General features: G+C 43.1%; 1 protein-coding gene across 2 annotated transcripts; it reads left to right on the plus strand.

Moving 5' to 3' along the window:
* Positions 1-6,759: 6,759 nt before the first annotated feature.
* Positions 6,760-59,018, plus strand: LOC121648652 (spermatid perinuclear RNA-binding protein-like). Of its 2 annotated transcripts, none has more exons than XM_041998901.1 (18): positions 6,760-6,999; positions 23,179-23,289; positions 26,288-26,517; positions 30,789-30,954; positions 34,533-34,680; positions 37,974-38,074; positions 40,122-40,217; positions 40,319-40,430; positions 41,662-41,759; positions 43,400-43,493; positions 45,042-45,110; positions 48,206-48,414; positions 48,928-49,077; positions 50,360-50,494; positions 51,669-51,809; positions 52,069-52,192; positions 53,814-53,864; positions 58,241-59,018. In XM_041998901.1, exons 2-18 carry the CDS (start codon positions 23,287-23,289, stop codon positions 58,327-58,329), a joined length of 2,016 nt encoding a protein of 671 aa, XP_041854835.1. In that variant the 5' UTR covers positions 6,760-6,999; positions 23,179-23,286; the 3' UTR covers positions 58,330-59,018. The 2 variants fall into 2 exon arrangements, with proteins under 2 accessions (XP_041854835.1, XP_041854836.1); XM_041998902.1 differs by lacking the exon at positions 58,241-59,018 and adding an exon at positions 53,961-56,263.
* The last annotated feature ends 13,071 nt before the right edge of the window (positions 59,019-72,089 follow it).

A 72,089-nucleotide genomic window follows, 5' to 3' on the forward strand; every position in this document is an offset into this window, starting at 1 on the left:
CTCATCCACCTGTTCATCTCCACTGAAACGCACCAACACCAGCTTCTCCACTCATTCTAGTTATTAGCTGGTTTCCATCTAAATGATATTTTTTAGAAAATTAGATCAACTGCTGCTGTGATCAATAAGAAATGATCCAAAATGCTACAGCGAATCAGGCGGGATCCACTGGATCTTAAAGATCCCAGAGTTCCTAATTTTTCCATCAGAGCTTCCCTAGACTGCAGGTTTACTGGTGGTTCCTAGAGGTTCTAAAAGTAGAATGGGAGGTAGAACCTCCAGTTATCAGATCCCTTTCTATGGAACTGGCTCCCAGTCTGGCTTCAGAAAGCAGACACCACCTCTACCTTTAGGATCAGACTTGAAATTTTCCTTCCTGAAAAATCTGGCTTGGTGACCTTGATCCATCCTTTAGTCCTGCTGCTAGACACCGAGGCTGCTGGGGGACGTCCCATGATGCACTGGACTTGATCCAGTAGAGCAGCTTTGGGATGTGGTGGAACGGGAGATTCTCATCATGGATGCAGCCGACAAACCTGCAGCAACTGTGTGATGCTGTCATGTAAATATGGAGAAAACCTCTGAGGAAGGTTTCCACCACCTGCTTCATCTATCACACCAGGATTAAAAAGGTCCGACCCGGTACTAGAAGGTGGTTCCGATGAAGAGGACGACCCGGTACTAGAAGGTGGACCTGATGAAGAGGACGACCCGGTACTAGAAGGTGGACCTGATGAAGAGGACGACCCGGTACTAGAAGGCGGACCTGATGAAGAGGACGACCCGGTACTAGAAGGCGGACCTGATGAAGAGGACGACCCGGTACTAGAAGGCGGTCCTGATGAAGAGGACGACCCGGTACTAGAAGGCGGACCTGATGAAGAGGACGACCCGGTACTAGAAGGCGGACCTGATGAAGAGGACGACCCGGTAGAGGACGACCCGGTACTAGAAGGCGGACCTGATGAAGAGGACGACCCGGTACTAGAAGGCGGTCCTGATGAAGAGGACGACCCGGTACTAGAAGGCGGACCTGATGAAGAGGACGACCCGGTACTGGTAGAAATGAGAACATGTAATGAAAACGTTCATTATGAAAGACATGTTTTCATTCTAGAGTCTTTATAGAGTTAGAAAATCTGTGTTTTGTGTCTGGCTACAACGAGATGTCCACAGAGTCCAGTGACTGATGCTTCAAGTGTATTTTATAGGTATGATTTGAATCGGTTAAATCATACTGGTAAGGTCTGACTCGTACTGTTATTCCACTTGCATTTCTAAATGTGATAAAATGATCACTAACTCCTCATATCAGTTTAGCCACAGAAGATGTTTGCTATTATTGAGCTGCTATAAATCCACAGGATGGAAATAAGTGTGAAAGCAAAGCAATGAGGTGTGAAAAGCATCCAGACTGGTGTGTTTGTGTGAAAACAGGCTGCAGCAGAGAGGCAGGCTCTCCCTCCACCGTCCACCTGCTGCTAAGTGACACGGAGCGAGCTGACACATGCACACGCTCATCGCTGTAACCCAGCACTGTGCTGATGCAGCAGTACAGCAGCCAGCGTCTCTCCATCCACACATGCAGGGCTGCAGAGTGGTGCAACATGACAGATCAACGTCATCCTCTTCCACTTCAAGATGGCTGGTGATGCAAAGTGATAGATGGGGGGGGCATGCCAGATGGAGGGTGTCAGCTTTGTGTGAGCGTGTGAAAAAGAGAGAGACTGTATGTGTCAAAGAGAAGAAGTCAAAGTGTGTTTTATGAGTGTGTAACGTGAGAGATGATGGTAATAAGACCACTTCAGACCCCCCACTTAGTAAAATCTGCATGAGTGCTCGCCAGGATGCTTGATTTATCAAGAAAAAACCAACCAAGAAGGAGAACGGCTGCAGTTACTACGATCCCTGATAGCACCTGCACAAAGTAACGGCAACTGGTTTTCCTCTCATGCTTCTGTGTAAAGTTATATCTGCTGCGCTTCTTCTTCTTCATTTATTAATTACATGCTGGTCACTAACCAGCTGAGTTACTTGCTATTAACCAAACTGTGTTGCCCTCTGTGTGGATGAGATTTCACCCTTTCACAGGAGAGAAGTGAAAAATGAAAGATGTCTCACTCTGCTGCTTTTTCATGGAACTAAAACCATAGAATCAGAATCTTTCATTGTGTTGTACAACGAAAATATAACGTGCAGCTCTTTCAGTGTAAATATAAAACATAAATTTATTAAGAAAAAAAGATATATCTATATAAAAAATAATGTATATATCTCAAAGGGCCATCAGAGCTACTGCACTTGTGCTGCCACATCAGCTGTAAACAGGAAACTGTACGGTGAGTTTAGAAATTGGTATATATATATTTAAACATGTGTACATATTTATAATATATATATGTGTGCAAATACACACTAATGTTGAAGGGCTGTTGTATTAGAGATATACATACACGTATAGAAAAATCACTCATATACGTAATGCCTGTACAAAAATGCATAAATACAGTAGACGAGGATTATTGCACTCAGTCCTTTGCAGGTTGGAAACATGAGGTTATGAAGTGAATCATGTGAACATGTCTGCTGTCTGACAGCTGATCAGCATTTAGCATCCTGATGGTTGTAGGGTAAAAACTGTCCTTCAGTCTACTAAAACCACAGCACGTCAGTTTTAATAAGCCCTTTGCACATAGTAGTAGTGTCTCTATTTGAAATGTACAAAACGAAACAAAGATTTTTTTCAACTTTTAACTAAATACAACAGTGTTTAAACAGGAGTGGGAAGAAGGCTAAGCTGAATAGTGATGATTCCTACGCCAGCGAGTTTGTAAACGTTTTAAACAGCCTGGGTTTTTATCAGCATGTCACACAGCCTACACACAACAGAGGACACACCCTGGACCTGGTCATAACTTATGGCCTGTCCACTGGCGTGTCCTCTGTTGTTGACCTGGCTGTGTCAGACCACTACTGTGTGTTTTTTAACATCACCAGTTTTAGCCAACGGGAGATTTCGTGAGAACTGTGAGGAAATGATATATTACTTCTGAAGTGGCTGCAAATTTTATTGGAACTTTAAACCAAACTCCTGCTCAGATCTGACCTGCATCGTGTGATTTTATTGTTGATCATTTTAACAACAAACTAAAATCAGCCATTGACTCAGCAGCTCCACTTAAAACAAAAACATTAGGAGTTAAATCAAAAAGTTTAAAAGAAGCTGCAGGAGAGCAGAGAGGAAATGGAGACAAACAAAATTAACAGTCCATCATGAAATTTTAAAGGAACAACTCAAAATCTACAATAATTCAGTAAAACAGGCAATAAAACTATTCAAACCTCATTACAGATAACAAAAGCAACCCAAAACTCCTTTTTAAAACCATTGATCTTTTAACAAACACAGATTTTAACAAGTCCTCCATACCTGCACCAGATCCTGCATGTGAAGACTTTGCAGACCGTAAGATCAATGTTAATGGATCCAGTTTTTTATCTCAACGACGTGTTGTTGCTAACAGAGCTGAAGTTTTGCTTTTACCTGAGGAAACACTGGAGAGTTTTGTCCTGGTTCATGCAAAGATGCTTGGTCGAGTTTTCTCCCAACTGAACCCAACAACCTGCCTTTTAGACCCAATTCCCACATCACTTTTAAAAACATTTTATGGTTTCTTTCAGCCTGAGCTTTTAAACATAGTAAACTGCTCTCTTCAGACGGGCGTCTTCCCTGCTGCCTTTAAATGGTGGTGGTGAGGCCCCTTCTGAAGAAGAGTCATTTAGATCTAAACATTCTTGATAACTACCTGTATCCAACTTACCATTTTTAAGTAAAATGACAGAAAAAGATGTTTTTTATTCAATTGGATGAGTTTTTTAATAAACACAAGATTTTAGGAAAACATCAATCTGTTTTTAGGACAAACCACAGTACCGAGATGCCCTTTTAAAAATTGTTAATGACCTTAGACTTAATTTAGACTCACAGAAACTTTCTGTCCTGGTTTTACTGGATCTTAGTGCCGCCTTCGATACAGTTGATCACCAGATTTAACTAGACAGACTCAGAAGTCTGGTGGGCCTCTCAGGTACTGTTCTTAAATGGTTTTACTCCTATCTCACAGATCGACAATTCTTTGTAAGTATGGATACATGCTCCTCAAGAATCCGTAATGTCAACTGTGGGGTTCCACAGGGATCAATTTTAGGACCAATACATTTTAATTTTTACATGTTTCCTCTTGGGGATGTCATCAGGAGACACGGCATTGATTTTCACAGCTTTGCTGATGACACACAGCTTTACATCGCTGTGTCTCCTGATTGAGCCAGCTAACGTCCTTTTAAACTGTATTTTAGATATAAAGTCATGGATGGCAGAGAACTTCTTACAGCTCAATCAGGACAAAACTGAAGTTTTAATTATCGGTCCTGAGGGCAAGAGAGAGATCATTTTATCATAACTACATAATTTTATTCCTTTGCAGTGTGTGAGAAATCAGGGTGTTTTTTTCGACTCTGAGCTGGATTTTATTCCACACATCAGAAATATAAAAAAACTGGATTTTATCATCTTAAAAACATCGCCAGAGTCCGCTCATTTCTCTCTCTTGCCAGCACAGAGGTGCTGATGCTTTTATTTTTAGTAGATTAGATAACTGTAATGCCCTGCTCTCTGGCCTTTCCAAAACGTCCATCTCAAACCTACAGCTACTTCAGAACTCGGCAGCACGAGTTCTGACGAGGACCAGAGGGCGGGAACACATTACACCAGTTTTAAAATCGCTGCATTGGCTTCCCATGTGTTTCAAGCATGATTTTAAGGTTCTTTTAGTAGTTTATAAAAGTCTCAATGGTCTTGGGCCGTCTTATTTATCGGACCTGCTTTTAAATCATAAACCCTCGCGGACCCTGAGGTCCTCTAGTAGCGGTCTTTTAGTTGTTCCAAGGGTGAGGACCAAGACATACGGCGAGGCCTCTTTCCATTGTTACGGCCCTCGTCTGTGGAACAGTCTACTGGAGGGCCTCAGGGCTGCAGAGAACGTTGATGTTTTTACAAAGAGGCTTAAGACCTTTTTAATTTTGCTTTTAACTAAATTTAATTTGATACATCATTTCATTTCACGTTATTTTTTCAACTGTACTACCTCTTATTTATTTATTTATTCATTCATTCATTCATTCATTCATTCATTCATTCATTCTTAGCTGTTCTTATTATTTTTAAGGTTATTTAATCTTCATTTTAACTCCAGTGTTTTCTTCGTGGGGATCCTCCATGCCTGGGGCTTTGCCTGCTCAGTCTGGGGGCTGTTGCCGTGGTGATTGCGCTTATCGAGGGTGGTAGGGGCCGTGCACTGCAGCCTTATGGCTGTGGTGTGGGCCCTGGTCTGGCTTGATAGGGGTGGTTGCTGCTGTTGAACATGGGTGGACTGGCCCCTAGTGTGGATGCATCCCCATGACATTGAAATTGTTTCCTCACAGCAGCATCAGGCCAGATGTTTATCAATTTTAGTATCTATACCAACATTCAGTTTAGAGACAGAAATTAAACAGTCATGTTTGTACAGAATGGGGGGGTGGGGGGGGGGGGGTGGGTGCTTGGTGTTGCCTGTGGCATGAAAAGTGCTTTATAAATAAAGTTTTATTTGATTTGAGCTTGATTTGAATAACTGAATCCAACCTTTCTACCTGTGTCAACATCTTTTCCTTTTAATTAACCTGCTTCCCCACATTTCTTGCATTTTCTGTACATGTACAGAACCTTAACAACAATAATAACATTTGAAATGATAAATATAATCACAGTCGTCTGTGCTCCATAGCAGACAAGATGAATCATAAACAGATTTAACAAATTAAAAGCCAAAGAAAGAACAAAATAATTATTACGAGTAATAACAATAACGACCTTAATAAATGAAGATGAAACCCTCAATAATAATAATAATACTTTTCTATACTGCTTAATCTAATTAAAGGTCCATTTATGTTGGATTCAGAAGACGGACAGTTTTGTCTTTGGGTTTGAATTGTGACTGTTTCTGTAAATTTTAATGGTTTGAGTACAAGAAACAATAAAATGATCTCCTGATGTTCTGATCGAGGTGAGTACTGTAGTCAGATCAGATCAGATCAGAAATACTTTATTAATCCCTTGCAGGGAAATTCATGTTTTCAGTACAACCCATCCAAGACTAGACAAAACAACATTTAACACAACAGTCAAGCCTGATCCAGATGCTGCAGCTTTCAGGTTGAGTACAAGTCTGTGTAGGAGTCCATTTATTCCAGATAAATGGCTGAAACAGAGTCTGACATGAGTTCATGGCTTATTTCTAATATGTGGAAACAAAAATCCATCTGGCTTCAATCCAAAGGGCTAAAACAAGAGAAAGCATCTTTCACGATGGCATTAAAATATATGGTTAATCCTCCGACACTCATGAAGGCGGAATGAACTCTAAAACCACTTTTTACAGACATGTTGCTGTCACAAGATTCAGAATCAGCTCATAATTTCCAATAAATGCTAAAATATCTCAGTTCCAGCATCTGATATGTTTTTGACTTATTGGGAATATGAGAAAGAAAAATGGAATCCACAAGAAAATATGATATTTTTATTTAATAATTGGATTATTTGCAAACTGAAACGGTTGTTAATTTTGGGGTTGAGTGAAGCAGCCTGTTAATAGAACATCTTTGTCTTTGCAGCAGCCGCTGCTGTACGCATGCGCGGCCTCAGCCTCTGCCACCCCCCGCTGCACTGTGCGCTGACAGCGGGCTGAACGCAGACCGCCGCCGTCGCGAGCACCGTTACCGTTTCTGCCGCCTGCGGCTTCAACTCCACATCGCGAGCTGCGGTCCGGATACGACCTGCCACCGGAGAGGGTTAAACTACGCTGACGGGACACCGGGAAAAATATCTGAAACTGCTTTTAACGGCTGTGCACGCGCTGAGTGGCGGGGCTTCCGGCGATCGGACTCTCCGTACAGGTAAGTGTCCGCTTTTGGTGCCAGTTTTTCGGGTTGAACCGTCCCGGACTGTTCCGTTAACTTTTCTCCGGCCAGCTTCGAGCCTTTGTCTTCTGTTAGATGTGCGACTTATGAAGTATCCACCTGCCGGTAAGACCGTAAATGTCCGGTTAAATGTTCCGGTCCAGACCTCCAACCGCCCACCGGAGCCGCCCCGGTGGCCCGGTTCTACCTGTCGTCTTCCAGATCTTCAGTCCAGACCTGCTCACTGGAACAGGAAGATGAGGACAAACTGGACCCAGTTACTGATCATCTGATCACTGATTGATCATCAGATATGAGCTCGTGGGTTTCTTTATCAATAGTTGGCAGGTTTTTCCGTTTTCTGGATTAAATCTGCTCCAGCTGGTTTTCCAGGAGGATAAATGATGAAGATGAGCTCAGAGTGAAGAGCCGTCAGACTTCAAGGAGCCAGACGTGGTTTTAAGTCTTTATCAACACTTCCTCAGACTTTCTGAAGGTCTTTTAAGTTGGTTTTGTCCTTTTAGATTAGAGATGTGCTCTTTTATTTATTATTATCAGATAAATAATCCGGATTGTTCTGCATTAACGTCACTATAAATGTGTAAAATCGCACCAAAGCTTCTTAGAGATTCTAGTTTTCTTCCATCTTTTGGTGCCAACGAAACTAAACAAACGTCGTTCAGATAAACAATAAATCAGTCCTACAGCTCAGCTGGATTTCTCTCAGAGAAAACCCATAAAAGGCTCCAGGACCTCTACCTGGACCTGGACCTGGACCTGGACCTGTACCTGGACCTCTACCTGGACCAGGGCCTGTACCTGGACCAGGGCATGTACCTGGACCAGGGCATGTACCTGCACCTGGACCTCTACCTGGACCAGGGCCTGTACCTGGACCAGAGCATGTACCTAGACCAGGGCATGTACTTGTACCTGGACCAGGACCAGGACCTGGACCTCTACTTGGACCAGGGCCTGTACCTGGACCAGGACCTGTACCTGGACCAGGGCATGTACCTGTACCTGGACCTCTACCTGGATCTGGACCTCTACCTGGACCTGGACCTCTACCTGGACCAGGGTACAGGCCCTGGCCTTGGACCAGGACCAGGAACTGGACCTGTACCTGGATCTGGACCTCTACCTGGACCTGGACCAGGACCTGGCCTTGGACCAGGACCTGGCCTTGGACCTGGCCTTGGACATGGACCTGACCTTGGACCTGGACCAGGACCTGGCCTTGGACCAGGACCAGGACCTGGCTTGGACCAGTACCTGGACCTGGACCAGGACCTGACCTTGGACCAGGACCAGGACCTGGCCATGGACCTGGACCTGGCCTTGGACCTGGACCAGGACCTGGCCTTGGACCAGGACCAGGCCTTGGACCTGGACCAGGACCTGGACCAGGACCTGGCCTTGGACCAGGACCAGGCCTTGGACCTGGACCAGGACCTGGACCAGGACCTGGCCTTGGACCAGGACCAGGCCTTGGACCTGGCCTTGGACCAGGACCAGGCCTTGGACCTGGCCTTGGACCTGGACCAGGACCTGGCCTTGGACCTGGCCTTGGACCTGACCTTGGACCTGGACCAGGACCTGGCCTTGGACCAGGACCAGGACCTGGCTTGGACCAGTACCTGGACCTGGACCTGGACCAGGACCTGACCTTGGACCAGGACCAGGACCTGGCCATGGACCTGGACCTGGCCTTGGACCTGGACCAGGACCTGGCCTTGGACCAGGACCAGGACCTGGCCTTGGACCAGGACCAGGACCAGGCCTTGGACCTGGACCAGGACCTGGACCAGGACCTGGCCTTGGACCAGGACCAGGCCTTGGACCTGGACCAGGACCTGGACCAGGACCTGGCCTTGGACCAGGACCAGGCCTTGGACCTGGCCTTGGACCTGGACCAGGACCAGGCCTTGGGAGGCTTCTTTCTGGAAGCGTTTGTCTTAAAAACTGTAAAAGCTGCTTTTTAAGTGTCTCGTGTTTCCTGTGAATCTTAATTTAAACGTTAATGTAATAAAATCAGATATTTATGAGGAAGATGAAACTTTGATGATTTCTTAGTTAAAAGGAAGAAGTTTAAGCTGTGAAGCTGCTTTCTTCTAAAACGGAGGGACTCAGCCATCAGGTGTGTTTACCTGCTTTTTGTTATTTTTATACAAGATTTAGTTTTTTATCTAAATGATGGAATTAATACATTGAGGGTTAAATGTAAACATCTTATAATGTTTTTCACACGTATTTACAGTAAAAGAGGAAAATGTGGAGTTTTTATGATTTCGAGGTTCTGATGTGGTCGTTTTCCTGGTCCGACCACCGGAGACCAGATGGTGCTGGATGTGGAACCTGAACTAAAACCTAAATGGACTCGCTGGTTTAGGGGTGCTGGTCTGAAGATGATTCCACAGTGGGAACAGTGATGATGAGGATGGAGACTGGTTTAAACCAGGAAAGTGGTGATCTGTCCGGCCAGCTCTGCTCGGACATCGCTGCTCGTTATGGGACCGTTCCAGCTAAATGAGGAAGAACTGGAAGTGAATCTGAAGACGCTCCGGCTCCGGTTACCTGCTCAGGGTTTTAGAGTTTCACTGGCAGCCGCTGTGTTTGTGCTCGGCAGAAGATCATCTTCCTGTTTGGGAACCAGAGGAAACGACGTACAGAGATTCTGCCTGAACCTGATAAACCTCCGTCACACGTCACAGGTGGAGGTCTGAGCCGGATCCGGTTTACCCGGCGAGCGGAGAAAACTGCCTGGAGCAGGTGGCTCCTCCGAGCCTGAGGAATGTAAATAGAAACTGTAACATGAGCCTGACGGCGGAGCTCAGCGGCCTCAGGACGGACTGACGTCTTGGGGATGAGTTGTGTGTGCAGACTGCTTGTGTTTGGGTTGGGGACTGGTTTGTTTCCCTGAGGATCAGGTCCTGGTTTCATTAAGGCCGGACTGAGAGCTGTTTAATAACCCATTCAGTTCAAATTCTCATAAACATGGAGATGAATTTTTTCACGTGACCGGCTCTGCTGTGACTTCCTGCTGCTTCCATCCAAGATCAGCTTCTCTCACCGAGATAAGGCCACATTAATGTTCTTTATTTTTTGTGGCCTTTATTTGACAGTAGCTGGACAGGAAAGGGGTCAGACAGGGTGGGGAAGGACATGCAACAAAGGGTCCCTGGCCGGGACCCGAACCTGGGCCAGCGGGACCGAGGAGCCGGAGCCTCTATACACAGGCCAGGATGTTACTCAACATGTTCCCAAAGCCAGATCTTTAAATAAGCACTCATAATGACTTTGTTCCTGGACACCTGATGATATAAAATTTTAAATGTAAGGCTGGAAAACTGTCAGAAACGTCATCAGTAAGGAGGATAAATGGATTTTGGTTGATTATGTTCACCAATGTGACAAGACACCAATCAGCTTCTCTCTCTGAGATGATGCCACATTAAGATGTTTCCTTTCACCGCTGGATCACATTCACCCGTAAACTATTTAGCATCTTATTACCTCCCACATTAGCAGCTAACGCTAACACTGTAGGCTCCCACATTAGCAGCAAACGCTAAGACTGTAGGCTCTGACATTAGCAGCTAACGCTAAAACTGTAGGCTCCCACATTAGCAGCTAACGCTAAAACTGTAGGCTCCCACATTAGCAGCAAACGCTAACACTGTAGGCTCCCACATTAGCAGCAAACGCTAAGACTGTAGGCTCTTACATTAGCAGCTAACGCTAACACTGTAGGCTCCCACATTAGCAGCTAAAGCTAAGACTGTAGGCTCTTACATTAACAGCTAACGCTAACACTGTAGGCTCCCACATTAGCAGCTAACGCTAAGACCGTGGGCTCTCACATTAGCAGGTAATGCTAACACTGTAGGCTCTCACATTAGCAGCTAACGCTAAGACCATGGGCTATCATTTTTCAAAAACAGCATAGGTTTTGAAATTAACAGGAAGTGACGTCACCACGAATGTACTCCATAATAAATCCGATAATGGACTGGTAAACGTGGACATTCATATTTTCAAAGTGCATGTAGACCCGTCAGATCAGACCAGGGATGACATAAAGATCCTCCTCCTCATTGATCCTCCTCTCAGCATCAGAAACAGTAAGTTGAGCCGTAAAACTCCGGTGAAATCTGGAAAAGTGAGTCACCGCTGAGGTGCAGCTGATCAGGTTAAAGAAGCAGGTTGTTTCATTCTCATTTATTTCACTCTGCAGGAGGAGTGTTGGGAAACTACGTGAGCTGAGAGTGAAGTTGAGTCCAAGATGAGGGCCGTGCATGCAGACCTGCATTAATGAATGCCATTAGTGGACCGTGATGCTCAAGACGAGACACTCAGTGGAGTTTAGGATTGCATCACAAGCCACACAACCTGGCAGAGCTGCAGCTTTTATCTTCTCAGTCGAGGACATAAAAGCTCAACTTTCCTCGTCTTTTATGGTGTGTTTATGGGTTTGCTCTGGGCTTGGGATGCCTTTCAGGCTGTTGTGGAGGCTCAGCTGGCTGAAAGTAGATTCAGAGTGAGGATGTGAAAGCTGCGACACACCACAGCTTTGATGTCAGTTTTGTACAGTTCTCAGACCATCCCGAGCATCTGAGTGGATTTAGGAACTCACGTTGATCAGGAATCTGAACGAGCAAAAAATACAAACCTTGTTTTCTAAGATGCAGAACAAATTAAATCTTCTATTTGATTTGTTTGATTCTTTATTGATCTGAAACAATCCAGGAATAATGATGTTTGAGGCTGCAGTAGAAATGACTCGTTTGAACTGAGAGGATTAAACAAGAAGAATTTAGATGCATAATAACTGCAGTGTCTTTAGCTCTGATTTCTGAAACGTACCACCTTTACCTGTTATGTGTTTGCCTCGGTATGAACCAGGACTTATTTTCCCAGTAGGAAAAACTTCCTCCTCCTCAGAGCTCCTGATGGGGGTTGATGTAAGAATTACATGTTTTATTAAAAAACTTTTCTTTAGAAAAGTAATGTTTTATTTTACCAAACAATCATTTCTGTTTGTTCTGTCTGTAGCTGGTTAATACATGTGCAGGTATAGTTACCTGTTAATAGAAATAATAAAGCTGCCAGCTGATGCAGGGTTCCTGGATGTGAATGAAGGCGGGCTGGACCGGAGCCCTCTACTACACTGCTGCATTTTAAAATTAGCCTCGTAAACTGGGATGTGATTCAGGATTCACAGAGAGGAGGTCTGGGAAAGAAACTTTATTCTGTTCACATCCTAAAAAACCTGCACATGAGCTCAGGAAGAGTGTAAAAGTAAAGCTGGTCTGATGTGTTATAAACTCTGGGTGACGTAAAATAAGAGCTGATGACATAAACATGCTTCATGCTGCTAAATGAGGACATTAAATTATGCAAAGTACCTCTAAAATACATCATAGCTATAATTATATTTACTGAAAAAACAGATTAATTAATAATTTAGTAATAATTTGGTGGCTGTGTTACAGATGTTTGATACATGATAGATTTAAATCAGGAGGATGATTTCTTCATCATATTATTGTCTCAGTCCCCCCACAACCCCACTACAGGGAGTCCAGTCTTTATTTCTAGCAGTCGGTTATAAATAACCTTCAGAAGTAACAGAGTCTGTTTGTGTTTTACATCCGTAACATCCAACAGAACCTGATTTTACTTTCACAGTTTAATGTGGAAATAAGATGAAATGGAACACGACTGTTTTTATTCTCACTCAGGTTTTCTGTTGTCTCTGAGTAAAGGCTGTGAAAATAAACACAACTTATGAGGAATAAATAGCTGAAATCTGCCTTTTTGCTGGGAGAAAACTTCTCCCCTCCGCCTCTCCTGCCTTTAAATCAGCTTCATCTTTGTGTCTCACGCTGAGCTCACCATCTGCCTCTCCTGCACCACCGTCAACGTCCTCAAAAAGTCATCGCTGTTTTCATTATTATCTGAATTTAATCAGCTCCTTTCTACAGAGACATGAAAGGTTAAAGGAAAATGAGATCACATGGAGAATTTATGATGATGGAATAAACGGCTTTATACACAGACCGGCCACTTTAGTACCAGGGTGGTCCACGGCTGTGTAGTATATCCAGTGTTCCTTTCAAAACAGTGGTATCGATAAAAACGATTATTATTAGAACAGTTTTGCTGTATTATGCTCTATTTTGTCCTGAGTTCAGAATGACGTGCATTTCTGCTGCATCCGAAGGTGAATCTGGAAAAATGCTGGCAGTAGGTCCACTGCTGCATACACAGTTCCCAATTTAGCAAATATTTTGTTATAGCTAGTATTCAGACCCCTCTAGCAACCCATTCTCAAAAAAGTGACCAGAGACAAATCAAGCATGGAGACTGACGTGAAAGCTTATAAAGTCTGATCAATTAGCAGCTGTGCTGCTGTAGACTCGTCCCTCGTACCAAAGCGGTCATAGGACGCCCGGTGTTGTGTTTAAAAAAGTACCCCTGCTGTGAAAGGTGTAGCCGGCATAGTGTACAGCAGGGATACTCAACTTGATATGACTGAGGGCCAAATTTGGAAAGTGAAAAGAAGTCGGGGTCCAGTTAACAAACTACATTCGTCATATAAAATTAGCTAACTTTGAAAAAGGCTGATAGCTCGTGCTCATATTTTGATGCATTTCAATTCAGCTATATATATTCTGAATAATTTTAATTGCATAGCTGGAACCTTTTTTTTTTTTTTATCAAAGTATTAACACATTTTGAAAAATAAAACATATTTCAGCTCTTTTAGTGTGAAAGATATGTAAAATGTAATGACTGATTTAACATGAACACATGAATTGCACAGTGCAAACCAGCAGAATAGTTCAGAAATATTTTTGTTTATTAAAACAAAAACATACAAACAAAAAAGCCAAATGGCTTCATCTGAACCAGGAAACACAGGTACAGGATCAGATGCTCAGCTTCATGCATCACAGTCAGGTGTTGAGTCCCCTTTTAATGTGAGGTAATGCATCTCTTGCCCTTTTACAGCCCACTGAAGGATGGTTTGTTAGATGTGATGGCAGTATGCAAGCGCTGGTTGAGGTGTGAGTCAGTGAGTCTAATAGTCTCTTACGCTGAAATCTTAACTCTATTTTGTTATCTGAGCTTTTTCCTGCTGTTTTTATGTAATCAATTTAATCTTTTTTAATCTTTGTTTTTCTTTTTTTTCTTTCCCTGCACCTTGTTGTAATGTTTTTATGTTTTATGTAAAGCACTTTGAATTGTCTTGTATGTGCTATACAAATAAATTTGCCTTGCCTAATACACTTTGTTGTCAATTAGATTCATCACCGAAAACCCGAACAGCATGTGTAGATGGATCTAAACATTGTCAACATATATGAAAGGCATGGGTTACATATTAAAATAAGTTCATGAATAATGCAAAGAATATAAATAAAGGGAGGGCAGGAGGCATCTTGATACCAAAGGGAAGGAGGCAGAGAACATCAACCAGTTCCAACCAATATCTTTGCTCAACATTGAGGGTGAAATCTTCTTCAGCGTCATGGCTAGAAGGATGTCAGAATGCCTTGAAAGAAATCAGTACATTGGCACATCTGTACAGACGGCAGGAATCAGTGTTCTTGGCTGATCGGAGCATTCTAGCAGGATCTGGCAACAAATTGAAACCGCAAAGTTGAGTAAAAGAGATCTCCACATAGTCTTCCCGGACCTTGCTAACGCCTGTGGATCGGTGCCCCATGGACTCTTGTGGGTTGCATTCAGATTCTTTCACGTTCCAACCACGGCTACGACTCTGGTAAAGTTTTATTATTATTAAGACGTGCAGTTTTGCTTTACCACCTCTGAGTTTATCACCTCCTGGCAAATTCTGGAGATTGGTATCATGGCAGGATGCACCATCTCACCCCTCGCTTTTGTACCCTGAAAATGGGTAGTGGACGGACTGCGCTAAATTCTGCAGTACCCCTCCCTCTTCTCAGGGCGTATATGGATGACATCACCACTCTGGCTGCTAAAGAAAAATGGAGGAAAACATCAGCTCAACGGTGGAAAGTCTGGAGTGAGGAATGACAGGATATATCAAAAGATGGCTTGGAGTTCCATGCTGCCTCAATATCATTGCCCTCTACTGATATTGCACCTTCAAATTGCCTTTCAGAGTCTTACAGATGAGTTCAAGTGTGCCAGAGTAAGGCTAGAAATGACACTGAATGAATCTAAAGATGTAGCAGTGAGTAGAAACGTACCAACCCTGGTGACAGGCTGCAAAAGGCAACCAGCCAATGCAGTGGAAGAGGCAATAACGGCTCTCAAGCATGCAGACATACTGGGGCAAGTCCAGCAAGGCAGAGGAGGTCTTGGCTTAACACCTAGGCAGCCAGCCTGGAGCAATGCAAAGGCACAAGAACAGAGGATAATGGTGGAAAATGAGATACACCACCAGGAAGGAGTAGCAGTCGACCAAATTAGCTTCCCTCAGCAAACGGACAGTGGACACGATGGGAGAGTGTGGGGAAGAGGAGGATCACCTGAAAGGATCTGTGAGGCATAGAGGTGAAGCGAATCAGCTTCTGCATCAGAGCTACATGTGATTTCCTTCCAACACCTGTGTCAGTGGTTTGGTGAAGATCCAGGATGTACCCTCTGCTCCAGACTAGATTCTCTCAAACACATATTGACAGGGTGTAAATTTGGCCTCACCCAGGGATGGTACACCTGGCGTCATAATCAAGTCCTTAGTATTATTGCTGCCACCCTGCAGAATAAGCGAGTTATGAACTCATTGCCAGGATTTTGTGGGTCAAAAAATGGCTCATAACGCCCCCTACAGGGTAAAACCAGGTTTTGTTCTTCGTGATTTAGAGCTTTACTGGTGCTTCTATACATCATGAGAAAATTTAAAAAACCCCACAGCCCCTCCCTCCAGATGCAGATAGATGGGTCCTCACAGCTCAAATCGTAGCAGCAGCAACTTCTAGCAGCTCTTCCTGCAGCTGCCACAACCTGCCGCGAGTCTCCAGAGCTGCTGACAGGCAGCTAACAGGCAGCTAACAGCGCTAACGGCTCACACTGATACGTTCAGGACCTCCTGGTTCATGTGTAGCTGAGGAGGTTCAGGAGGGAAAGTCTTCCACCTCAAAGACGCTCTGTGGCGTAGATGCTTTGTGAATCTCACTTTGGATCTTGCCAGTGAGCTGAGCTGCTGTCTGTCAATCATTTCTGCCTGTGTATCCCGACCCTCCCACTCTCCACCCGCTGATCACCCCACACCTCCCACCCAACCCTGCAGTTTCAGGCATTTTTCAAATTCGGCAGTGGGTGGAATTATGTAGAAAGTAGGGGGTGGGGTTACACTTTAAATTAGTTGCTGCCATTAACATGTTATTTTTGGCAGCCTTAATTTTATTACAAAAATAATCTGGAATCTGTGGTACTTGGCGTTGGGTCTGTGGCACTGCAATACTCTTTGGGCTATGTAGGGGAAACCCTGCAGTGTCAGAGGCAGCTGAAAAGGCAACCTGGGCCTCTGGTTTAGAGGACACACAGCTGGGACTTGATCACCCCAGTAAGGCCTTCCTCAGCCAGGAGTGTATAGTTGTAATGGCTGGAACACCCAATGAGAGCTGGGGTCTACTACTGAAAATGTGTACACTAGATCACCCTCCCCGTGAGAGTGCTCATCAAGAACTACAACTGTGTCCACAGTCACAAACATTCTCCATTAATACTCACACTTAAAGATGGTTTACATCCTGTCCTGTTTCAGAAACTAAATGTGTTTAAATAAGTCATCATTAAATAAGTTGGTAAAACGCAATCAGAAAATAATAAAACCAGACCAGGGATCGGACGATCAGTCAGGTGATCAGCTTTACTTCCTGTTTCTGGTTTTAAACATGGAGAAGTGAGAGAGAAATATGATCAGGATAACATGGAATAGCAGAGGAAGGACGGACGGACGGATGGACGGATGGACAGGTGGATGGACGGACGGACGGACGGATGGATAGATGGACGGGTGGATGGATGGATGGATGGATGGACGGATGGACGGACGGGTGATGTGGCTTGGTCTTTATCTTTAACAACAAACAGATCAGTCTGTTTCTGTCTAGCTGTCTTCTGGTTTGGTTGTTGCTATAGAGATGTATAGAGAAAGAAACCATGGAACATTTCTGTGTTTTTAACAGGTGAGAAGCTGCCGACATGAAGGTGATTTATTGACTGCAGCTCCATGAAACAGTCTCAGGAATGTCTCTGCTAGTTTGTCTCTTAAATGGACGTAAAGTGATCCATGACCTTCCACCCTGCACGCCTGCAGAACCGCCTCACCGTCCTCTGGCGTCCATCTTTTCTTCCCCTCAGTTAATCCATCACTCATGTTATCTGAGTGAGATTTTCTTCCCAGAGAGGTGTCAGATCAGAGCAGAGATGCCTCATCAGCCTCCATCCTGTAGCAGCTAAGCATCATCTCAGTGTGAAACTGAACCTCGTTAACATTCATGTGTTGCCTTCCTGGACTTTTGTAGAAACGGCCTCCATTATTGAGCAGCCGGGAAAGCTTTGAAGTTGTGTGTTTGGGGACTTTTAGAGAAGAAGCTGGAGGTGAAATCTGAGAGCTCATCTTGTTGTTGTCATATTGATCTACGTTTGACATGGTTGTGCCGTGTGTTTATTTTAGTGGATAATAAAAGGAGAGCTGCAGCATCGAACAGCATCAGCTGCTGAAAACAAGGTCAAGGTGACGGCGAATCTAATCGTTGCTCAGCTCGGTACTTCTTCTCCCCTGAGATGTTCTGCAGCAGCAGCGCGACCACCATGCCGTCACACCACACGTTCCCACTCAGTTTTAATTAGTTTGTCTGTGTGGGCAGCGGCAGTGGCATCTAATGCATTTAATGGTGGAAAAATATCCACAGTAATTTAATTAATGTGTTGATGACATTAAAACTGTTTCATAGCAGCAGAATTAAAGTGGTCCAGGAAACAAAGACAGTTGATCTAAGGAGACTTCAGGAATAGTTTTCCAGGATTCTTGAAGGACTTTCCAAAGCTCTTCCTTGGAAAATTATATAAGAGACCTTTAAGACTAATACCAACGTTTACTCATTAGTTTCCCCCAGTGGTGCCGCGTAATTAATGTTTTTAATTGAACTTTAACTATCCTTAGATTAGGACTGGATATCACCACAAATTTCCTGGATCAGTTTGATATAAATTCAATTCAGCTCAATTCAGCTTTATTTGTATAGCTCCACTTCACAACAGTGTCATCTCAGGGCTTTACACACATGTCAGTTCGAGCCAGTTCATAATAAATGATAGCTTAGTTAAGGAAAACCAGACTTCGATCCGATATTAATCCATTTACAGATATTTATGTAACAACCGCAATTATTCTTAAATATTAAAAAAGATTCTCAGATAACTAAAAAAAAACACTGAGCCCGTTTACATAGCCATCAAAATCAGATGTCTGGGAGTAATCAGATTACTGTAATAATCTGATCTGACGTGTCACATGAACTTCTGCAATACGATATTTAAAAGAAGGTTGTCTACATTTACCAGTCCATTATTGGATTTTTTTCGGAGTACGTACACAACGTGGACAAAATTGTTGGTCCCCTTCGGTTAATGATAGAAAAACTCACAATGGTCACAGGAATAACTTGAATCTGACAAAAGTAATAATAAATAAAAATTCTATGAAATTTAACCAGTGAAAGTCAGACGTTGCTTTTCAGCCATGCCTCAGCATAATTACTTAAAAAAATAAACTCATGAAACAGGCCTGAACAAAAACGATGGTACCCCTAGAAAAGACTGAAAATAATGTGATGAAAGGTACATGTTAATCCAAGGTGTGTCCACTAATTAGCATCACAGGTGTCTACAAGCTTGTAACCAGTCAGTGGGTCTATATATAGGCTACAGGTAGTCACTGTGCTGTTTGGTGACATGGTGTGTACCACACTCAACATGGACCAGAGGAAGCAAAGGAAAGAGTTGTCTCAGGAGATTAGAAAGAAAATTATAGACCAGCATGTTAAAGGTAAAGGCTATAAGACCATCTCCAAGCAGCTTGATGTTCCTGTGGCTACAGTTGCACATGTTATTCAGAAATGTAAGATCCATGGGACTGTAGCCAACCTCCCTGGACGTGGCCGCAGGAGGAAAACTGATGACAAACCAAAGAGACGGATAATACGAATGGTAACAAAAGAGCCCAGAAAAACTTCTAAAGAGATTAAAGGTGAACTTAGAGCTGAAGGAACATCAGTGTCAGATCGCATCATCCGTCCTTGTTTGGGCCAAAGTGGACTTAATGGGAGACGACCAAGGAGGAACCATTGTTAAAAACAAACCATAAAAAAGACAAACTACATGCTGACAAGTCACAAAGCTTCTGGGAGAATGTCCTATGGACAGATGAGACAAAAATGGAACTTTTTGAGTTCTATGTTTCCAGACAGAAAAATGAAGCATATGAAGAAAAGAACACCGTCCCTACTGTGGAACATGGAGGAGGTTCTGTTATGTTCTGGGATGCTTTGCTGCATCTGGCACAGGGTGTCTTGAATCTGTGCAGGTACAATGAAATCTCAAGACTATCAAGAGATTCTAGAGAGAAATGTGCTGGCCAGTGTCAGAAAGCTTGGTCTCAGTCGCAGGTCATGGGTCTTACAACAGGACAATGACCCAAAACACAGCTAAAAACACCAAGAATGGCTAAGAGGAAAACATGGACTATTCTAAAGTGGCTTCTATGAGTCCTGAGCTAAATCCTATTGAGCATCTTTGGAAGGAGCTGAAACATGCCGTCTGGAAAAGGCTCCCTTCAAACCTGAGACAACTGGAGCAGTTTGCTTATGAGGAGTGGATCAAAATACCTGCTGAGATGTGCAGAAGTCTCATTAAAAGTTACAGGAATCCTTTGATTGCAGTCGTTGCCTCAAAAGGTTGTGTAACAAAATATTAAGTTAATGGTACCATCATTTTTTGTCCAGGCCTGTTTCATGAGTTTATTTTTTTAAATAATTCTGTCGAAGCATGGTTGAAAAACAGTGTCTGACTTTCATTGGTTAAATTTGTTTTTGAATGATTTTATGCAACTTGAGTTTTATGAAACAATAATGGATTAATTTAAATAGATTTTTTTATCCTCTCTGCCTCTCTACTGAGCTCTACATTGGACACCTGATTAATTGCTAATATATTTAAACTAGTTCCCACAAATCCACAGCTGTAGTCTTCTGGAATAATCTCCAGGATCCTTGAAGGACTTTCCAGTGCTCTTTTTTTTGTCCCATTCTCTGTCCAGATGATCCCACCCTGCTTCAATAACTTTGAGGTCTGGGTTCTGCGGAGGATCCATCCCACCGTCAGACCTCTTGCGACTGATCTCCAGTCCAGTTCTTGTGTCATGTGACGTACCTCAGCCTTTTCTCCCTGTTTCTCCTCCGTAAGAATGGCTTCTTGACAGCCATGTTTCCATGGCGACCAATTCCGATGAGGCTTCGGCCAAGAGTAGATGGATCAACTAAAGGTCCAGCTGCATCTCTCAGGTCCTGAATTGGTAGGAAGTTGGCGACGGTCTAGAGACCGAGAGAGACACCAAAGTTGTCCAAGAAAAGAAATGCTGCCCTGAGTATCTCTAAAAAAATGAAGGAGCTGCCTCCACTTTTGGTGAAGTGTTACAAAGAAGGAGGAGCTTCTATTAAACTCACCGCTCAGAAAACGATTGATGAAATCCACCTTAAAAGATTACAGTACAGTATGGCTGCTGTGAACAGAAATATAAAAAATGTATGTTTTCTGAAGACTTTTCCACCGTTTAGTAGAAGGAGGAGCTTCAGACTTCTGCTACATGTGTACCTGCATCTTCAGGCTCCAGAATCGCTCACAGGTTGTTATACAGGAGTTTCCTTCGGATTAGGCAGAGGGAAGCTGTTCATGGTGAGTTGAAAAGATTACCATGTTAATTCATTCATAGAGCATTTTTCATTATTTAATTTCACGCTTGGTAGCCTGGAGGTGAAGTTCCTCTCCAGAATCTGACATTAATGAAGTTGCAACAAGATAGAAAAGTGCAAGATACAGAACATGGTGACATTTTCTGCTCCAGGATTGATTAGCTTTAGAACACATTGATTATCTTCATTTGAAACTTTTTTTGTGATTATCTCGTTTGTGGGTTGTGCTGGTGCTTTTCTTGGCCAGGATTCCCTTGAAAAAGAGGTCTGTGATCTAAACGGGACTTTGCTGGTTAAAGATAGGATAAAAAATTAAAGGATCCTCTCAAATCATGTTCAGACATCTAAACACAAAGTTCTCTTCTTAGTGGCAGTTCTTGATCAAGAAAAGTTTTTCATTAAGAAATTTCAGCTCCTCGTTAATCTGAAGAATGACAGATGTTACTCCTCTCTTACAAGAAATTCATACTGATATCTGAGTGCTAATCATCATCCAATCGGGTCCACTAGTTCATCATTTTATACGTGTGCACAAGTCGCCTGGTGCTCATGTACAAAACCACATTCATCCACAGATCAGTTTACTAGTGCATGAAGGGTTTAGAGACTCACAGCTTCACGCGTACATGTTGCATTTAGGTGCTGCAGGAATGCTGGTTTCCCTTCTGCAGCACACCTGATTGAACAAAATGGTTCTCCAACAGCTTTTTTTCAAGTTCTGCTCAAGCCTCTTAATTTGAGTCAGGTGTGTTGGAGCAGAGAAACATCTAAAATCCGCAGGACACTGGTCCAAGAGGTCTGGAGTTGGTGATCCCTGAATTTAACGTTACAGTCACATGTCTGAGTCCTCTTCGTGTGACCAGTTAGGTTGTGGACCAGAACCTTCTCAGAATGGTTCAGTTTCCTCCATGTTTGGGGTTCTTTTCTTTGGGACCTGAATGTTCTGTGGGAATCAGACCCCATCAGATCCATTCAAATAGATACCTGGAGAGTTGGGGTCCAGTTGTTTATGTTATGGAGAACTGTTCATGTTCAGAAGAACTGTTCATATTCAGAAGAACTGTTCATGTTTTGGAGAACCGGTCATGTTCTGGAGAATCGTTCATGTTCTGGAGAAGCCTTCATGTTCAGAAGAACCGTTCATGTTCAGAAGAACTGTTCATGTTTTGGCGAACTGGTCATGTTCTGGAGGAGTCTTCATGTTCAGAAGAACCGTTCATGTTCAGAAGAACTGTTCATGTTTTGGAGAACCGGTCATGTTCTGGAGAATCGTTCATGTTCTGGAGGAGCCTTCGTGTTCAGAAGAACCGTTCATGTTCAGAAGAACTGTTCATGTTTTGAAGAACCGGTCATGTTCTGGAGAATCGTTCATGTTCTGGAGGAGCCTTCATGTTCAGAAGAACCGTTCATGTTCAGAAGAACTGTTCATGTTTTGGCAAACTGGTCATGTTCAGAAGAACCGTTCATGTTCTGGAGGAGTCCTCATGTTCAGAAGAACCGTTCATGTTCAGAAGAACCGTTCATGTTCTGGAGGAGTCTTCATGTTCAGAAGAACCGTTCATGTTCAGAAGAACCGTTCATGTTCAGAAGAACCGTTCATGTTCTGGAGGAGTCTGGTTCCAGACTTTCTTGGGTGACTGAGAGGAAACTGCTGCTGCTTTAGAAAGTTTGTTATTATTCATTGTCAAAGCTTTAAAAGTGGCTGCATGCTGTTATTTATAGATCATCGGTTCATCTCGGTCACTAATGAGAAGTGAATCACTTCCAGGTTATGATCCCTGGGGCCTGGAGGCCTCTTAGCAAATGAAAAGCTGCAGTTTTGTAATCGCGTTACAGTCATTGTGGATCTGCAGGTTTGCTTCCTTTGTCTGGACGTCTGCTGTAGTTTGCAGGTGCTGAGAAACAACATCACACATGGTATTTGTGAAAAATGAAGCACAATAGCTGTAAATCAGACATCTGGGATTATCATTTAGGACTCATAATGGAACCCCACATTGGAAGAATTTAGCTGATGTTTATTCAGAGCAGCTTAGAGTAAGCCTTAAATCCCAGATCACCCACATCGCTGGCATCAAACTGTACAAATACAAAGATTAAAACTGCATCACCATGGCAACGAATGCATGCACCTGTGTCATCTAAATGTTTATGGTAAACAGTTTAAAGTGAGGATGTGTCGTTTCTTTTTGTTTCTCCACAGCGACTTGGGAGGCTGACAGCTGGAAGACATTTGACTGCATGAAGATGATGAGTGACGGGACTCTGGTCCTCACCTAACCCCCCACCCCCACCCCCACCCTGCCTGGACATGGTGAGCCTCCTGTTCATGTCTGTTAATGCTTCTGAGTCATTAACACACAAACCATCACTGGCGTTCACACGACGTCACGTCCGTCTCGGTGCTTCTGCATCATTGCTGGAAAATCCCTCGTGTTCGGCTTGTCTTTGGATTTTCCACTCATTGAAATCATGAAGCTGACGAAGGTCACCTCCGTTCTCGTTCTGTCATAAAAAGACAGTGAGCCAAAGATTTTATGATAAAATGTGCAATCATGTCAGAGTTTTCAGTAGTAACTTCAATAACCTCTTAAAATCACCAAAAATGGGTTTTTGGATAAAACTTGTTGTGAACCAACTTTTTTCACTGGACCCTTGCTGATGTTCCTTTGAACAGTTTTGGTGCAGGGATCCGATCTGAACTAGACAAGATTTCAGAGAAAACCACTTAGAAAAGAGGTTTTAAACAAAGGAAATACAATAGTTTAATTAAAAACCAGGAACATGGACTCATCGAGTTAACCAGCCAATCTGGAAACTTCTTGCGCCGTCAGTTTTAAAGAGACACCATGTTGGATTGAAGGTTTACTTTTAAAGGTGCATTACGTAATTTCCGCCTAAAACCCAGATGTTATGATTGTAGCCTAGAATAATAAACATCATTCACATTGCAAGACTCTTGGCTTTCCAGTGGTGTGTGTGGAGGTATTTAGAAGTGAGACTAAGTAAAATACAAATTAATTTGTTTCTCCCAACAAGATGAAGGTCTGTAAATCCCTAAATGTTGGTTGGTTAGCATCGTTCTCTGTTAACTGACCAGACGGGGCTAGATTTAAAAGCTGTAGTACTTTCTTTTTTTACTTGAGTTTGTGGTTGCTAGGCAACGAGCTGACAACAATGCAATAGTTGAGCTAATTTCAACTTGAGCTAATGTTTTAGCTTCATCCACCAGGACGTCCGGCTATACTTAGACAGACTACACCTCAAACAGCCATAATAATCACACATACAAGTAAACAAAACAAGTATTTATTTGGACTAATTGTAGATGTATTGCTGGGCAGTGTGACCAAAATTATATATGACAATATCGCACCCTTTTTTTTTTATTTGTTTCACTGCAGCAGATCAGATAAGAATGAACTTTCCTTCTCATGAGAATTGTAAAGTAGTATAAGAATAAAAAAAACTTTGGCATTGCACAGAGAAGTATAACAAAATAAATATGTGTATATTTTTATGTAATTTAACCTTCTTTTAACCAGATGAGCCTCATTAATATTAAAATCGCTTTTCTGAGAGTTTCCTGGCCAAGACAGCAGCAGAGCAGTTACTTTAAAACACACAACAGAAGCCTTTCAGAAATAAAAAGACCTTTTTATATCCAGTTCGCCACGCCTCCCGTTAGATTGACTGTCAGTCTGATTGGTGGAAAGTCTGACAGGAAGTGGCTTCATCATCATGTCCAGGTCTAAATAGAGGTCTCTTAGCAACATAGTAGTGATGGTGATGTTTTTATGGTGAAATGTGATAAATAATGCTGTTATCATGGATCATTGTGGATTTACCAGATAGAGTCTCTGAATAAAACTACATTTAGTGGCTGGATTGTAAACCTCCTGAACAGGATAGAAATGCTAGAAAACTTCGGTAGATCAGCTAAAGGGTAGCTATCCATCACATTTACCCCACAGAGCTACACACCACCGCTCCTGAGACGCTGGTGATATTATAAGTGATGGTACTCCGGGGCGACGGTGATCTTGCAGAGTTTTAAGGGTTAAAGCCAGCGTGTCACTTTTCATCCTCCTGAGTGATGTTACAGACAAAAGTAAATGTTAAAGAAATTATTCCTGATATGTGTGTCAGATAAAACCAAATGGCTTCTGTGGCCAAACCGGAGTGTAATTAATTAAAGTGGTGAACGTTGTTATCTCCTAATTGCGTTGCGAGGCTGAACTCCCAACAAACAGAGCAGCGAGATCCAGGATGTGCGTCTGTGCTGTGAAAGTCGTAATCTTTCGTTTAGATCTTGTTAATGTTTTGTGTCTACGGTTGTGGGTTATAACTGTTGACGCGGGCCACACTTTGCTGTTACACAGCTCCCGGCAGTTGAGCCAGAGATTAGCTGGGATGTGATGAATGACCCTCACAACTGCAGCACAAGCCCCAGAGTTTCACAGCCATGAATTATTAAAGACCATCATAAATAACTCACTAATGAGGGGTGCGTACATGCTGCAGGCAGGGAGGGGGGCTTGCAGTGGGAGTTGAAAAGGAAGTGATGATTGAGAGATGTGGCGTTTAACCTTGGACTGAGAGCACCTCATGATGCTCAGCAGGAGGACGGAGGAGCGTCCACACAGAGGACCTGTCCCTACGGACATATCAGAAATGTAAAGGTAAGGTAGCAGCAGCTGTACGCAGGCAGCAGCGAACGGCGCTTCAGGTGACGCCGTCATCGTGTTTCTGACGCTGAAGAAAACAACGGCAGGCGTCTGAATTAAAAACAGAGTTCAAAGAAACGTGTTTGCTTTGGATTCGCTCTGCTTCCTTCTGCAAGTTTCCAGACTTTTCTGTGTAATTAACCAGCACGAGCGTCGCTTTGATGATTGTGTTGGAGGATGAATGATAATGATGATAATCCCTCTTTGAACCATGAAGCCAGTTTTCTTGTTATTGGCTGCACGTGACCTTTAAAACTCCCTCCATCAGAGCTTTAGGAACACAGTATGTTTACAGAAAGCAGCTGAGGGTGAAATCTACTTAAAAACAGCAGATCAAGCTGCATGTGTAAGGGTGTATGTTTGCAGCATGGATGTAGAAATCATGTGTATTGACCAAAGAGCTGCAAAAGTTATTAAATAAAATGCAAACAACAAAGCAAGAAAATAAAAATGGGTTTTTACAGTTTCACCTGAATGTGAGGTCTTAATGTGAGCTACAGCTACCTGCTGAACGTTAGAGCTGGAGGGGAATGGGAGTGAAACGAGGCAGGACTGAGCTGTTCTGTGTCTTCTGTTGTCCTTTAGAGGCCGCTCCGATCGTTTGCAAATGACGACCGCCATGTCATGGCCAAACATGCCAGCATCTATCCAGCCCCAGAGGAGCTGGAGGCCGTCCAGACGCTGGTGTCCACCGTGGAGGGAGCCCTTAAGAAGGTCTCTGATTGGATGGACGACCTCAAAAAGTCCTCAGGGACGACTTCTATAAGTGATGAGACTGATGGCAACATGGTGGAGGAAGATGCTGCTGAGACAAAGTGAGTCCTCCAGTACTTAGTTTCATCTTATAAAGAGTTAAGGAGACCAGACTGAAATGCTTTAATTAAAATGGATCATCTTATCTGGTGGGTAATCATGCTTTCAGAGCAGGAGATCATTTATGGCGTGCACCACCTTTTCAGCACTGTGAAAATAATTTCCCTCTCTAACTTCTTCTGTTATCTTCTGAGGGAGGTCATGTACACCACAGCTAAAAGTTTGGGATCACTTGCAAATTTCTTTGGTTTTCAAAGAAAAAAAATGTTTTCTTGTGTAATGATCTCCTTCTGGCAGCCGATTCTGGTCCGTTATCTATCCTTTGACACAACTTCACGCACCATCCTTCTTGATAGACTTTCCAGTGTTGGCATCATACACACACCCCTCACCTGGTTTAAATCATATCTCTCAGACTTCACTCAGTTTGTTCAACTCGCTGCAGGTGTCCCCCAGGGTTCAGTCCTGGAGCCGCTGCTATTCACTTACAAGCTTCCCCTTGGTCATATTGTCCGGAAACTTATCAACTTCCATTGCTACGCGGATGACCCAGCTCTACCTGATTCAGCTCTCCCACCTTCATCCCTTCTCTTAATGAAATAAAGTCCCGGTTCACATTCAACTTTCTTAAATGAAACGGTGGAAAAACTGAAATGCTTCTTATAGGTTCCAAATCTCACAGTTTCACTGCCGTCATAGATAACGCTGTCATTCCTCCCTCCCCTCAGGTCAAAAGTCTGGGTGTCATCCTCGGTAGCACTTTCCTTTACATCCCATGTCATAACATCACCTGTACAGCCTGCTTTCATCTCCCTAATACCAACCATTCACGCTTCCTCCCTCACACCCCACTCTGCTTCCATCCTTGTTCTTAGTCTAGTCACGTCTCGCCCAGATTACTGCAACTCTCTTTTATTTGGTCTCCCTCAGAAAACGTTACACAGATTGCAACTGGTTCAGAATCTGCTCGTGTCATAACCAGAACTCCACTTTCCCACCACACCTGTCCTGCAGCAACTCCGTCAGTTTCCCAGTTCATACGCATTCAGTTTACAATCTTACTACTCACTTACAAGGCCATCTATAATCTCACCCCTCCATATATCGCAGATCTCATCCATGTAGCTAAACCCGTTCGCACTCTTAGATCCTCTTCCTCCACCTGTCTCACTGTACCCATTCACGGCTCTCCTCCATGGGGGCAGAGCTTTCAGTTGCTCTGCTCCCCAGTTATGGAACTCACTTCCCCCTGACCTCCGCAATATCGACTCACTTCCACTCTTCAGTTCCAAACTAAAACTCTTCCCTTCAAACTCTATGATCCTCCCACGTCCCTTGTGTCCTGTTGTTAATTCTTAATGTTTTCTCTTGTTCTTTTAACTAACTTATTGTATTTAATTTCACTGTATGCATCTTTGGCTGTAAGGTGACCTCATGAAAGGCACCTAGAAATAAAATTTATTATTATTATTATTATTATTATTATTATTATTATTATTATTATTATTATTATTATTATTATATTACGTTGCACAAACAATTAAAATAAACCAGATGGTTTCTAAAGATTGAGCTACATCAGTAGGGCTGTCACAATAAGTCATCCCGCCACGATAATTTATTTATTTATTTATTTTCTTACTCTACCATAGGCTGTGTATGACAACAGGTTTCACTGTGGAGCATCTTGACTGAATGCTGTCGTTTCTTGTGGAGTGATCTCTCTCATGTCATACTTGACAGCAGCATGTTGCAGCAGGAGACGGTGGTGAAGCACTAAACCTGTACGAGCCGGTACGCCGCTTTGTTTACATGGCTGCCAACTTTCACGCATCGGCCGTAAGACTCACGCATTTGAGTGGCTTCTCACACTAAACCTCCGATTTCTCACGCTGAAGTACACATCAAGAGCAATACTGGCTGATCAAGAGGTTCGGGAGGATTCTGAGTGGGCCGCATTACATTTGTGCCGTTGTCCCGGCGTATGTGGAGAACACGCGGCGTCGCAGCTTCGCGGCGTCGCAGCTTCGCGGCGTTGCAGCGTCTTGTGGTTCACTCACCTCTCGTAGATCAGTCTGACACGGGGCGGCATGGCTCAGCAGGGTAGAGCGGTCATCTCTTACCCCGAGGGTTGCCGGTTCCATCCTCGGCCAAGTCGGGTTCATGTCGAGGTGTCCTTGGGCAAGACACCGAACCCCTAATTGCTCCTGATGGGTCGTGGTCGAGCGCCTTGCATGGCAGCTTCCGCCATCAGTGTGTGAATGTGTGTGTGAATGGATGAATGTGATGTATAATGTAAAGCGCTTTGGGTATCATCCCAGGTACAGTAAAGCGCTATATAAATACGGACCATTTACCATTTACACGCAGCGATGAGGGAGATATTTCAGCTTCACAACGATGCGCAGTTTATATTTTCTTTCTAGTTTTTTTTAATAAAATGGTACTTTTTTAATACATTTTTTGGAGCGCAGTTTTGTTTACAGAACAGAGACTTTATTTTCTATCATTTGCTTGTCATTTATTGTTAATGAGACTGAGTCCGTTCTAGTTATTGTTTTGTTTTGTTATTTAAAATTTCTTCCAGTTTCAGTGTAAAATGTTCTTTAGAAATTAAAGTTTGTTGATCTTTGAAAGGGTGGACTTTCATGGCATTATTATGACATTGTCATTATATTAGTTGAAAATGGTCTCAAAATGACAACATTATCACTTTATGCAATGTTATCACTTATCGCAATAATTTCTTAGAAAATTTATCACAGCAAAATTTGTTATCGCGACAGGCCTAAACATCAGTCTCCTGGTTTTTCTCCTAATCCAGCTAAACCTTATTATGTGGCTAAATGATAATAAGAAAACCATTTTGCATGCCTGAAACTGTGGTACTAATAAGGGGGCGTGGCATCCTTCAGTACCTGACGCATCAGCAGTTTATTTGGCTCAAAACATTTTCTGTCTGGTGTTGTGCTCAGTGAGGAAGGCTAACATAAGAAATCTCTTCCAGTGCTGTTTACAGCACAAACTGGCTCTAACAGGGACAGAAGACGGAGCTGGAGGCCTCGATGCACATCTATGCATTAAAAGAAATATCTGAGAATGTCCACTGTCACAGAAAGTTGGACATGTCTTAGACTGGTCAATAAAAAGAAACACTGGAAGACTAAGTTATTGTGGACAGATGAGTCCAAGTTTGAGGTTGTTGTATCACACAGAAGAAAATTTGTGACACAGACCAAACGAAAAGATGCGAGAACAGAGCTTTATACCCATCAGTCCAGTATGTTGGAGGCAGCGTGGGGGTATTTACAGGGTTTAAAATATGAGATTTACAGAGTGGAAGGGACCTTGAAGTAGGAAAGCAATCACAAAATATTGCAAGACCATGCTGAACCCTGTGGACCATGTGTAGGGTCTGTATTTATGGTCCGCCCCATTCTGTAATGGATGTATTCTGTAATGTGTATTCTGACTGTAACGGATGACCAGCACAGTTTCAGGATTTGAACCCTCCTGATTTATTAAGGGAGCAGCTTGACCGTGTGGTACAGAGGAAGTCCATGTTGTGGGAGATGCTCCAGGAAGCAGGAAGATTATTAACAGCTAGAATGCCGAAGGTCTGCCAGGCTGTAATTAAATAAAAAGGTCGTTTTTTTTTTGGATGAAGTCATTCACCAGATTATGGCATTCATGAAAATCTTTTTTTATTAATCTTTATTATTATTTGTCATGCAATTAACTTTGGTCGATCATGTGATGAACTGCATTTAATTGTGCAATTAATTCAAATTAATCTTGCAAATAATTGTGAATAATCATGCAATTAATTACAAGTTTTAGTATAATTGTGCAATTAAAAGTAATCATGCAGTTAATCACTATTAACGGTGCAGTTAATCAAGCAATTAATCCAGATTAATCATGAAATTCATAGTGATCAATTGTGCAGTTATTGCGAAAATTGTGAAATTGATTACGACATGTCATGCAATAATCATGAACGATAATGTCATTAATAGTGATTAATTGTGCAGTTAATTTTGCTTAGTCATGCAAATTATCACAAATGTGTAGAAATAATTGTGCAATTTATCATGATTAATCATGCAATTTATTAAATTAATTCTGCAATTTCTTACAATTCATCATGCAATTAATTACAGGAAATAATGTGATTAATCGTGATTAGAAATGGTCTAATCTGCTCCAGTCTTGGTTATTACCTGTAAACTTCCTGTGGCTGTGAGGTGACGTGACTCTGGCTGTCCTCCAGGTCCGAAGCGACGTCGGTGCTGTGTGGGGTGATGCGTGTCGGCCTGGTCGCCAAAGGTCTGCTGATCAAAGACGACATGGACCTGGAGCTGGTGCTGATGTGCAGGGAGAAACCCACCAAACTGCTGCTGTACACCGTCAGCGCCAACCTCCCCCTGCAGATCCAGGTACCGTCAGCCTCTCCTCCTCTACAGCCTGAGCTGACCTTTAAAACAACACGACGATGACCCCTGACCTTCCTAAAGAGGTTTAACTTGTCACCTTTTTCACACTTTGAGTTTGCAGGTATGCACCTGATGCAGAAGAGTTGATAAAATGGTTTTCAGACAAATGCTGCTTTTCTTCCTAAACAAAAATCAAAAATGCATCAAATAAAAAAAGTTTAAATAAGAAACAAAACACCTAAAAAAAAAAATAAACATTAAATGTGAAGCAATCTGAATTCCAGTGAGTGTATAAACAAGCGTCCACATGCAGGAGGGGAAGACATGAAGAGAGTTGGAACAAGATTAGATTAAGTTGAAATATGTTCAAGGATGACCCGAACAAAGTTTGACAAGAGCTGCAAGGACAGAAACAGTCTAGATCAGGGCTATTCCATTCGGTCCTACGAGGGCCGCAATCCAGGTTTTCCATGTATCCCTGCTTCAACACACGTGCATCAAATTAATTAGTCATTGTGCAGAACTTGATTGGCTGTTAGATCCATTTAATTTGATGCACGTGTGCTGAAGCAGGGATACATGGAAAACCTGCTGGATTGCGCCCCTTGTAGGACCGAATTGAATAGCCCTGCTCTAGATAGAGCAGATGGATGGAACAAAGCTGGTTTGATTCACAACTCGTATCTTTATATTTTTCTTCTTAACAGCCATAATTTGTTGTAATGGTTTAAAGTGGCTTTGATCAGTGGTTGTCCAGATTGTCTGAAGGTCCTTAAATTTCCAGTCCAGACGTGGGGCCTCATTTATAAAACTGTGCGTAGCAAAGCAGACTACATACAGGTGGCGTGCGTAAGGAAAAATGAAAATGTGGCACACTAAAACTTTCAGATTTATAAAAGTGCGCACACGCCTGTTTCAGTTCATAAATCAGAATCCACTCTAAAGCGGGTGCACGTGAGGGAACGCCTTGCCACATGGCGGCTATAAAAGGTCAGGTGAACGCCTACAATAAATATTCATCGCATCATTTCCATGATGGCTCAGGAGAGGAAAAGAGGGAAGAAGCTGATATTTTCCTGATGGACCACGTTAAAAACGTAAAAAGGTTTTATTTAGTGGGCACGGTGTGGGCCCTGTGTGACCGGTGCCAGAGCTTGGTCCACATCGCTGGCAGTAGATCAGAATCGTTTCCGGTGAGGGTTGGACTCCACCAAGGCTTCCCTTTGTCACCGAGTCTGTTCATAACTTTTATGGACAGAATTTCTAGGTGCAGCCGAGGTGTTGAGGGGATCCGGTTCGGTGAACTCAGGATTGGGTCTCTGCTCTTTGCGGATGATGTGGTTCTGTTGGCTTCATCGGACCGCTTTGTCTCCTGGATGCCATCCCACCAGGAGACGACCCAGAGAAAAACCCAGGACACGCTGGAGGGACTACATCTCTCGGCTGGCCTGGGAACGCCTCGGGATCCCCCTGGATGAGCTGGCGAATGTGGCTGGGGAGAGGGAAGTCTGGGTTTCCCAACGACTCCACCCCAACTAAGTGATAGAAGATGGATGGACGGAAGCATGGATGCCAACATTTAAATACATGGACTGTCTTAATGATAGTGGTAGATAGATGAAGGAGGTGATCAGGGTTAATGTAGAAAACCTCCTGGAAAGTTGAATTCATCAGAATGTAAATAATCCCGTCAGAGAACCAGCTGTGTCATGTCAGACACACCAGGATGTTGTGAAAGAAGATATTTATCTTTATAACCTGTCTTGTTTTTGCTTGTCTTGTAATGACTGTAAAAGCATCATTAACCCTTTGAGCCCTCTGCCTATTTTAAGCCTCTGTTTGAAAATTGCTCACCTATAATGACATTAGTTTATCTCTGCAACCACAGAGTCTCCTTAATGCTTTTGGAGACATTTTTAAGGGAGCAGTTTTGAGCTGTTTAAATATAAGTAAATGGTGAAGAAATAAGGATGGCACATAGAACAAATGAAAAAGGTTTCAGGCTTGCCTAAAAACTGGACGAATATTAATATTACATTAGACTGATTCAGCTGTAGCTCTAAACCTCTAGCTTATCATAGTACAATATGTGAACGTTATCTCTGCATGGGCAAAATTAGAGGTTTTAGTACAGACAGTTCAGCTGAGCTCTCCAAAATGGCCATTCTGGCACATTTTGGTGTTTCCTGTTCTTAACATTACCCACTTGGGGGAACTCAGGCTTTAAAGGGTTAATAAAGCGACTTGAGTTGTAAATGATAACTAGGCCAAGGCAGGAAGTTGTGGAGGAAGGTGGTAGGTACATTTCACATGCCTGAGAGGTGAGCTTTTACCGTTCTCTACATTCCTGGAGCTGTTGCCTCCCGAGGCTGAGAAACCACTTTCTCTTCCGAGACGCCGCGTAGTGCCAGAGGATTCCCACAAGAACTTAATTCCACCGTTTATCCTGGTATTTAACGCCACGATTAATTAGCCATAAAGCATCATCCCTTTCCATTAAAGACTATCTCTGAACCACATCACCAGAACAAAGTTAAACAACCCGAACCTGCACAGGTTTTTCTTATTATATCCATGTTAGGTGCTGAAGAAAATGTTAAAAACGGCTGCAAGGAAGAAAAAAAGAAGCATAAAAAAAGCCTAACACCGCCTTTGCTATTGGTGGAAAAATGCAGGTCACACAGCAAGGAGTAGAACCTGTGGTGCAACGATCTGGCATCAGCTTGGGGAAAACCTCCAGCTTAAGAAGTCTCATGGGTAACAGTGGCCAACAGGTGGTAGGCTGAGGTCCTACCACCAGCCTACCACATCAGCTGGTGGTAGGCTGAGATCCTACCACCAGCTGAGAGGGCATCATGACGATACATCAGCCAATCAGAAAATTCTGTGACAACATGATGCATTTGGTTGCTGAGGAGATCGAAGTGCTGCCTCCTGGTGGACAGGAGGACTAACTCACCCTAGACTTGTCCAGCCTGTGATGTCCTCTCTGTCTTTTAGTGGACAGGAACTGGTTTTTGGAGTGTAACAAATCATTTATGGTGGAAAATGATTGTTTTGTAGATAGTTGTATAAAAACCACCTGAGACAGTTGCTGATAACTTTGTTGTTACTAAATGTCTACATAAGCTTTTAAAAACAACTACTTGTATTTATATTAAAAGTTATTAAAATTTAACATCTTTGTGGTCTTCACACTAAAAACATGCCTACTGGTATTTTACATACTTTGTGTGATTTAAGGGCCAGTGTTTTAACACAGGATGTCAAAATGAAAGAAAAAAGAAAAAACAAACAAAAACAGTAAAATAACACAAATGAGGTTTGCCCCCCCCCCCCAAAAGAAAAAAAAGAAACATGAAAAAAAGAAAAAGTTGTAGAAATGAAAGGGGCTTTATTAACCTCGGAGCGTGAGCTGTGATCAGGATTTATGGTGAAACTTTGTGGCTGAGGAAAGTTCAGATCTGTGTGTTTTTAAGCGTTTTTCTGATCTCATGTTGTTTCATCTCCATCAGTTTTCAGTCAGCTTGAGTTAAAGCTGATTTTCAGTTTTTAATTAATGGCTCAGCTCTGCTTTGCAGACGATGACCGACGACAGATATGAAGTCCGGTCGTGTGTGCCTGAGGCGGCCATCCAGGTCTGCAGCACCACAGACCCCCACCTCTCGCTGAAGATCACCATCTCCTCCTTAACCATGAGGGAGGAGCACAGCACCACAGAAGGAGGAGGTATGGACTCTTCCTCCACTCCCTGTTTGAAAGAAGGCTTTTCTAGTTTTTATTTTACCTTGATTTGACCACACAGGGCTGGAAGGCGGCAGGGATGTATTTGGATAAAAGGAATATAAATAGTGCGACATTTGAGCTTCAGATGGGAGACGGAGGGGGGAAAAGGGAAGATGATACAGAAAGAGGGCTGAAAGCTGAGAGGGAAGCCACGGAAAAAAGAGAAGGGGTGATATGGATCTGGGTCAAGTGTAGTGGAACAGCAGATGGACGGTGATGGAGGATTTCTGCAGAGGATGTGTCGGGTTGGGATTGATGCAAGAAGACCACGCAGGTGTGAGGTGGCAGTTTGAATCATCCTAGAGTTTCTGATTAAGGATTTAGATCAAGGAGGTCGCTTCTTTTGGACGACCAGGTTTAAAACACACCAGTTAGAAAGCCTGAAAGCGTTCGGGTTCAGTTATCTGGTGTTACTCCAGATCTTCATTCAGGAATCCCGTCCCACATTTTCTCCTGGGAGGTGACCCAACTGGTCCGCCCCTGACATCCTTCTCCTACCCTCTTTCCCATCATCAGTTGGCTGGACGTCTGTCTGGGTCACCATGAAATTCTACCAAACATACAGATTAAAGAGTAAAATGACTACATTACCCAGCAGCCCCTTCTCCACATCTGTTACTGGGCTATAACTAACAGGGCTGGTTAATTCCTGCTGGCTTGGATTGACATCCCATCATTTTGTCCTAAAAAATGAGCGTCGTTGAACTAATCTGACGTCCTGGTCATGAATCAAAGCTCCCTGAGATGATGATGATGACGATGAAGAAGAAAATAATTAATTTGGGTTCTCCAAATATCTGTATGGACTTGACCTGCGAGCGATTGTTTCTTCATGGCCTGCCGCTTCAAACCACTTCTGGTCGTTTTTAGTTTCTTTATATCTACCTATTCTATTTATATATTTATTTGCTTTTATTCACTCTGATTTCTATATTTATTATTCATCTTTATTCATTTATTTAATATTAAATTGTACTTTTAAAAAATTCCCAGTTTATTTATTTATTTATTTTCATTGTAAATAAAGTCCGGCGTCATGGAGCTGATTAGCAACCAGGTATTTAATGTTTTGAAAGACGAGTTAGAAACCTTTTTTCTGAATAATTATTAAATATTACTTCTTTTGGTTTAAATTACACAATATAAATAAATTGGTGGATTATTTATTTGTAGCAACAATGAATCTCAAACTGTTATTAGATATTTGTTAGAGTTTTTATTTAATCAGTTTAGAAAAATGAGAAAAAATAGAGATTTTCTTCATTAATTCAGAAAAAAAAAATTGGGGTTATTTATTTATTTTTTGGAAAATCTTTGTTTTTGTTTGTAATATTTTTGGCTGTTTGCCAGTAAAAAAAATGCTTTTTTACTCAAATTAATGCATTACTTTTGTAAAATACTATACAGTTAATTACATTTAGAATTATTTTCCGCTGTTATTCCAGTTGACTTCAGCCGTGGGTGTGATGGGATTTATAACATACCAGCCAGGAGAGGTCGTCTGGTTAAGGAAACAAAATAATCACATCCTATCAACAGATTTGCTGAAAACAATAACATTCTTCTTTAAAATTGAACTTTTATACAGAATTTAAAACAAAAGCGGTTAAAACTTCACCTTTATTCTTCCTGATGAGCGCCTGGTTCCACCTGAACGTTTCCCATCGAACGAATACGACTACATTACCCAGCAGCCCCGGGGCCGACCATGCACATCCTGTAGAAGGACTGACTGGTTAAAACCTGCGTCCCTCATCAGCTCTTGCAGCGCTCGCCGACTCGTCTGCTGGACGGTTCACCATCAGGTGCAGGAAGAGGCATTTAAAGAGATGGCTGGGACTGGACCCGGGTTGTTGATTAGATTTCATCTCTGATTCCTTTGATCAGGATGAGCTATTTGCAGCTTGGAAAGGTTGAATGTGGTCCTTTCCGAGCGGTGGGCTCTCCGCTGGTCCCACAGCTGATCCCAACAAACCGACCTTCACTTTCCTTCCAAGGTGGCGTTCTCACGCTCAGACGTTTATGTTGTCGTCTGCTGTCACTCTTCTTCTCCTCCCATCAGTCTCGGCCTCCGGACATGGCGGGAGCCGTGTGGAGAGACAAACATCTGATCCTGCAGGAGTGAAAATACAAGCATGGCACCTCAGAAAGAGGAGGAGGAGATTTCTACTAGTCAGAGTTTAATAATTAATCATTTTTTTCTTTTACTTTAGTGGTTCTCAAACAAAGACGGCATAGGTTGGCGTTCGACCCCATGCGATGACTTAGTGGTTAGTGGTGTGATGTACGAGACGGGTCGTCCTGCAGCTTCCTCTCAATGTAAAAAACTCTTCCTGAATAAGGAGGATAAAGTGGTTTTTGGTGGTTCACTGTGTCACACGGCACCTAAACGCCCACAATCCGCTTCTCTCGTGGCGATAATGTTAAATTCTGATAATATGGCACATTTACTAACTTTGTTGTTTATACGTCAATATGTTAAAAAAATAGAGATAAAAAATGCTAATTTCAAAGATTTATCTCCTCATCAATGGCTTAGTTTTCACAGCCCTGCTAAAAATCCCAAATTCATCTAGGCTATAAATTTTTTTCAATTATCTGACGACCCCTTGAAATGATCTCATGACTCCCATGGGGGTCCCGAACCCAGTTTGAGAACCACTGCTGTATAGGAATGAACAACACATTAAGGAGGGTGAGGAGGGTATCCCTGAAGGGATAGCTTCAGTTTTAGGAGTGTTTGACCTGGAATTGTTTGGACAAGCTTCATCTGTACGAAGTTTCTTTTAAAGACGAGTTTCGTGTGTGTGTGGATGTGCCGTGTTATTGTCAGAAATTAAGAAGGAAAAAAAAAAACACGCCGGTGGTTTAATCCCCCTTAAAGAGGTTCAGCTCGTCACCTCTTTTTTGCAGGTATCAGGTTGCTTTTCCTCCAGAGTCTGATCTGGCCTCTGGTCCTGAGTTGTCGCCATGCTCTCGTTTTCATCCTGATAACTCACTAATCTGGCCCCTCCCATTGCCTTCAGCCACTGATCTGCATGTAGAGCCGCGCTCGGCCGGGCCGGAACGCATGTGGTCCGGTTCCTCCTGCCTTGTACATGAGAATCCGTCTGTTTCCAGACCCTGGATCAGTTGATTGGCTGAATAACTGGCTGCTTCCTGTGTGTGTGTGTGTGTGTGAGTGTAAGGTCAGCATGTTCATGCTCAGCCTGTCCCATCCTGTCCTGTCTGTCCAGAGGAAGACAGTTGCCATGGCGACGAGGAGGAGGAAGATGTCCTGGATAGGCATAAGTGCCGGGCTGGATTGGCTTCGCTTCGACATGCTAAATGGTTCCAGGTGAGCTCAGCTGGATTTTCATGTCTTTGTATGTTTCCATGGCAACGTGATGGAAACCAGAGGTTTTTAATGATGTTCGGCCTCGAGTGACACGTCTGACATCTTCGTGTAAACATGAATCTAAAGGTAAAATCCGGTGAGATGCAGAAATACGGTGCTGAGAAAAAGTTTTTATTTATTTTACACATTTCTCACTTAAACATTTCAGGTCTTCAGACAAAGAAAAACAAAACATAGTTTTTAAATGTTGATTTCATTTATTAAAGGTAACAAAATCAAAGGTCAGTGACAGAAACCTAAAAACGGCAGACTTCATATAAGGAAGGAAATGATTGTGTTCCTCCCTTTAACACTGCTGTGATAACTGTGGTCACATCAGAGAGACATGAGAAGTAAAACATCTTTTAAACATCTGGATCACGCCGATGAAAAGGTCCATCGAACGGTGAGCTGGTTGTTTTGGGGGCAGCTTGTGGATCCGGATGTGGTGGTAGGGATCAGTTCGGGTTTGCTGTCTGCTGCTGGTAGACTGGATTCTTGTGGTTGGCTCCATGTTGGGAGCTGGTTATCCTGGTGGATGGATTTCCTGCTTTCCAGGCTGGTGAGACGTCCTCAGTCACACCTTGGTCTTTTTTCTAGAAGCAAAGAAATCCGACGAGGATGAGGAGGGAATAACTTCCTCTGCTGTACTTTCGCATGAAAACACAGAAGCAGTAACACACACGTTTACCTTTGTTTTCCTTCCCGATTCCTGTGGTTCAGACATAATCTTTTGGTTTTGAGGGATCTTTATAATTAATTATTCGTTGTGTTTGACACCACGGTTAATTGGGAAATTAAGTACATACTTTTTAGCGAAAGTTAAAATGCATGAAGCAAACAAAAGATCCTTGAGGAGCTCCACTCATATCAGTGTGGACGGAGTTTTGCATCCTCTGCTTTTGCTTGTTTTGCTTTTCTGGAAATTCAGCTCAGGTTAAATTTAGATTTGCTGCCAAATCTGAGGCAAGAGAATAAAAAGACAACAAGAAGTTGGAGGAAACTCAATTTTCAGTGTAAATAGAGGACGGACATCAGAGAGCGGAGACACGGGGTCACAAGAGGCTCTTCAGCAAATCAGGTTTAAGCTGAGCTCCGCCTGAACTGAAGCAGATGGAAGTCAAGGTCATGTGGAGCTGCTCCCCTCAGGGAAGGAGAGCTAAATGCCAAGAAGCATCACAGAGGAAGGCTGCAGGGGCCTGAAGGGGAGGCAGGAATTCTGCTTCAGAGGTCTGCAGGTTAGTCAGGCAGCGACAGTTTTAGTGGAGGCCACGCGATGCATTCAGGGCCAGACTGACTGGATCGCAGTGAATTCTTATTAGTTAGATGTGATAGGAGGAGTTCCCAGGTCTCAATAATCAGGTTGTGTTGGAGCAGGAAAACATCTAAAATATGCAGGGTGGTGGTACAACTAAGGTTTTAAACAGCACGATCAAAAAGGGTTAAAGTCAACACTTCGTATCCTTTCCAGGTTTTTCTTCCTTTGTTCTACTTCCCTCTCTTTGGTAAAGCTGTGTAGTCAGCTGTGCAATCCATGCAAGATACATAAACTCACGTCCACATTATCAGGTCCATCTGTTCAACTCCACCCAGCACTGGTTCCTACCAAGATCTGTAGATCAGCATCTCCGAACACACAACACGTCCAGCCTGGAAGCAGATGGACTACAGCAGCAGAAGACACACCGGGTGCCTCCTGCCAGCTAAGAACAGGAAACTGAGGCTACAATTCACACACACTCACCAACACTGGACAATAGAAGATGGAGAAACGTTGCTGGTCTGATGAGTCCGACCCGGTACTAGAAGGTGGACCTGATGAAGCGGATGGTGAATTAATTAAACAGGAACTGAGAGAGTACACATCAGCTGTGATAGTATTTCTCTCTCCGTCTGATCTGAATCACTTCTGATTGTCAGTGTAAAAGTTTTTCTCCGTTTCTTCTGCGTATTGAAATTTAAAGGCTTGTGAAGTTGCCTCCAGTCAAACATTCATTTGTCTCCTCAGGCGAGAGTCGCAGACCTCAAGTCCTGCATCGTCGTTCTCAGGATTCTCAGAGATTTGTGCAACCACCAGCCGGCTTGGCAACCTCTCAAAGGATGGGTAGGTGACCGCCTCCGAATCACCGTTACAGATACCAGGGTTAAGGCTCGGGGTCGGGCTGCAGCTCCGCCTCAGCTGTGATTCCTCTTTCTGCCCTACAGCCTCTGGAGGTGATCTGTGAAAAGGCCATAGCGACCTGTAACCGTCCTCTGGGCCCTGGAGAAGCCCTGCGTCGTGTTATGGAGTGTATCGCCTCAGGGATGCTCCTACCAGGTCAGTGATCAGACCCGCTGGTTCTCTCTGTAAAACAGCAGGAGGCTACAAATAGTCTGGGCTCATTATTTATCATGAGTCCGAAGGGAGCTAAAACAAAGCGATGTGGAAAAGTTTACCTTGGACAGATTCTTCTGGAAACCACCAAAGTAAAAACAGAGACCAGACTACTGGACTTTATTGTTGATTTGAGGTGAATGAGTTGTTTTCAGTTCTGACCAGTTAATGAGCCGGATTTTCTTCTTCTTTCTTCTTGGTCAGCGGCCGTTTGAGGGCGTATCGCCCCCTGGTGAGCAGCTGTTCTAACTGCGTGATGTTGTCCAGGTGGTTTGGTCCGTTTGAGTCAAGTTCAGTGTGAAATAAACCAAACTAACAAACAGTCGAACCGAGTCCCCAGACCATCCTGTGTGGATGAATCCTCACAGGCAGCTCAATACAGAAGTTATGCAGGATTATATTCTGTTCACATTACATCACCTCTGCTGCATTAGTTTTACGTAACATGACCAGAGCTCAGAGAGTCCTCAGAGTCTCCACCCATTCTGGCCTCAGACTTTACCGTCATTCAGCAACGTTCAACATACAACAGAACAAAATTCAGTTTCAGTGGATCCAGGAAATAATAATGAAGAAACATCTGGAAGCTTGTGTGGGGTCCTGGAGGTCATGTAACGTAAAACTGATGAGGCGGCTGTGACGTCTATGCTTCCGAAGCTTTCCATGTTTTCACCTGGATCCGTGTAGAAGCTGGTCTGAAGCAGCAGGTACTTCGAGGTTAACTAAAATTCTTCTTGGAGAACGTAGAAGCATCTCTGACATTTTTAATGTATTTATTGTAGGAAAACATCTTCCTGTAGAACATCAGACTAATTTGTTGGAACAACAGAGAAGAGCTGCAGTGTCACTGGTACGATGCTGGTTTAACTGGATGATTTTACTCTCAGATGATGGAGTATTTTTGAACGTTTACCTTCACAGTGTTTATTTTTGTTCTCCAGCCGTCCACAGGAAAAATGTTTGTTTAGCTTTAATACCAGAAACGTCCTCGGAGGGTTTTTGTTGTCTGATCTTCCAGCAGCTCGTTTGATCTTCTTCTGTAACGTGGTGGACTTTAAACATTTGGCTGTGTTTTCCTGCAGCGATGAATCATTGATGAATGCAGAAGGTTGGACAACAAAATAACTGAAGAAGAAGAAATAAGGATGAACTCTGACACGGCTTTTCTCCTCAGGAGGTCCAGGAGTTCATGACCCCTGTGAGAGGGAACCCACAGACGTCCTGTCCCACCTCAGCGCCCAGCAGGCGGACGCCGTCACCCGGAGCGCGCAGGTCTGTCCACGCCACCCCCAGTTATCAGTTATTACATCACAGCTGTCACAGCAGCTCTCAGACAACTGTTCTCGTTGCTTTTAGATCATGGGTCTCAAGCTTGGGGACCATATTTTGTGCCCCCCAATAAGTTTGTTAGTGCTGCCTGATCGTTTTTCTGAAACGCACATTTTTGCTGAGTCGTTTTGCGTGCCGCGCTTTCACCAATCAAACGTAGCCATGCAGTCACATGACCACACTCATCTTCAGTGGTCCGGGAATGAAAGATGAAAACCATCAGAGCAGCGGTGAGGAGGAAGGACATCCGGCCTTGTTACCAAGCATGCTGGAGGACGACCTGGTTTTTGGTGGATGCTGTTCACCGCTGTGATGAAGCTTCTCTCATAGTTAAAGACAAAATCAGATTTTTAAAAAAAACCCAGTTCTTTTTTTTCTCGACACCTGATGATAAAAATTTTAAATGTGAGACTCGAAAACTGTCAGAATCTACATAAATAAGCAGGATAAAGTGTTTTTGTGTATTTTCGGGCCCCAAAATATTAATGAGATGAGAGGAAAAGCAGACGAGCTCGGACAGCTTCCCTGATCTTTCCAGGATGGGTCTCTGGGAGCAGGTCCAAACTTCCTGATGAACATCTTCAACCATTATTTTCCACCTTCATTTCCCCACAGTGACTCACTCAGCTCACCTCTCTCATCTTCATGGTCGCCCTTATTTCATAATGTTGGCTATTTTAGCACCAACTTCTCCACCAACGTTGCGCTAGCATCTCTTACAACTTGCTCTTAGACCCATCCTGCACATATTTGGGGTTGGTGGCCGATGGCTTCATGGTCCTGAGGCTGAGGATGGAGCTCTGCAGATTCAAAGCAGAAATCCTCCATCGCGTGGACACGTTAGCAAGACGAACACGCTGCTGTTCATCACACCGGTCATTTAGAGTTCTTCATATGTTGGGATAATCTGCATATTTTCTGAACAGTTCAGACTCCTCGGTGCAGACAAGCAGATTTCCTCCCTGGAGATGAAACTCTTTTTCCATCCACCCCTCAGAGCTTCTTAAACATCCTTTCCTGTAGTAAAACCAGCCCCAGACGCTCGTTTAACCGAGCGCAGTCATTAACCGGCCCAGCCTTGAAACGTCCCACCGGGGTGTACGCTCACCAGTCAGCATTTTTCCAGGGAAGCGGGCAGGTAAAGCTTCCTCCTGCTGCTCTGACTGCAGGGAGCTCCACCAGGTCCTATCAGGGCTATAAATAACCCCGTGTCCACAGAAAGCTGGACCCTGACCTCTGAAAGCAAACTGTCAGCCTAATTAACCGTCTGATGACTTCCACCCACACCAGTAAAACCAGCGTTAGAACCACGTCTTACAATGGTGCTGCTGTTACTGCAGGCACATAAAACAACAAAGTGGCCCTCCAGGCCGCATCCTGCCGTCCATCCTTCAGTCCTCCTGCTGTGGAGACGGATGAAACGGAAGTCTGGGAACATTTCCTGGATTTTCCTCTGATGCAGAACGCTGCTCCCACTGAGCCGCCTGAAGCTTATTGATCAGTGAAGTCTTTTCTTTGTTTTTCTGCTGTTCGATGTTTTCCTGCTCCAGTAACAGCTTTGTCCCGTGTGCCGTGTGTTTCAGCATGCCTTACGCCTCCTAGCGTTCGGACAGCTGTACAAGGTCCTGGACATGGACCCTCTGCCGGCCTGTAAACCCTCCCCAAGGCTGCTGGAAGGTGTGTCTCTAGTTTCCTGCTTTTATGTTCTTCCAAAAATCATCCAGAAAAAGATCCTTAAAATCTAACTAACATGTTAGGATGATGCACGCGTGGGTCCGTGTACATCCAGGAACTTTCTGTTTTTTATTTGAAACAAAAAATGAAAACTCGTTTCCGTTTCTTCATCTAAAGTCGAATAACGAACCACTTCCCTGCCTCAGGTTTTCATTTGAGGCAGCGGCGTGATCGCCCGCTCGCCGTCTTCCGGAGAACTCGTAACCTGCAGAGAACCCGGAGATTCTAGACTTAAAGATGGCTGCACCCGGTACCACCTGCACCGTCGCTGTCTTTATTTCATAATGTGTTGAGTGTCCATGAAGTTTGGAGTGTGAACAGCATCGAGTTGTAATAATTATGTGGTTTATCAGCTGTTATCGCCAACATCGTGGTGCCCGTTTTTGCTGCTCTGTGATTGTAGACGCCCACTAATCGGCTGTCTTGGAGGCGTCTGTTTTTGGTTGCAGCAGGAGTGCCGACACCCGCTCTCAGACCCTCAACGAAATCCAGTCCAGCAACTAACGCAGCTCTCTGTTCGCTTCACGTGAGCTAAATGCAGGAAGTGGACCAGAACGCAAAGGCCACGGTAGGCCAGCAGGGTTCTGATGAGCGCTAGGATCGGATGAAGCTTCGTGTTTTACTCTGATGAGCTGAAGTCCTGCTAGTTTTCTTCTTCTTTGTTTGTCACAAGAATGAGAAACCATGTTACACGTTTCCTCTCTGACGGTAGAAAAGCAGCCACACAGAATAAAAGATTCGTCTGAAATCGTTTTATAATCACATCGTGGCTATCTGAATCTTAGTTACGCAGAAATCCGGTTATGGTTCTGAGGCAGAAATGGACACAGCTTTAAAGCCCCAGTCATCAGTCTTCTCTGGACAAGACTGAGGTCATTTTTATCCACTGTGGATGTGAGCGAGTTCACCGTAGTACGCTGCGTCTCATATGTCACCAGCTGTGCAGCTCACAGCTGATTCAGAGAAGAGAAACCGTGATGGAGCTTCGTCCTGATGATTGTACAAGCAGCCGTTCAACAGCTGATCTGGACGAACTGAAGAAGCTAGAAACCGTGCTGGAGTTTACTCCTGTTTATAGCAGGCTGCTTTCTAAATGAAGCTGGTATGTGGTATGAGAGAGAGTTTGTGTGGAGGTTGTGTGTGTGTGTGTGTGTGTGTGTGTATAAAGTCATTCAACCTCAAGTGAGTAAGTATAACAACTAAAGTACCTTAATCTATAACTGCTTACAGGAGTATTAAAATATGATAAATATCCTGTTGTGGTGCGTTTTTAAATGACATATATACACACACACAAACACACATATAAAAGATAACATGTGTAAATGAAAGTGTTATATACTGGAAATTAAAATAGATAAAATATTGAATTTTCTTCTCACAGTTTGTTTGAATTTACAGTTTAAAATATAAAAAGAAGGAACAGCCTCCATCAGCCCCTCCCCCTCTGTGTGAGGTTAAATGATGGCTTGTTTTGTTTCCTCTCTGCAGGCGGCTGTCAGAAGAGACTCCGGGAGGAGTCGGGGTTGGACGACAGAGACTTCATCAAAAGGATGAAAGGTGACTTTTATCTGCGGCTCTCAGAGCTTTTCCTCTCGGCTCTGAACAGCAGACGATCCCTCTGACGGACGGAGGCCTTCTTATCTCGCCCAGTTCAGAGACATCAGCCAGGAATCAGATAACTCCACAGCTGCTGTCATTATTTAGGCCATTGACTATTAATTATTCCATTATTAACCAAGTAATTGCATAAGAAATACTTTCGTATTATAAAAAACCAACAATAATTATTTCGCCAAGAAAAAATCAGGTTACAATAAAGCGGTTATTAGTTTCTTTTTCAGAAAATTTGAGACATAGAAGAGTATCAGACGTTTGCTCCTGGCCTCGTGTTACAGAATCTAGACACCTTTTCTTCACCATTTAAAAAAATACGTGACATAGATCCAGCCTCAGCTATCAGCTAACAGCTAACGGGTACGTACGCTGAAGTGAGAAGATCAGCTCGTGTTTCTGCTGAGACGCTGCTGCTTCAGGACAGCACCAAAACTAAATTACCTCTACACACACAGACCATTCAGTCCACGTCAATGAAGTCCGGTTCAGATTCATCATATGATCCACATCAGTCCAGTTTATAATAACTGTGTTCACATAAACCAGTTCATACGATTTAACTACCGAGCTACGGAAACCAGATCTTCCCTTCCATCCTGAGCTGCACGAGCATAAACATAAACCTTCAACCTCCATCAGAACCAGGGAGAAAAACCTCCATCAGAACCAGGAAGAAAAACCTTCAACCTCCATCAGAACCAGAACCAGGAAGATAAATCTTCAACCTCCATCAGAACCAGGAAGAAAAACCTTCAACCTCCATCAGAACCAGAACCAGGAAGGAAAACCTCCATCAGTTAAAACTCTAGCAGCAGCGTTTTGGATGAGCTGCAGATGTTTAATGCTCTTTTTAGGAAGTCCTGTTAAAAGACCATTACAGTAATCCAGTCTACTGGAGATGAATGCATGGATGAGTTTCTCTTGGTCTTTCTGGGAGACTAAACTTTTAATTCTGTTGATGTTTCTGAGCTGGTAAAAAGCTTCTTAGTGAAGCTTTGATGTGGCTGCTGAAAGTCAGATCTGAGTCTATCACCACTCCAAGGTTACGAATTTGGTCGGTGGTTTTAAGAGCCCGAGTCTCCAGATGTTTGCCAATGCTGACCCTCTTCTCTTTGCTACCAAACAGAATAATCTCAGTTTTGTCTTCATTTAATTGTAGAAAATTCTCCCTCATCCAGGTGTTTATTTGCTCCAGACACTGACACATTAAGTCTATTGGACTGCAGTCATCTGGTGACAGAGACACATAAAGTTGTGTATCATCTGCATAACTTTGATAACTAATGCTATAGTTCTGTAATATTTGACCCAAAGGGAGCATATACAAGTTGAACAGAAGAGGTCCAAGGACTGACCCCTGGGGGACTCCACAAGTCATGGCCACTCGCTCGGATTCATAGCTGCCGATCGTAACTAAATAACTCCGGCCTTCTAAATCGGACCTGAACCAGTTAAGGACCGCTCCAGAAAGTCCAACCCAGTTTTCCAGCCTGTGCAACAGGATTCTGTGATCTACAATATCAAACGCAGCACTGAGATCCAACAGAACCAGGACTGATACTTGACCAGAATCAGTATTCAACCTAATGTCATTTAACACTGTGACCAGAACTGTTTCAGGGCTGTGATGAGGTCGGAAGCCGGACTGAAATTTATCAAGATTTCCACTTTCATTTAAAAAGTCATTAAGCTGGTGAAATACAACTTTCTCAATAATCTTGGAAATAAAAGAGGTTAGAGACAGGTCTATAGTTGTTCATTATAGAGGCGTCTAGAGTCCTTTTCTTTAGGAGTGGCTTAATAGCAGCTATCTTTAGTGACTTGGATAAAATGCCTGATGCCAGCGAGCTGTTAACTATCAGTAGGAGACCACTTTCTACTGAGGTAAAAACTGGTTTTAAAAAGTCGGATGGTATCATGTCCAGAGTGCATGTTGTTGATTTCAAATGCCAAACTGTTTCTTGTAGGATTTTTAAATCAATCGTTTTAAATTGCGACATGACAGCAGAATTATTTCTGGGTTTTAGACACAGACTACTTTTCTGCAGATCAGTGTGTTGTTTTTTTTTAAAAATGACATTTTCTTTTACTTTAATATATATTTTAAATGTTAAATTATTGGCCTTTTTCTCTCTCCTAAACATTTAATAATTAAATGCAACTTCAGACCGATATCTTTCTTTTTTATGTTAAACAATTCGTAGATTTTTCTCAACTAAAACGTTTCAGCTGTAAACGGTCCTCCCTCTTCCGACTTCCTCCTCTTCCTCATCCCTCCCATCGCTTCAGCCTGATCTGTTTGCAGTAATTAAATCGCTTCTCGCTGGGATGGTCGTCCCCGGCAACTCCAGTTCTGAGGAAGTGATGGGAGGCAGAGATGGAGGATTAAAGCTGCAACCACACAGTTATCTCACCACTACACACACACACACACATTAACACCTCCCCCTCTATTCCTCTCAGCACCTGGCCATCAACACCTTCATCTTCTCCGTCATCATCTTCTCCGTGAAGCATCCTTCTGTCCTGAGTCACAACCTCACAGCCATCAGATCAGCTGATCTCACTCAAAGTCTTATCAGTATTTATGTACCGGGTGGTCCTCTTCATCAGGACCACCTTCTAGTACCGGGTCGTCCTCTTCATCAGGACCACCTTCTAGTACCGGGTCGTCCTCTTCATCAGGACCACCTTCTAGTACCGGGTCGTCCTCTTCATCAGGACCACCTTCTAGTACCGGGTCGGACCTTTTTAATCCTGGTGTGATAGATGAAGCAGGTGGTGGAAACCTTCCTCAGAGGTTTTCTCCATATTGACATGACAGCATCACACAGTTGCTGCAGGTTTGTCGGCTGCATCCATGATGAGAATCTCCCGTTCCACCACATCCCAAAGCTGCTCTACTGGACTGAGATCTGGTGGCTGTGGAGAACGTTTTTGTTATGTTCTAGAAAGCAGGTGGAGATGATCTGACATGCAGCAGGCTGCAAGGATTAAAACAGGTTCTTTGCTGAGTTGTCTTATATTGTCTCCTTTAGTTCTGGACTGGAGGATGACGGATCCAAACCACCCCATGAATGCTCTGATGCGTCTGAACCAGATCCATCCAGGTCTTCAGTACCGCCTGCTATCCCAGTCCGGCCCTGTCCATGCTCCGGTCTTCACCATGTCCGTGGAGATCCAGGGAGCCACCTACCAGGCCACGGGGAACTCCAAGAGAACCGCGAAGCTCCAAGTCGCTCTCAAGGCACCAACAGTTTTAATCATTTGAAGTCCCTGAAGTCAGGAGGTTGTAGTTTAATGAGCAGATTTAAAGATGTTTGTTTCCATTCAGCAGCTAAACGTTGACAATTCAGCTCTTCAGACCTCAAGTTTAAAACTTCAGTCCAAATTAAAACACCTGATGGCTGAAATAAAATGTTTCTAGATCATTTATAACGGGGTCAAACTTAATTCTTAACTCCACACTTTTCCCTGTTTCAGTACAAATCATCAAGATGTTCACTTTTAATGATTTAAAGAAAAAATGTGTAAACAAGCAGAAATTTCTGGAGAAAAATAAACAGTTAATATCTTCTGTTATTTCCACATTTACTAAATTCATCCCACGGATGGGATTGGACCCTCTGGAGGGCCGGATTTGGCCTCTGGACCATATGTTTGACACCCCTGATTTAAAGCCTGATCTCATCTTAAACGTGTTATTTTCTGTTCTGGGTCAGTGAACTCTGAGCTGATGTTTGTGCATCGTCGTCTCCAGGCTCTGCAGGCTCTAGGCTTCGTGCTCGGACCCGACGGGGACGTGGACTCGCTGAGCGCCGATGAGAAGTCCGACGGCGAAGGCAGAAACGACAGGATGTCCTCCGGCTCCAGCTCCATGTCCATCACTTCCTCTACAGACACACAGGAGGTGGAGAACACACTCAGACACACTCAGCAGGACTGTTGCATGTTGTGAAACTTCACCTCCATCATCGGATCCTTCACCGGAAAAACCTCCTCCACGACTGTAAATTATAAACGTTTCTGGAGTTTCATCCAGCCGGTGGAAGCAGGTCATTATAGATGAATTTTAGTCGACTGTTTTCCATCATGGAGGAGCCGTTCCTCTTCACTTCCATTTTCCTCAATAATTACTAAACTCAGGAGTCAGGAAGCGACTGGATTATCTGTTGGAAAAACGGATTATTTTCCTTTTAAACGGAGCCATGTTTGTATGGAAGATGCATGTGTGGGATGAGCAGCAGAGTTGTGTCTGTGGGCCAAACAGCTGATTCTGCTGATGGCTGCCATGGCTGTCCTTCACCATCAGGCTGCCAAGTTCTGCTTACAGCAGTTGGATCGTAGGGCCAAAGTGTGGAGAAACTACTGGTAGCTGCACCAGTAGGGCAACAGCTTCTGGTGGAGGCAGTGTGATGGTATGGGGCGGCATCAGAGACCTCCTCCAGAGGATGGAGGACCTGCCTGAAGTCCTGACCTCAACCCCATTGAGGAGGAGGTAGCAGGCCGATAACCAGTATGAGAAGGAGGTACCAGGATGTTGTGGCTGTGTCTGGTTCCTCCACATGATACTGAGGCTCCTTTTGGCTAAATCCCACCTGCTTCCACCATCCCCACACCAGGAAGTTCTAGACTTCTGGGACTTTCTGTGTTTTCATCTGCCAGTGCAGTAAGCCTGCTACGCTGCATTAGCCTCATGCTAGCAACTAGCTACAGTAACAGTTTTCCCTGGATGTCAGAATTTGCCGAATTTAAGCTGCCGAGTTAAAGTAGAACGAGAACCCATCTGCTTTCACCAGGAAGCGCTGGGCTGAACTGACAGCTATTTCTCTGATTCAAAGATTAAATCTTTCCTAGATAACTCTTTTAAGGTATCTGGTGCTGAACTCTCATCTAAACAGAGAAAATACTCTGACGTCCTTCATCTTCCACAACGTCTGCATCAATGTTCGTTTGTAAGTCACATGACTGAACACAATCAATAACCAGGAAAGTTATCTGACAGCAGATTTCTCAAAAACTTAGAAAACAGTGATGTAACATGACTTCATGTTGATGATTTAACATGAGCTTCCTGTCTTCTCTACATGGTTATTACCTTCTCCTCCTGACATTAACTCACAGCAGCCGCTTACATACATATCCAGCGTGGCTGCAGTAAAGTTAAAGGTTTCCCTCCCATCTGTCTGCAGTCCAGAGCTCCAGGTCCCATTCTGACTGCAGGAGGGAAAAACCCAGTGATGGAGCTGAATGAGAAGCGCCGTGGCCTTAAATACCAGCTCATCTCGGAGAGCGGGAGCAGCTACGACAAACGCTTCATCATAGAGGTATGAATCCAGCACACCGTCTCATGGATTTCCTGCCGTGCTGAGTGATGAAGGGAGAATTGTGGTCGATGTTTCCTGCATTTTAGATCAGATGGCAGCAACAGCAGCAGAACATGAAACCAGTTTATCCTCATAACGATCGCTGGTTTCACTGCAGGAGTTTTTCTGCCTGCTAAAGGCTAAAAATCTGCTCTGCTGCTGTAAATACATCAGGACAGAAACATGGCTGCCTTTTTTAATTTAAAGTAGTCTCTCCTTCTAATGAGATTAATTCAACAGTCAGTAACAGTGAGTAGAATTATGTCAGATATTCAGTTTGTTTCCAGGGGTTTCCAGCTTCGGTCCTCGAGGGCCACAATCCTGCAGGTTTTAGATGTTTCCCTGCTCCAGCACACCTGATTCAAATTAAAGTCTCTCCTCAACAGCTTATGTTCTGTCCCAACATCATGACGCATGAAACTGATTTAGGCGCTGCAGCAGGAAACATCCAAAACGTGCAGGACAGCGGCCCTTGAGGACCGACTGTGGACACCCCCGATGTACATGCTGATCAATAAGAGGCCCAACACGGAGCCTTGGGGACCACCGAGGCACCTACATCTGAGTAGATTTATAGTTCCCAGTTATCATAAAGTAGTCCCTGTCTTTAAAATCAGATTCTATCTCATTCAGATCTGGATTATGTTTTTATTGTTGTTATTATTGTTGTTGTTGTTTTTTTTATCTCATACTGGTTTACTTAGATGTGGGTTCTAAGTAGCTTTGCCTTCACATCGTTTCAACATACCTACACATCACTGTGTTCATTTCACCACCACGTTCTCACTGTGCTATTTGTTTGTTGCTTCTGGGAGTTTTTTCTCTCACTTTTTTGTGTATTTTTTGCATTAAATAAAATAAATAAATAAAAAAAAAGGATGTCATGGTTTCCTGTGTCTAAAGGACGCTGACATCTATCAGAACCAGATCCGAACTTCTGCTGCTTTCTGTGTTCACATGGACGCCATTCAAAGCTGTGACGAGGCACCAAGCATGTCCACCTTTAAACACAAAGAAATTAAAGCTGTTTTTGTATTTGAATTTCCGCTTTAAAGACTCCGGGAACACGTGTGAAGTTAGACATGTTAGGATTATGTAAAGAGATCTGATTTAATGAATTTGATCTGTTTGACAGGTGGAGGTGGACAAACAGGTTTTTCGGGGATCGGGTCCCAATAAGAAAGTAGCTAAAGCCAGCGCTGCCCTCGCCGCCCTGAACAGCCTGTTCTCCGGCTCCAAGTCAATGACCAGCAAGAAGAAACGGCCCAACCCTCCAGTGAGTCAACATCTGGACACATGCTCACCAGCTTGCAGCAGGACGGAGCTGCAGGGAAACTGCATGTGCTTTAGTTTTTGTTTAAATAATATGAGCGTAATAGGAAAACCACAGCAAGACATTGCTGCAGGACTTCCTGTTAGATGAGGAACATTCTACAAATTATTTATGAAGCATCTATTTTAAACATCAGACTTGTCTGCAGCTTGATAAATGTGGAACTTTAACCTCATGTCAACACTTGTCTGTGTTCATGCAGCCAAAACGACCTCTGACCTCGGTGCTGACCATCCCCACGCTCGCTGCCAGACCTCCACGTGTCCCTGTAATACCCAGAGCTCCATACATCAGCACCCCCCCCACACATGGCTACATCCCTCCAGGTGAGCCTCACTGAGAACCACCTGAACATGTGACCCGGAGCAGCTTCCGGAGGACGTCTGACAAAGACCTGAACAGCTGTAATTTCAAAGGAAAGAATTACTTTAAAGTTTAGTTCCAACAGGTCCTTCCTGGTTCTGGTTCTGATGTTGGTTTTCCTTCCTGGTTCTGGTTCTGATGGAGGTTTTCCTTTCTGGTTTTGGTTCTGATGGAGGGTTTCCTTCCTGGTTCTGGTTCTATTGGAGGTTTTCTTTTCTGGTTTTGGTTCTGATGGAGGGTTTCCTTCTGGTTCTGGTTCTGATGGAGGGTTTCCTTCCTGGTTCTGGTTCTGATGGAGAGTTTACTTCCTGGTTTTGGTTCTGATGGAGGGTTTCCTTTCTGGTTTTGGTTCTGATGGAGGGTTTCCTTCCTGGTTCTGGTTCTATTGGAGGTTTTCCTTCCTGGTTCTGGTTCTGATGGAGGGTTTCCTTCCTGGTTCTGGTTCTATTGGAGGTTTTCCTTCCTGGTTCTGGTTCTGATGGAGGGTTTCCTTTCTGGTTTTGGTTCTGATGGAGGGTTTCCTTCCTGGTTCTGGTTCTATTGGAGGTTTTCCTTCCTGGTTCTGGTTCTGATGGAGGGTTTCCTTCCTGGTTCTGGTTCTATTGGAGGTTTTCCTTCCTGGTTCTGGTTCTGATGGAGGGTTTCCTTTCTAGTTCTGGTTCTATTGGAGGGTTTCCTTCCTGGTTCTGGTCCTGATGAAGGTTTTTCTTCCTGGTTCTGGTTCTGATGGAGAGTTTACTTCCTGGTTTTGGTTCTGATGGAGGGTTTCCTTTCTGGTTTTGGTTCTGATGGAGGGTTTCCTTCCTGGTTCTGGTTCTATTGGAGGTTTTCCTTCCTGGTTCTGGTTCTGATGGAGGTTTTCCTTCCTGGTTCTGGTTCTATTGGAGGTTTTCCTTCCTGGTTCTGGTTCTGATGGAGGGTTTCCTTTCTAGTTCTGGTTCTATTGGAGGGTTTCCTTCCTGGTTCTGGTCCTGATGGAGGTTTTTCTTCCTGGTTCTGGTTCTGATGGAGGTTTTCCTTCCTGGTTCTGGTTCTATTGGAGGTTTTCCTTCCTGGTTCTGGTTCTGATGGAGGGTTTCCTTTCTAGTTCTGGTTCTATTGGAGGGTTTCCTTCCTGGTTCTGGTTCTGATGGAGGGTTTCCTTCCTGGTTCTAGTTCTATTGGAGGGTTTCCTTCCTGGTTCTGGTTCTGATGGAGGGTTTTCTTCCTGGTTCTGGTTCTATTGGAGGTTTTCCTTCCTGGTTCTGGTTCTATTGGAGGTTTTACTTCCTGGTTCTGGTTCTGATGGAGGTTTGCACGCCTCTCAGAAGCCACCACAGAGACCAAAACTGCATGAGCCAGGGACAAAACCCAAGGCCCCATGAGCCCGAGGGCCACCCACCACTCCACAGGCCAACACCCAGTCCAGACATCCGCCCACCACGGGTCAGCACCTGTCCCAGCGCCCCGGCCAGGCACCGACCCCGTGCATGAGCCGGGGACAGAACCCAGAACCCAGGACCCCCGACTGTGGAGCTGTGGACGGAAACTGTGGATGATGTAGATGTATTTACATTCACAACAACCTTCTGTTTGCCTCCGTAGGTTTCGGTGCTCCTTACGGCTACAGCCCTGCCGGCGCCCTTCCCGCTTACGGTAAACATCCTGTTTCTCTGATCAATAATCAGTTCATCCCTTCAGTCTGGTCGTCACCTCATCCCAACATTTGAGTTTTTCTTGGTTCTTCCACAGGTTTTCCCTCCAGATTGCCCTCAGTAGTTTTACCCGTCATCAGAGTTCCCACAGCTTACCCCACCACCCATCTCTACCCCTATTAGGACCCCACCCTCCTCACAGGAGACCACTTGTTAAAGGAATGCACCTTCAGGCATCAAACCACCGATAATCTTCAGTCAGCTGCAAGCAGCAGCTTATGTTAAAGTTGTGGTTGTGTGAATACAGTTTGATTAATCATCATGGGAGAGTTTAGTGAGAGACTAGTTCAGACTGGTTGATGGAGATGAGTTACAGAGGAGCTCAGATCAAACCTTAAAGCACTGGACAGCAGTAACGGCAGAACAAGTAAAATACGCACGATGTGGTTTGGAAAAGTTCATCAGCAAAGCAATTTTCCAACGATGTAATCACTGGTTAGTGCATTTAAAATATTTAGCTAGAAATTAACCTCCAGGAGTGGCTTTTACTGGCTTTTCGGCTCATTAGAAGCAAAAAGTCCCCCCAAAAAACAGCAAACAATATTTCTGATTAATATGTTTATCACACAATAATAATATTTTTTATTATTTAAAGATTTAAATTGTACTAGAATTTAATACAAAACCTTTTTTGATGCATTATTTTTTTTTTTTTATTATTTTAACCCTGTCAATGCCTATTTGATCACATGTTCTTACTGTTTTCTGAAAAGACAGAAAAAGTTGTTTTTCATAAAATAGATTATCATTTAAATAATTGCATATTTGATTTAGTCATTTGAGCAAAATAAGTAGAAAAAAAATCAACATTTTTACACCTAAAAACCTAAAAAAGAACCTAAAAAGGTGTAAATTTGTCCTGGTCACCTTTTAGAACAATTTAAATTAGAATTTCAAAATTCTTCAAGAGAAACTTTTTTTATTTTTTACAAGAAAAAAAAAATGTCCCAAACTTAAAAGAAAAAAATCCCATAATTACCAACAAGATTTAAGAAAATAACTGAACTATAAATAAAAATATTTCTTTAAAAACAACTAACAACATTAAGAAAGAAACAGAACAAATATGCAGCCCTTTTTAGGGAAAAATGAAATATACACAAAGCCTGGAAATAAAGACAAATTATACCATCTGTGTCAGTTTTAGTCTTTAAAACAACTCAGACAGCATGAAGGACTAAAACTCACCATCACTGCAGAGCAGAGATGTCCAGTTCTGGTCCTCAAGGGTCGCAGTCCTGCAAGTTTTAGATGTTTCCTGCTCCAACAAACCTGATTCATATCAAATGGATCCAACAGCCTATCACATTCGGCACAATGGCCCATTAGTTAGAGTCAGGTGTGTTGGAGCAGGGAAACGTCTAAAACCTGTAGGACAGCGGGACTAAGTTGAAAAGCCTTATTTTAGATGTTTCCTGGGTCATTAACATATTTGGGTAGAAATTAGTTTGTTGAGGAGATCATTTTAATAATTAGAGCAGGAAAACGTCTAAAACCTGCAGGACTGCGACCCTCCAGGACCAGGACTGGACATGCTTGTTTTAGAGCAGTGAAGTAAATAACTGAGCGAGTCACGATGACGTTCTCCCACGTGGCTGGAAACAGCTCAGCTAACGATAACTTAAGTTTAGGTTCCTGCGGTAGAAGCATTAGTAGATGTTTCTCTTCCCGTCGGTCGGTCAGTTGGAGGGTCGGGCCGTGATGTTTCTGTCACCTATACAGCCTAAAAACAAAAGTAAAGAAAACAAAAACACCTTCCGAGAGGAAATAACTATATTTCTATTGTATTAAACCAGAGAGGCAACAGCTACAATAAATGCAATGTTTGGACACCAAGAACTAAAAATATTTACTGAAGATGTTTTTTAATCTGAGGAGCAGCAGAACTAACGACTCAACTGAGGATAAAGAACCGAATAAAAACAACTAAACTTTTATCTGGAGGCTACTGAAGACATAAAACTTCACTTATGGAGTTTAACAAACTTTCCTGTAAATATCAGCTATAAGAGAACTAAAACTACAACGTCTCCATGGAAACCAGACAACAGCAAACAAACTGAATGTGAGGGAGCGTCTTTCCCAGCAAGTCAGTTATTCCTTTAACAATTACTCCTGGATGTGAATGTTGTTCCTTTTCTCCGTTTTATGACGTTCTTGTTTTGTTTCTGTGGTGAGGAAACGAGCGGCTGGTTGCACTGAGGAACCTTCTCCCTTCGTTTCATCCCAAACGTTTACGGTTAAATATGAGTTAAAATCTTCTCTTATCAGAGATGTTTTATTTTGACCTGTTTGTAGATAAAATTCTTTTTAATAAATCAGTATTTTTTGTCAAATGTGGTTTTGGTTCATTATTTTTTCAGCCTCAAACAGGATGAGTCATCTTTCAAACTCCTTCAGGGTTTAAACTCGTGGACTGATTTCCTGCCCACTTTATTTCCAGACTTCTTCTAAAGCATAAAAAGCTTCTGTTCTTAACTTGCCCTAAACCTGTTCTAGTGCCAGTACTGTTCTGGTGGTGATGTTTTAAAGTTGATTTGATGCTGATTGGGAGGAAAAATCTGAAATTGGAGCATTACGTGTTGCCACAAAGCCCCTGAATCAGATCTGATGCTACCAGGTACCTTCATGTGGTCCCGTCATTATTTAAAGTGCTACAGAAGTTTCTGATGATCTGAGTGTAAAAACACTCGTCCTGAAAGACATGGAGTCTGAAACGCCATGAATCAAGACATCATGAAGTCCAAGCCGTTCTCCAAACAGCTGATTTATTCATGTTATCAGACAGTTTTATCATCAGTCTATCTGACGTCAGGGCGATGCCCCTGCTGATGGCGTGCTGCTGGAGGATGTTGCTCCAGGTGTGGGAAAGCAGGAACGCCCCTCATCCCGGGGGGCTCCTGGTCAAACCCCACACAAAATAAGACAACTAGTGCACCCCAAAGAAAAGATCCACTACAACAATAAATGCTACGTCATTTACGAAATTCCCAGTCGTTCATGCAGTAAAACGTGTAGCAGAAACAGGACTCCCTTTTAGCATACGCGGAAAAGATCATCAAAAGAAGGCGAAAGAGAAACAGAAAAAAGACAAACATGATCAAGAAAAGAACAGGAACTACAGGAAAACATGAACATAGCAGTGAGGGACCACTGCAACGGGAAAATCGCATCATGGGGTGAGAAAGGTCAACGTCATCCGCACCGAGCACATCTATGGACGCCGTGGAGATCAGAAAGCCAACCCACACCGCCATGAACCGGGATGAGGGGCGTTCCTGCTTTCCCACACCTGGAGCAACATCCTCCAGCAGCACGCCATCAGCAGGGGGCGGCACCGACCTGACGCTCAGATGGGCCGTAAGGGCAGGTCGGCGCCGCTTCATCAGCTGATTTGTACACGTCACACACCATCTGATGAAGATGGAAGGCGGCCATTGAAACACGTCAGGCAGGCTGCTGATAAAACTACGTGTCTGATAACAGACGAAATAAATGAGCTATAGAAAAATTATAGACATTATGAACTTTATTGGACTGGTTCTCTAAACAGGTCAGAGACAACGAAGAACAAATCAGGGTCAGGTTATAAAGATTCAGGGTGTCCATGAAGTCTCTTCACAATTTAAAACTTTATTAAAAAGACAATGACGCATGTTAATCAGATTAACTCAGTGGTTATCAAAGTTTTTAACCACGTTTTGTTTGTATTTCTGCATGTTTGGAATCCCTAAATCTAACATTTCCATACTGGTGGACTGGAGGGGCTGGCCCAAATCCTTGGCCACCTGGCTCCCCAGATGTCCCTCAGATTCCGGTCCTCGACGGCCGCTGTCCTGCAGGTTTTAGGTACTTCAACACACTAACTTAAATTAATGGGTGATTGCGCAGAACTTGACAACTAGCTGTTGGAGCCATTTAATTTGAATTAGTTGTGTTGGAGCAGGAAACATTGTAACCGACAGAACAGCAGCTCTCAGGCCGGAGGTTTGACACCCTGTTCTACGAGGTTACGATAAAGATATCACATATGGAATAAAGAAACGGGACACCAACGACCTGATGCCATTAACACTATTGATTTTCAGTCAATAATTCTCTGCTAATTCAAACACTGGTTGGGCTGTAATCTGAACAAGCGAACTTAAAAACCATTAAACACTGAAGCTTTTTTTACTGACTCAGAGGTCACATGTAGGAACATTTCCCATTTTTTTCATCTTCACCGGTTCAAACTAAAAATGGAGGTTTTCTGTTCGCTGAGGCTGATCATTACTGCTCCTGTTAACCCTGGTTGCTCATGTCTTCTGTCCTTAGGTGGCCTGTACATCGACAGTGCCTATTACCAACCACAGACCATAGCTACACCTATAATCATCCACCTGGGCCCTCAAGATCTGTTCTGACCCTGGCGGTGTACCAGGACCAGACTCTGCAACAGACTCAACCTCCCGTCTCGTCCTTATTAAACTCTGTGGCTGCTCCTCTCCCGGCTTTCTGCCTCCACAAGGCGCATGGCGACAATAATGAAACATTATGGAAGTCGACACCTCGAGCAACGCGAGTCCAGGTCTGGTTTCAGTGAGTGGGAGGCAGTGGATGAGACTTCACCCGGCTCCCTCAGAAAATGTCAATAATACACAAAGCAATACTCTGTCTGCCTTCAGGGGCCTCAGCTGGTTCCAAAGCATCCACAGCTTCATTTTAAACAGCCCAGCAGCATCTGCACCCTCACAGCACCGTCACATACTGTATGAAACACATTTACCATCTATACATGTGGATGTTAATGTTATTAGATTTGAATATTTATAACCCAGCAACAGGTGAAAAAACATATTTATACTATATCTCTAAATGTAAATACACCAGTGACTGAAGCAGCTTTGTATTTTAACTGCTTTTACATTATATATATACATATATAAATATATTAAGTTACCTAGATTTTACAGATTGTCAATAAAATTGTATTGGATTATATAACCCTGAATCAAACATTACTGCATACAGTAGATTTAGTGGTAATTTTCCAGTCTGAAAAAAGAAATCTTAAATTAATGATTATTTTCATGTCTGTCATCTCTGCTGTCAGTACTTTTACAAGTCATCTTTCACTTTAAGTCATTTGAATGTAACATGTAAAACACTTTCCTTACTAAATAATTTACCTTTACAATTATTAAAATATGGTTAGTAAACTCTTTTAACCCTTTAAACCCTAACCCAAGAAAAATGTGGCCTTTATTTAGCCCTTTAGCAAAATGTAAAAAAGTAATTAACAAAAGTAATTTTTGAATGTTTACCATTTATTACCCTATATGTCAACATTATTGTAGTGCAAAAGGTGTCCACCAGGGGGCAGAAGACAAGTATCATATTCTGTATAACAAGGTTTTGACCACAGATTTTACTATAAAGTGACGCAGAGTCTCAGAGCTGTATGTATCAGATATGATACACATGACATTAAAGGGTTAAAGTGTTGAAAATGGCCATAATGAATTCACAGGAAGTAGGGGTGTCACAGCATTAAGAGACTGACAAACAGAACATGAAATTAATTTTATTCTCTCACGATTCAGTGGCTACAAGATGTCCTGAATGGTCTTCAGTGGCATTGGACATCAAGTGGCAAAGCTTGATGGACCCTGGATGTTTCACACAGAGGTTTTTTCCCACCCAGTTCAGCGCTGGTGTTGAGCAGTGGAGGAAGATGGTGGTTGGCCTTGTGGCTATGCCACTGTGTATCTATTGCTACCATATCTACTATCACAGGCCTTTTCAGCCAGACAGGGTCCAATATTTGCCTTTGTGAAACACAGTCAAACCACCATCTTCAGTCTTGTTATCCACCATATAAGGGTTCAACAAACTAGATGTTGGGGTGAACACGGCGGCCAGATGCAGGGTCTTATACAGTTTGGTAAAAACTGCCATCAAGTTCCTAACCTCTTCTCCCGAAACAAGATCAATGGGCTGCATATTTTTACATATAAATTTTTTTGAATGCCTCTCATGATGGAGCTGCTGTAGCTGACTGTGCTGAAAAGCAGGCTGTCAGAAAACAAACTGCATTATAATATGATGCCTTTGCTGCCTCAGTCTGGTGGCAAATGAGCAGGTGAGTCTACAGAACTGTGGAGGAAGATAGGATGCTTCTTCACCTCTTAAACATTTTTTTTCCTCTTATGACGACTTTGCTCTAGATTTTTCTTATATTGTTGCAACTTCGCAAACTTATCATCAGCTTGTTTTACTGAGCTTACCAGGGTACGTATTAGGTCAAATTGATCCTAAAGTGCCCCTGCTGGATCACAAGGGAAACACTGCCACCCATCTATGTCAGGGATCACCAACTCTGGTCCTCGAGGGCCGGTGTCCTTCATTGAATGTTTCCCAACTGAGCAAATGGCATCATATTATTATAAGTACCAGTTCCCTGCATATTTTAGATGTTTCCCTGCTCCAACACACCTGATTCTGATTAATGGAACACTTCATTGAGTTCTTTGCAAACAAATACAGATTTGAGTCAAAGAAGCGGACTCAGGCCACCTTCAAGCGGACCAAATACAGGAAGTGAACTATAAAACAAAGTGCATTGTGAGTTCAGTGCACAGCATTGTGGGTAAACAACCAAAACAGCTCTGGACAGGAGACCGACTTGGGAGAATCAACTAGTAGATGAATGATTGAAACACATTATTGATAAGGTCGGATTTGTTTGAGTAGTGTAGCGTGAACTCAATCTCAGTCTGGATGAATCTCAGTCTCTTACACCCCTCAACTGAACCAAGTCCCCAATCGGATCGAGCCTAGTGAAGTATCCTGGGGTGAATGCACCCTAAGTGAACACCCAGCTCTCCACCTCGTCACTGTCTGTATTCTGAATCTGCAGAGGCTGACTCTTGGACCCTGTCCTGCAAAAATCCACGTCCAATTCCTCTGTCTTTGTAGTATTTAGGAGCAGAGACTTCTTGTTACTCCAGTCACTGAAGGCCTCTTATTAGCAGTCCGTTCTCATCTTCCTGCCCATCCCTGATACATGCAACTATCACAGTATCATCTGGATATTTCTGGAGGTAGCATGTCTCAGAGTTGTTCACAAAGTCTGCTGTGTAACAAAACGGGAGCTAGAACTGTTCCTTGTGGCGCACCAGTGCTACTGACCACCCTATCAGATCCCAGCTCCCCAACCTGACAAACTGGGCTCTTTCTGTCAGATAGTCCGTGATCCCAAGGATAACAAAGGAATCTGAACCCATTCTTTCAAATTTAACCTCCAGTACGGATGGCCTGATGGTTTTAAATGCACTTGAAAATTTGAAGAACATTATTCTCACGTATCTGTAAAATGATGCCACGTCTGTCCTGTAGCTCTTATACTCGATGCAGAAGACAGAAACACAGACGGACGGACAGTTTCAGCAAAAGATGCATGGAAGTATGAGGATGGCAACATATGACAACGTTTGACACAGATGTCGCTATTTACGCACTTAAGGAGCATAAATGGGCCTTTACTCTTTAGTCCTACCTACCTACCTTTACCTGCCTGTCCATGAGTCACTTCTGGGTGCAGAACTCTCCTTCCTTCTCTTCCCTTTCTTTGGCTGAAGCCTGTGGTCAAAGTTGGCAGCTCTCAGTGTTGAATTAAAAGTTTTTAAAGCTATTCCACTTAAATGTTATAAAGAGTTTTACTAGATCCATTACAGCCATTGTTATTAAAGCAAATGTTATGTAGAAAAACCAGCCCTCACCCTTTGAGGAAACAGAAGTGCACAGTATCTCATACCAGCCATTAAAAAAATCACTCATGGGTAAATTTCCTCACAGGCAAGTTAACAATTAGTCAAGGCTGGATTAGCTAGAAAAAGTCAGGAAATTAGCCGGTACGTGTTCTGTATACAACATTTGGAGCTTTTCGTATTCTGAAACGTTGCTTTTATGTACAGTCCTGGTTAAATTGACTCGAAGCATTTCCTTTCTAGACAAGAACGTTGGGAGTCAGTGGGTGTTTTAGTGGGTCTAAGTGTTTTTGAGAAAGAAAAGATGCACAATGCCTATTAAAACGTCTTAACAAAGCTTATTACAACTTCTATTAACTCTTGTCATATATATGGATGAAAGATAAATAATCATATGTATTTATTTTTTTAATGGTGGTGTGGTCTGAACCAGAGGAGCTTTAGGTAATATGTTTATTTATTTTGTTTCAAATTAAGTGGGTAACCATAGCAACAAGGAGACATTAAAAGCCTGCATTAATCTATTTAAAGCCTGTTCCAGGACTGGTTCAGAACTAACCTCTGATCCCCAACCAGCACCAACAATTCACTGGTCTACAACCAAGAACCACTTACAGAAGACTTGGCTGAGGTTATAGTGACCAGGAGGACCAGCTAACACAGGATGGCTTCCAGTCTCCCAAATCCAACAGATTTTCATTATCAAGCCATTAATAGCTCCTGTGGAATGTTTTAATGCCACCATCTGCTGTGAACAGCAGTCAGTGCTTCAATTTACACCAATATGGACAATGCGATTACTTATACCGTGGTCTGCATGAATACTCAATTCTGATTGGCTGGAGGGCGTCCATTAAAAAGTGATAATGGACACCTATAAAAGAAGTTCTGGCCAAATAGACTAATTGCTGTAAATTATTGCGCTGACTAAATGGTAGTTGGTAACTGTGGCAACAGAAACTCAGACGTCAGGCTGCAGACACCAGATCAGAGCAGCCTGCAGGCTTGTTGAACATGTAGGAAACTATCTGGTGAATTTGACTGTTTGAAACAAAATGTTGCATCATCCTCTGGACACACACCAGCTGTAAGAGCTGCACCCACCCTCTGAAATGTTTGTGTCACGTAACATAATGTTAATCAATCATCTCCCTTCCCTCCACTGACCAGGTCTAATACAACAGCTGACCAACCAGGTTCTGTGTCAGAACCAGTTACCTTGGTAACGCGTCACAGCGAAATAGTCCACTCAGCCACTTCTTGTAAAAAACGTACGATTTTACTGGTAAAAAACAACATTAACGCATTAATAATTAATTTAAGATTTTTTTCTTTCTTAATGGACCATGGTATAAGTGGGATAATGCCCTCCGAGGTGGCCATTAATTTATGATAATGGCCACCTCATCGGGCATTATCCTCTTACTTAAGGCCTATTTATACCCACGCAGAAGACTGATATGCAGACCGATGGACAGTTTCGTCCGTCTTCTGTGTCGGTTCCGTGCGTAATTTGGTCTGCTTTCAGGGAGCTTAGCTATCCATCGCTTGACACAGAAGACGGAGCAATACCACCGGATATCGCGGGGCAGTGCTGAGCAGAGTAGCTGACGTGATCAGCAAAAGAAACAAAGCACAGGACAAAAAAGAGCAGTAGCAGAATTAAGACGAGCGCAGCTGTAGAAACTGCATGAGCGTTTGGTTAAAGACTGTATGCGAGTGTTTAGAGCATGTTGGGCGGTTGGAAACAGCGACGTGTTACCCCTGCTAAACGGTGTCTGAAACTAACGTCGGCTCGGGGAGGGAACTCTACAACCGTGGGAACGCAACGGACACATGGAAGTATGTGTCATAGATTTGGGTCATTGACAGCTGTATGGGATAAGATGGGGTCTTGAAGGTAGCAGTTGCTTAGATGAAATCCTGATCCAACCCCATACCATAACAGAACCAGGCTTTTGGACCTTTTCTGACAACAGTCTGGATGCTCCTTCTGCTCTTTTCTCATGAGTCCAGGTTTCCACTGTGACGCCTCAGAGTCCAGAGACGTGGACGTTCTGCTCTGAAGCTCTGGAGCAGGTTAACATGCGGCTTCTTTTCTTCTCAGTAATGTTTGTGAATGTATTGTAGAGCTTGGTGAAAGTTTCCGCAGTAATCCTCCTTCATGTGGTTCTATCAGCTTGTTGATGGAAGACGGTTCTGGATGCTGGTCCGTCTGAGGGATCAGAGATCTGAACTGAAACATTTCCAGCATGTTTTGCAGGGATTCAGCTTAGACCTGCTTCCTGGTCTTTACACGCTGAAATTCCTCCGAATTGATTGACTGTAGAAGGAGAAATATGGAAATCCTTCAATCTTTCTTTGAGGAACGTTGTTTTTAAACATCTTTCATCCTCCAAGTCTCAGAATTTTGTAAATAAATTATTATAACAATCACTTGTTGAGGTCCCCAAAAATTAAGTTAATAAGATAAAATATAAATATTGTAAATCATCTTAATTTATTTTTATTGTCCTTATTTAAAGTTTTCTGATTTGAGGTGTAAATATAATTATTAACATGAGCAGCAGCCTGATGCTAACACTGTAGTAAAGTTTTTTTGTGACTACTTTTTGGTTTTAGAGACTTATTTATGATGCAGTTAGCTTAAATTAGCCTGTTTGCATACATTTAAGAAAAATTATCATTGCAATGGCAGAATAGTGATGATGCTGTTTATAAAGTGGTTGCAGATTTGATCATAAGCACAAGTGTCTGAAGCAATATTTAACTCAGGAAGCTTCATACCAGAGTTCATGTGATTATCCGTGAAGACCAGCCGATGTTTGACAGACTTAACGCCGCTGTTCTTATTTGTTTATTTGTTTACTGTGAAAATATTGATGGATGTTTCTGGTATAACCTAAAACAACATCAAAAGGATTTTAAGGTGATTATTCGAGTTTGGATAAAATATATGTGGAAATATGATCATATCATGGCCTCAGACTGGAAGTTCAAATATGACAAAGAAGTGTGAATCTAAGCATATTTACCAATAAATCCTGAATCCTTGCATCACTGTAAACATCGGGTCATATCATCTACCTAAAATAAACATGATTTTTATTAAAGAAGACACATTCTGACTCTTCTTTTCTTTATAAAATGACACTTTACCGAGCTTTTAATGGTTGCTTGGGACGTGATCTTTGTAGAGAACTTCTCTCAGGACGATGTTCCCGCTGGTTTTGGGACATATTACGTGGCCGTTAGTAGAAGAGATGGTTTATTTATTTAATTATTTTTTGAGGCTGAAGCCTGCGGGAGCAGAAAGTGATGATGGTTCAGATCCTGCTGGTATTTTTAGCAGATGGAGAAGCCAGAAGGTGTTGGATTACGCAATGTGAGCACATAGTAGCCTCACAGTTTATCATCTTACATCAGCTCAGAACAACAAAACAGGCACAGAAATCTTTGTTTAATCACTTTTTTAGACCAGAGGACAAAGATGTGTGATTAGTGATGAGGCGTGTTCACTTACTGTCATTGAAGATTTAAGTTCAAACATTTAAATAAATGACTATTTTCATTTGCTTCTTCTTCATCTATTATCTATACTGCTTTGTCAGCAGTCCGTCGCAGGGCCAGCACAGAAAGAGCCAAACAACCGTTTTTTACCTTGACTTGCATGTGTTTGGACAGTGAGAGGAAGCCAGCGGGAACCCAGGCATACAGGGGGAGAACATGGAAACTCCACCACTGTTCCACCCTCCCCCCAGCCGAGTCTCGAACCAGTGACCTTCTTGCTGCGATGCCTCAGCGCTAACCACCACAACCATGCAGCCACCTTTTTCTATTAGCTCATTTCTTCACGTTTAGTCCAACGTGCTTGAATTTAAATCTGGTTTTGATATTTTACGGTCTTCACCGCCTCTTCTCCCCTTCCTTCTTTAGCACGGTATGATCCATGTTACGGCTGGCCGCATGGTGCACCCATCAACATGAAACCTCACCCCCGCCTGCACTGATTCTGAGCAGAACTGAAGATTCAGTTCTTCCCAACAGAATCCACAAAGAACCGGCTCATTGGCTCCGGACCACATTCAGATTCATAGATAACAAATTTCAGTTAAATTCAGGTAAGCAAATTATTTTTAAATGTGTGCAACATAAGAAAATACAATAATGAAATATAATGCTAGTTCAGTTAGCATGCAAACGATGTGCGCTGTTGTTTAGCTATGCTATCGTCATCCTAGCCTAATTCAAAGTCCATCAAATGTTTCCTCCTCATGAACAGTGTGCAGCGTTTATGAGGGTTCTGCCAGAATATTTCTGTCTGGAAGGGTGCTTTTCATGGCAGGGGTGCATATTTCCACACAACACTAGTCCTCTGCAGGTTTTAGATGTTTCCCTGTTTCAACACACCCGATTCAAATGAAGGAATCAGTGGATAAACTGGAGCTAAAACTGTATTTATGTTTTACATGAAGTTTCAATCTGCATGTTTTGCTTGAACTCTGCAGTTACAGGTAAGTCTACCCCAGATTAACCAAGAAAGTCCTTCCATAGACCTCTTGAACTTCTATAAGTTGGATTTTCACGTCTCTGGGGGTCTGTGAGCTTGGGGGTCCACGAAAAAAAAGTCTGAATGAATATGGTCATCACTGGTCAGAATGAACACTTTGTGACCAGTGTAGACATTAAAGAGACATTGATCCCATAACCTCCTCTTACATCAGCTTTGGAGCAATTAAATGATGGAGATAATTCACATAAATCTGTTGTTTATCTCTCACGACGCAGGACGCAGCTACCACGCAGCAGTAGCATGTAGCTAGCAACGGATATATCCTTAAATCCGTCCAATCCAAGTGACTACGAACCACCTCACAGGTCGGACAGAAGAGCAACTGCTGGATTTATCCAGTAAAGTCTGATTTCAGCAGGTTCCAGCATCTCCAACTCACTGCTGAGGCCATGAAAAACATCATTTACTCCTCTGAGCCGCCATTTTCTGCTTTGACTGCAATGAAAAATGAATACAGGAACAGATAAATCAGGTTGTCCTCAATAATCCAGTGAGTTATTGGTAAATGATCAGTTTTTCATAAAGTTTATGGTGTAAAAATTATTTGCAAGAATCAATAACTAAAAGTGTTCTTTTTATTTTTTCAGTTTTTGCCAATAATTTGTAAAAGAATTTATAATTATGTTCTGTTGCATGAAAATGAGAAATGCAGTGAGGTCAAATTTTAATTTTTAATAAAAATGACCCCTTTAAAAGCACTCAAACAATCGGCTAGTTTAAATGGGAGTAAATCTGTTTGTTATGAGGATCGTGAGGATTATGATGAAGGTAAATGTCCTCTGGAACAACGAGAACCCTTCCATGCTCTCGAAGCTGCCGCAGGGATGTCTTCCCTCATATCTTCACCACACACTGAAAAATGTAGGTTAATGTCATGTAGGCCAGTTATTTGTGCTCTCTGACAGCTCTTCTATGCATGCTGTCATCACTATTATCACTGTTGTTGTTAGTCTTGCATTTTATAATGTCTTTTATGGCAAACAATAATCTCGCGGCAGGCTTGAAAGGGGCTGAGCAGCTCTGCTCAGAGACGCGAGTCATCCCTGCAACAGCAGAAATAAAGCAGATTCAGTTAAAGAGGAAAGTTAACTGTGAGCACAGCCTCCTCTGCTGGTCAGCTTTACTGGAAGGATCGGCTACAAAGTAAGTTTATTATCACCTTATTTTTAACACAATTTTTTCCTCTGATCCTCCTGATTTCTTTCTAAATCTGCTTCTTGTGCACAGCTTCTTGGGGGTTGTGCACAGGGGGCAAGATGAGTCTTTTCTAAGCCATCGCTGCAGACTTGTGGGAGACAGCAGCACATCATATGTAGCTCGGACGATAAAGGTCAGCCTGTTAGATTCCATGCCCGAGAGTTCACTCCATGTGAGTTTCCTCTTCTTGACACCTTCCCACGTCATCCAGCGGCTCTTTCTGGCTTGTGCTTTGGCCCTGGAGCATCTGGCTGCTTCCTCCAAGGCCAAAGCTTCCTCTGCCTTGTTGGACTTGGCCCACTATGTCATGGCGGAGGAGAGCAGATTTAGTCAGTGACACAGTTGTGGCTGACGTCCACTTTTTCCCTGTTCCTGTGGTAGGAGCAGCACATGTTACCACAGGGTCCCAGGAGTCAGGAGGGACATGTCCAGCCTCACCTTGGCACACCTGACCTGGAAATTGGCAGAGACAAACCCTCGTCACTGCAGAGTCCAGCACTTTTAATGTGTCATCCACACGAGGATTCACTGTGTAATAAGGCTCATCAGTAAATGCATTTTTGTTGGAATCTCGTGTTTTAATGTGGATTTTACTTTTATGAGAATGTTTTATTCTTTTTTATAAAGTCTTTATTAATTTTTAAGTTTATCTGTTGACATGTAAATATAGAAGTAAAACAGCTGCACAGCCTTGAATAACCTCACTGACCTGCACAAGGTGAGGTCAGTGAGGAAAGTCAGACTGAGCCTATCAGATCCAGACCCCCCACTACACGACCAGTTCAGACTGCTTCCCTCCGGACGTGGACACCTGCTGCCGAGGTGTTGGACTAACAGACTAACAGGCTCATTTATTCCTGCAGCAGTTGGCTTTTTAAAGGATTGGTGGTGATATGACGTGTCTGGTGCTTTATGTTGTTACTGGCTATAAAACTGATTTTTTTTTTTAGGTACGAGGTAATTGTTCATAGCTTTGCACATTTGAATTAATTTATAATCTACTAAATGCTAAATTCCAGGATGAGGTTCATTAGGATTTTTTTTAGGATGAGAAATGGAAGTGTACAAAGAGAAATGAAGGAAGAACTGAATGAAAACAAAGCACAGCAGGGGGAGATGGTGGTTTTTAGATATGTGGAAAAAGAGAGGAAGAAGAAAAAAGGAAAAAAAACATTAATAAAGGAAGAGAAGAAGAAGGACTGTTTCCCTGTCCAGATGTGAGGTTAAACCACTGGATGGCAGCAGACCTCTGACTGAGCAACACCGCCTGCTTTGTCTCTGAAACCTCCAACAAATCATCTTCTCGTCAGCAAATATCCAACTTTCTACGTTTTATCTTAGATCCGTTAAAGTCCAGGTTCTGGTGAGGATCCATTCCTCCATCAGACCCGTTTTCACTGATCTTCAGTCCAGTTCTTGTGTCATGTGACCTACCTCAGCCTTTTCTCCCTGTTTCCCTTCCTTAAGACGGCTTCTTGACAGCCACGTTTCCATGGAGACCATTTCTGATGAGGCTTTGGTCAACAGTAGATGGATCAGGTGAAGATGCGTCTCTCAGCCTGCAGAACCGTCCAGCTGATCCTCATCAGGTCTCCACTGTCATGTGATGTCTACAGCACAGAAACCAGCCGTGGACACTCCTCATCATCCTCAGCCATGAAAACACTGATGAGCTTTTAACCTCGTCACCTTCTTGACAACTGAGATTGAAAACTTCCAAGTCGGAGACAGAGTGGTCCACCAGGATGCTGAAGGTCTGCTCGGCCCAAATATGGCTCATATTTACAAAAATGTTCATACTGTCCTCTGGTTGAATTAACCCGGCGTTCCTTTAGGTAAGACGTCACACGAGATGCCGTCCTCCACAGGACACCAGAGCAGGGACGTCGTCGTCAAGCCGCAGTCTGAAGCCTCTCAGAGAAGCTTTCTGTCACTTCTTTAAGTCCAAGACCAGTTCTCCAGGATCCTTGAACCACTTTCCAATATTTTTCTTTGGAATGTGAGATCTTTCCCAGATTGACACTGATAACAATTGTTGGTCATTAGTTTCCAGTTTTCCTCCAGTGGTGCCTCATGATGAATGTTTTTCAGTAATAAAAAAAGTCTTCATACACACATCATGTGACCCTTCTGAGGAAGGCTACAGGTAAAAGGTCGTAGACCCGAGTTTCTTACCTCTTACCCAGAGCAGCCTGTGTACTGGCCCTCATGTGGCTGGAGTTTTGACTTGGAGTGAATGCAGCTGCAACCCAACCAGACATGATGGAGAAAGTTTGTAATGAGCTTTTAGCCTTTAGTTCTTTCTCAGGGAGCATGTTCAGTAAAACATGAGACTCAGACCAGACCGAGTCCTCTGCACCAGACTGTGGCTGCTTTTCATCTGCAGGCCCAGCAGCAGCGAGAGGAGAGATTTACAGAGATTAGGCAGAAAGAAATGAAAATAAAAACTAGAACTAAAAACAGATTAAAAACAGACACATTAAATCATTAAAACACATGTCTGGAAACAGTGCAGCTCGACACGCGTTCAGTACCAAAGGATAAAAAGCAAAACCTCCACTAGAACCAGGACCGGGAAGAAAAACCTCCACTAGAACCAGGACCGGGAAGAAAAACCTCCATCAGGACCAGGACCAGGAAGAAAAACCTCCATCAGAACCAGAACCAAGAAGGAAAACCTCCATCAGGACCAGGACCAGGAAGAAAAACCTCCATCAGAACCAGAACCAAGAAGGAAAACCTCCATCAGGACCAGGACCAGGAAGGAAAACCTCCATCAGGACCAGGACCAGGAAGAAAAACCTCCATCAGAACCAGAACCAAGAAGGAAAACCTCCATCAGGACCAGGACCAGGAAGGAAAACCTCCACTAGAACCAGAACCAAGAAGGAAAACCTCCATCAGAACCAGGACCAGGAAGAAAAACCTCCATCAGAACCAGAACCAAGAAGGAAAACCTCCATCAGGACCAGGACCAGGAAGGAAAACCTCCATCAGGACCAGGACCAGGAAGAAAAACCTCCATCAGAACCAGAACCAAGAAGGAAAACCTCCATCAGGACCAGGACCAGGAAGGAAAACCTCCACTAGAACCAGAACCAAGAAGGAAAACCTCCATCAGAACCAGGACCAGGAAGAAAAACCTCCATCAGAACCAGAACCAAGAAGGAAAACCTCCATCAGGACCAGGACCAGGAAGGAAAACCTCCATCAGGACCAGGACCAGGAAGAAAAACCTCCATCAGAACCAGAACCAAGAAGGAAAACCTCCATCAGGACCAGGACCAGGAAGGAAAACCTCCACTAGAACCAGAACCAAGAAGGAAAACCTCCATCAGAACCAGGACCAGGAAGAAAAACCTCCATCAGGACCAGGACCAGGAAGAAAAACCTCCATCAGGACCAGGACCAGGAAGGAAAACCTCCACTAGAACCAGGACCGGGAAGAAAAACCTCCATCAGACCAGAACCAAGAAGAAAAACCTCCATCAGAACCAGGACCAGGAAGAAAAACCTCCATCAGGACCAGGACCAGGAAGGAAAACCTCCACTAGAACCAGGACCGGGAAGAAAAACCTCCATCAGACCAGAACCAAGAAGAAAAACCTCCATCAGAACCAGGACCAGGAAGAAAAACCTCCATCAGGACCAGGACCAGGAAGAAAAACCTCCATCAGGACCAGGACCAGGAAGGAAAACCTCCATCAGAACCAGGACCAGGAAGAAAAACCTCCATCAGGACCAGGACCAGGAAGGAAAACCTCCATCAGAACCAGGACCAGGAAGAAAAACTTCTACTAGAACCAGGACCGGGAAGAAAAACCTCCATCAGACCAGAACCAAGAAGAAAAACCTCCATCACGACCAGAACCAGAACCAAGAAGGAAAACCTCCATCAGAACCAGGACCAGGAAGAAAAACCTCCATCAGGACCAGGACCAGGAAGAAAAACCTCCATCAGAACCAGGACCAGGAAGGAAAACCTGCTAGTTTCTTCTCTTAGGAGCTTCTTCTGTATTAACGTCTTGAATATATTAACAATTATATAAAATCAGAATGAATGCAGGAAATAAAATAACAAAAAGAAAAAGACTGAAATAAAATAAAATTAATTTATAACAATTAATGAAGATAAATAAAAGTAAATACATAAATGAGAGTGAATAAAAACAAATGAATAAAATAATTTAACGAGATAAAAAAAAGGAATTAAAATTTCAATACATGATCAAATACTGATTTTTTTCATTTATTTATTTATTTATTTTTAGCTTGTAACGGTTCTAATAGTTAATTTAATTAATGAATAAATGTTTTTTCTGTTCTCAGGGATAATTCAAAGGAACCTGTTTACCAGCATCCATCAGCAGACAGGAACTCCTAACTCGCTCTCTTCTTCATCGCTTCCTCGCAGCCAGACTCTTGTTATATTTTAAACTGGTCGTATCAATAGTTGGACATTTTTGGACATTGTGACTGATTTACCTCCCAACATTAATATAATGCCACTCAGTATTTTCTCCACAGTGGTCCATAGTTTACACCCCTGCTTGTGGATGATTAATTAGCTTCTATTATTACTGCAGCACTGAAACCTGAGTAGTCTTTACCATAAAGTGACGCAAAATGTCTCAGAAATATGATA

Source organism: Melanotaenia boesemani, chromosome 11 (genome assembly GCF_017639745.1).
Source record: "Melanotaenia boesemani isolate fMelBoe1 chromosome 11, fMelBoe1.pri, whole genome shotgun sequence".
Taxonomy (NCBI): Eukaryota; Metazoa; Chordata; class Actinopteri; order Atheriniformes; family Melanotaeniidae; genus Melanotaenia; species Melanotaenia boesemani.

Bases quoted from the DNA above. Each gene is read 5' to 3' on its own strand.
- LOC121648652 (XM_041998901.1), top strand. The intron at 38,075-40,121 runs GTGAGCTCAGCT...TTGTCTCCTCAG, and splicing joins GACATGCTAAATGGTTCCAG to GCGAGAGTCGCAGACCTCAA. The intron at 49,078-50,359 runs GTGGAGAACACA...ATCTGTCTGCAG, and splicing joins CCTCTACAGACACACAGGAG to TCCAGAGCTCCAGGTCCCAT.